The 69,511-nt window shown below is 44.8% G+C and overlaps 3 protein-coding genes and 4 long non-coding RNA genes across 17 annotated transcripts in view; 5 read left to right on the plus strand and 2 right to left on the minus strand.

The window, feature by feature from the left end:
* ZFX (zinc finger protein X-linked) overlaps window positions 1–3,987 on the plus strand; it is a 22,063-nt gene extending 18,076 nt beyond the window's left edge. For all 5 annotated transcript variants that reach the window (XM_084492730.1, XM_084492734.1, XM_084492732.1 and 2 more), the window contains 2 exons: window positions 873–1,013; window positions 2,484–3,987. In XM_084492730.1, the coding sequence (XP_084348856.1) occupies window positions 873–1,013; window positions 2,484–3,670 (1,328 nt within the window). In that variant the 3' untranslated portion in view covers window positions 3,671–3,987. The remainder of the gene's footprint in view (window positions 1–872; window positions 1,014–2,483) is intronic.
* A 23,156-nt stretch (window positions 3,988–27,143) lies between these two features.
* LOC311421182 (organic solute transporter subunit alpha-like) lies at window positions 27,144–36,553 on the plus strand. 3 transcript variants are annotated; one of them, XM_084492787.1, is made up of 8 exons: window positions 27,144–27,207; window positions 28,206–28,357; window positions 28,473–28,546; window positions 29,987–30,145; window positions 32,720–32,831; window positions 33,412–33,558; window positions 34,917–35,022; window positions 35,470–36,553. In XM_084492787.1, exons 2-8 carry the CDS (start codon window positions 28,250–28,252, stop codon window positions 35,655–35,657), a joined length of 894 nt encoding a protein of 297 aa, XP_084348913.1. In that variant the 5' UTR covers window positions 27,144–27,207; window positions 28,206–28,249; the 3' UTR covers window positions 35,658–36,553. The 3 variants fall into 3 exon arrangements, with proteins under 3 accessions (XP_084348913.1, XP_084348911.1, XP_084348912.1); XM_084492785.1 differs by lacking the exon at window positions 27,144–27,207 and adding an exon at window positions 27,387–27,554; XM_084492786.1 differs by lacking the exon at window positions 27,144–27,207 and adding an exon at window positions 27,590–27,707.
* A 153-nt stretch (window positions 36,554–36,706) lies between these two features.
* LOC311421196 lies at window positions 36,707–41,306 on the minus strand. The gene is made up of 4 exons (XR_014684743.1): window positions 41,171–41,306; window positions 40,650–40,828; window positions 39,772–39,841; window positions 36,707–38,177 (listed from the first exon to the last, which is right to left on the minus strand). It is a non-coding gene; the product is annotated as an uncharacterized lncRNA (long non-coding RNA).
* A 644-nt stretch (window positions 41,307–41,950) lies between these two features.
* On the plus strand, window positions 41,951–50,742 carry LOC311421230. 2 transcript variants are annotated; one of them, XR_014684757.1, is made up of 5 exons: window positions 41,951–42,458; window positions 42,667–42,767; window positions 42,872–42,943; window positions 43,532–43,652; window positions 49,036–50,742. It is a non-coding gene; the product is annotated as an uncharacterized lncRNA (long non-coding RNA). The 2 variants fall into 2 exon arrangements; XR_014684758.1 differs by lacking the exon at window positions 49,036–50,742 and adding an exon at window positions 44,411–44,879.
* Window positions 50,743–55,372: 4,630 nt separating this feature from the next.
* The window catches only part of LOC311421216, a 15,150-nt gene continuing 1,011 nt past the window's right edge, over window positions 55,373–69,511 (minus strand). The window contains exons 1-6 of one of the 3 annotated variants that reach the window (XR_014684748.1): window positions 68,861–69,511; window positions 66,208–66,379; window positions 60,357–60,531; window positions 59,530–59,712; window positions 56,596–56,702; window positions 55,373–55,861 (exon numbers count right to left, since the gene is read on the minus strand). The exon at window positions 68,861–69,511 is cut by the window's right edge and continues 1,011 nt beyond it. This is a non-coding gene — a long non-coding RNA (uncharacterized lncRNA). Of the gene's footprint in view, window positions 55,862–56,595; window positions 56,703–59,529; window positions 59,713–60,356; window positions 60,532–66,207 lie in introns of all 3 variants that reach the window. The other 2 variants (XR_014684749.1, XR_014684747.1) reach the window with 2 other exon arrangements.
* PDK3 (pyruvate dehydrogenase kinase 3) overlaps window positions 62,147–69,511 on the plus strand; it is a 53,337-nt gene continuing 45,972 nt past the window's right edge. The window contains exons 1-2 of one of the 2 annotated variants that reach the window (XM_084492827.1): window positions 62,907–63,130; window positions 63,341–63,505. Coding sequence is in view for 1 of the 2 variants with exons in the window: in XM_084492826.1 (XP_084348952.1) it covers window positions 62,278–62,383 (106 nt within the window). In the remaining variant the exon portion in view is untranslated. Of the gene's footprint in view, window positions 62,384–62,906; window positions 63,131–63,340; window positions 63,506–69,511 lie in introns of those variants that run through there. The other variant, XM_084492826.1, reaches the window with a different exon arrangement.
* LOC311421238 lies at window positions 63,985–65,501 on the plus strand. The gene is made up of 2 exons (XR_014684761.1): window positions 63,985–64,935; window positions 65,064–65,501. It is a non-coding gene; the product is annotated as an uncharacterized lncRNA (long non-coding RNA).

Here is a 69,511-nt window from a genome sequence, read left to right on the forward strand (position 1 = left end):
CTCGTTTGTGTGCTCTTCTTTGACTAGGAGCTGTTGTCTTCTGTTGATTCAAGTAAATACTTGTCCACAACATTTGTTGTTAACATTTACTTAGGCTTTTAAACCACTAATGTTAAACTAATTGCCAGTAAGTACCTTTCAAGTATATGCATATATTTACTTGGAATTGTTGTGTTTGTTTTATGTCCTGTGATACCATTTGTGTATTAAACACAGAGCTCTGTGGGGTAAAGATTGTTTCCTTCTTTGTGTTAGACAATACCAAGCATGTTCTTTGTTGCCAGAGGAAATAATTTGTGTTAAAATTTTAGGCGTGCAAATAGTACGTAGTGTATAGTGTTTGTGTGCAAGTTTATGGGCTGCTCAGAAGAACTCATTGGTCACGGCTCCTGTTTTGAAATCTGGTGTGTGAGGAGCTTCAGTCAGGTGAATTCAGATGCCCAGAAGTGAATGAGAGCACACATGAATGTATTTCAGGGCTGAGAAGACCGTCGGGCACCAGAAATATTGTGACATTCTTGTTTATTGATGTTAAACACTTTGGGCACAATTACCAGTCGAAGGACTGGAAAAAGTGCTGCACTTAAACTCTTTGTGAAATAGAAAGCCATTTACTCCTATTAATTGTCTACTCCTGTAAATTACTTTTACAAAGCCAAGGCTATGGGGTTCGTAATACCAATTATTTGGAATGATAACAAAATCATCAGTTCCATACAAGGCAGGTTTTTCGACTCGTCCTATATGTTGTTATGGTTTGATTAAATGTCAAGGCAATTGTTTATCGTTTTTTTAATTAGCATTCTAGAGTTTGTTGCTCAGATAATCTCCACTGTGATGACAGGGGGTAACTTTTTAACTTATCTCGTTAGGTAATAATAGTGATGGCATTGAAAGTCGGAATGGCACTGCAAGTGCTCTTTTGCACATAGATGAGTCAGCTGGACTTGGGAGACTGGCTAAGCAAAAACCAAAGAAGAAAAGGAGGCCTGAGTCTAGGCAGTATCAAACAGGTGAGTAGTGGCTGTCTGTGTTCTCATTCATGTAGGTACTTACCCGTAAACAAATGTGGTGTGCTGAGAGGGTGTGCAATTTCTTTAAAAAAATAATAAATTGCAGATTACGTTGTTGGCAACACTTCTACATCATAGATGTGTGTAAAAATTCAAAATATATATATATATAGTTGGTGTGGATTGTGGGTTTAGGGTTGTTTTTTGCTGTTCGCTTCTTAGGGAAACTATGTCAAGGGACAAGAAAAACCCCAGCGTCATAGCAAAAGGTTAAAAACTGATAAACTTGACTTGCCACACTAATTTTAATGTTTGGTTAAGGTAACTTTTTTAAAGGTAAGGTTAGACAGATAAAATAGCACTCTGTAACAGTACTTCTAAAAACCTTTTTGTCTTTATTGAATTACACAGAACAATATATTGCATTATAGCAGCTCAACTAGTGACTGGAAAAGCTGAATGTTACATGTTTACATTAGCCAGTGTGAATTCTGTGCCCTCTTAATTGTGAAATAAATTGTCCTGATGTTCACTCCAGTGTTCTTGCTTGCATCCATAAGCACAGATACGCTGTTTTGGCATTATTTGGTTTCTGCTGTTACTGTGTTATGGTCTGAAGGATTTATTTGGTCTGATAAAGTTGAAAACACACGATTTTTTTTTTTAATAGCCCTGTTTTAAATTATACTAGAAGTTTCTTTCCAAATCATGACTTAACCGTAGGAGTTCTGTTTTGTCTAGCTCTGAACTAGTAAACCTGGCAAATTTTAATTTTAAAGTGTGCTTTTTCTGTTTCCAGCTACCTACTCAGTTCTCCTAAAACATTTTTGGATAAGAGAGCTTTTTACCATGCCTAGACAAATTCAGGATAAACAAAACAGGCTGATGGATCAGTGCAAACAAGTTCCAAGGCTTTGAGGTGTCTGTGTGTGAAATGTGTTCTCATTGATGCCTGCTTGATACCTCTTCAGATTGTAACTGTGACAGATGGCACAAGGAGGAGGTGTTAGTTTGGGGACATGTGAATTGTAGTCAGCGATAGGTGAATAAACTGCCAAATCAAACTTGATCTGCAGATTCATGGAAAGGCAAAGATGGTGATGTGGTACGCTTACTATGTAATACTCAACAAGCATTCTTTGTGCTAGCATAGCTTTCTGCATGAATTTAATGTGTGAGCTCAGAATTGTTCAAAGTAGAATTACTTGAGGTGAAGAACAGCTGGGTGATGCTTTGGTTGTCTCCATCTAAAATCAGTATTTTCTTTTTCCTGGTGATAATAATCATAAATGAAAATACTAATTCTCTTCATTTTTTCTACCTAGGCCACTGACAAGCTAGGTTATTATGTAGTGTAGTGTGCGTGTCTGACTTGATCTCATGTAGCAATTCAGCTTAGTGTTAGTGTTACAAAATTCACTGAAGTATAATATTGATGAAAATGGGTTTTTTTGTTTGTTTGTTTTCCAGCAATAATCATTGGCCCCGATGGTCATCCATTGACAGTCTACCCCTGCATGATTTGTGGAAAGAAATTCAAGTCTAGAGGTTTCTTGAAAAGGCACATGAAAAACCACCCGGAGCACCTTCTTACTAAGAAAAAATACAGATGCACAGACTGTGATTACACTACGAATAAGAAAATAAGTTTACATAACCACTTGGAGAGTCATAAGCTGACCAACAAAACAGAAAAGCTTATTGAGCGCGATGAGTGTGGGAAAAGCTTCTCTCACGCGGGAGCTTTATTTACACACAAGATGGTGCACAGGGACAAAGGAGTTAATAAAATGCACAAGTGCAAATTCTGCGACTATGAGACAGCAGAACAAGGATTACTGAATCATCACCTTTTAGCTGTCCACAGCAAGAACTTTCCTCACATTTGCGTGGAGTGCGGCAAGGGATTTCGTCACCCGTCGGAGCTCAAGAAGCACATGCGCATCCACACTGGTGAAAAGCCGTACCAGTGCCAATATTGTGAATACCGATCGGCCGACTCTTCTAACTTGAAAACTCACGTAAAGACTAAACACAGTAAGGAAACGTCGTCCAAGTGCGATATTTGTTTCCAGACTTTTACAGATACCAAAGAGCTACAGCAGCATACGCTTATGCATCAAGAAAGTAAAACACATCAGTGTTTGCATTGTGACCATAAGAGCTCAAACTCGAGTGATCTGAAACGACACATAATTTCAGTCCACACGAAAGACTATCCTCATAAGTGTGATATGTGTGATAAAGGCTTTCATAGGCCTTCGGAACTGAAAAAACACGTGGCAGCTCACAAGGGTAAAAAATTGCACCAATGCAGACATTGTGACTTTAAGATTGCAGATCCGTTTATTCTGAGTCGCCACATACTCTCAGTTCACACAAAGGATCTTCCATTCAGGTGCAAGAGATGTAGAAAGGGCTTTAGGCAACAAAACGAGCTGAAAAAACACATGAAAACACACAGTGGCAGGAAAGTTTATCAATGTGAGTACTGTGAGTATAGCACTACAGACGCCTCAGGCTTCAAACGGCATGTTATTTCCATTCATACAAAAGACTACCCTCACCGGTGTGAGTATTGCAAGAAAGGTTTCCGAAGGCCTTCAGAGAAGAACCAGCACATTATGCGGCATCATAAAGATGTTGGGCTGCCTTAAAGTCTCTTTCACAGACTTACGGCTGGAATTGTAAAGGAATTTTGCCTTTCAGGCAGTTAGCTTATTTTAAAGCCAATCACCTGCGATCACCCACCCACCCACACACAAAAAAACAAACAAACAAACAAAACAAAACAAAACAAAAAAACAACAAAAAAAGCATACTGTGCATTTGATTTGTTGCTGTATAAAAATAGGATTATTGCTTCTAGTTGACTTTTATACCTTTTGTTCAATAGCGTGTTCTGAATTCTATTCAGTTTGTTTAATAAATGAAGAAAAGATGGCAACAATAAAGTTGCATTTAATAAAGTAAACCCCGTCTCTTAATGAATTTTTCAACCATAATAGTTTATTTAAATATATTTATCTTACTGACCTCGTTGATACTCACAGTGTCCATGTTAATGCAGTTTTGTCGTGAATTTTAAAAATATTAAATTTCTCTTGCTAAAATTGTCGGAGGTGTGTATAAAATGGGGAATTGTGATGCTGAAGATAAAGTCACTAGGGCCCACCTAATTGTCTTGTTTTGACTATACAGACTGTGGCAAGTTCACTATTTTGCGTTCAAGGAGTTACACGTCTAACGTTATTGCGGAAAACTATTCTGCGTTTTAATTCAGGTTTCAAAGATAAAATTAAAAAAAAAAAAAAGTGGTTTGGGGCATTTTTTATCTTTGACAAATTTAAAAGTATGCTCAAATATGTTTATTGTTCTGTGCTTCTTTGTCTTTGAAAGGTTTTGTGTGTTACAAATGAGTTGGTTTTTCTTTTCAATTTACTTGATGTTGGAAGCATAAAATACTGTCGTTCCATTTGCAGAGTTGATAGATCACAACTGTCTGTACGTGCCGGTAAACGTACCTCAGATGTAATGGTTTTATGTATATTAGTATTTCTTCAAAAGAACAGTTTGTGGTTCAAGTCACATTTTTATTCTGAGTTGATTTAGAATAAAATTTGAGACCAAGAGGTGCCTCGATTTTGGAAACTAGATACTGATGCTGAGAGCTTCGGAGGGGGTGGAATGGAGCAGGTGCGTTCATGAGGAGCAGAGATGTTTCACTGTAGATACCCGTAACGATAGTAGCATACCCTTATGGTAGTAACAGAACTGTTTCTAAATTGAATGTTTTTTCCTGAGCCATTAGCAGCTGTGTTAAGCTGCTGTTTATTAATTAGTACAGTATCCAGAATTAACCCAGTTCTTTTAATCTGTTTATAAACAGCTGGCAGAACATTACAATTATTATATGCAATTTTGCCACCTGAAGACTATTATAAAGTAGTGCTGTATCATTTGCTAATTGCAGAATAAATGTACAAAGCATGAAGTCATGTACGTTAACGACAACTCTTGGGCAAAGAACCTCAGACAAGTACATGCCAGCTCGTAGGACCTGGCCCCGCTCCCCTGTCTCCAGTTCCCCCTGAAGCCACTGGTTGGCTGTGGATTGCAGCTTTCGGACCCACCCAACTGGCGGTCAGACGAGGATAGGTTTGTAACCAGCAGTTCCCTCACGGAAAAGGCTCAGAGCCTGTCCTGGTGCTTTCTCTCCTGCCTAGGCAGGTGACCGTCCACGCTGTCCTGTCCAACAGGAATTGCAGTAATGATTGCAGGTTTGGGGCCATAAAGGGACAAAGGTTTCCTCGCAGATGTGCATCTTCCAAACGTTCTGTATTTGGTTTCGTTTCTGAGCCCCGCACCGGTTTGCTCAGCCCTTCTGTTTCGCTGTAAGCTTAAATACTTGTGTTCAGTTCGCTTCCACCCGTTGGGGAGAGCCCGATGCCATGCCACTTACCCCGCTCTGCCCTGCAGTGGTTTTCCTTCCGAAGCCTGCTTGCCCGTGCCCCCAGGCTCGCACAGCCCCGCTAGTGACCCTCCCGCGGAGATGCGCTGCTCCCTGCCGTCGCTGGAGCCCACGCTGCAGCCAGTGGATTTCCTACGCGGCCGCTGCCCGCCGCTTGCCAAAGCAGACGCCTTGGTGCAGACGCGGTGGAGGTTTCTCCACGCGCGTCTTGCCGAGTACCCGCACTCGACTTCCCCCTTAAAACCTTCCAAGCATTTTCTAACTGGAAACCTGAAAAGTGTACAAAATCTGCATTAATTCCCATAGCGTTGCTGAGGACTTTTAGCCATTTTTAACTTTATTTTTTTAAATAAGCTGAAAGACAAAGAACACAACTTTACACGTTTTCTTTCTCTTATGTAGCCTGGAATCATACCCACGCTTGCTTTCTTTCTTTTTTTTTTTTTTAAAGCACAATGTTGAATTATTTTTTTTTAATAACTGAGGGTTTGGTCAAGTGGATTTTGTAAAATGTATTTGTCTGTATAAAGAGAAAATGAAAATATAGTTATTGTTAATGTACTGACATTAGTTACAGGTTAGTTTTAATTCTTAAATAATTTGCTTAGCAAATGCTATGAAATGGATGTTTCAGTTTAATGTTTAAAAAAGGTACAGATTTTTACAAGGACATAATATAAATTATTGTTCTGTAGAAAATACCCTGTTAAATATTGTATACGTCCTTCCCTCTGTACACTTTGTAAAAAAGACAAAAGGAAAAAACAAAATACATAGAATCATATAGGGATGTGTGACATTATTGTAATTGTGTACTTGATAATAACGTGAAAAAATAAAATTCAAAGTATTTTCCTGTTAACGTCCTGTCTATTTGATGCCAGCACTGAGACTAAGCGTTGTTCTGAGGGATACGTTCCTCCCGAAATCTAATGGAAGTTGAAATTTTTCAACTTTCCCGCTTTTTCAGCTCATTTTGTGTAGTACCGGGGTATGAGCCATTAAACCCTCGTTTGGTGAAATGCACTCTTACGAGCAAAGCTATGGAAGCAAGAGGCGTAGGTGACAGGTCTTCGAAATCCATCTTCGTGCTTGTTCTTACACTGAAGGTTCAATGTCTGATGAACTTCTTATAACGCCTTAATCTTTTTCAGCAAGGTGGCTACCTACTAAGTGCTACTACACTGTCTAAAAAAAACAAAAAAACAAAAACACAAAAAACACAGGCTCTGCCTGGAGCCATCTTCTCCCTCCATCCTCCACCCCTCCTCACCGCTGTGCCCCGCTCCTCATCCCGCTGCTCCTTGCAGGGCCGGTGCTGACTGGCACTGGGGATGAAGGCTCGTGGATGCCGAAACGGGTTTCCCCACTGCTCCCTTAATGCAAAAGCCCGGCTAAATTAACCTGCACGCATGCCATCCCCGATGGCAGAGCTGTGCGGGCTGTCCCTGCCCTCCTCGCCCAGCTGAGACGGGAGGAGCTGGGGCGTGGAGGTGGCGGCTGCCAGCCAGGGATGTCCGGGACACGCAGTCCAATGCACTGATACCTTTGGGAAATGCTCGCTCACCCACTCCTAGTCTTGGTGTATTACATGGCCAGACTTGCATTGGGCAACCCTTCCTAATAAGAAGCTGTCGCTCTGAGCTGCCCGCAGTCTGCTTTTCGTTTTGTGTTCTCCATCGACCTGGTGTTGCTCAGCGGCTCATCGTGAGGCCGTGTGTCGAGTACCAGAGGTATTCAGGGCACGGGGGAATAAAAGCACCTACTTCTGGCCGCTGTGAGGAAGAGACAGGAGCAGTCACCGCTTCCCCTTGCTCCCGCAGCCTACCAAACCCTACCCTCCTCTCCGATTTACTTATAGCTGTGAAAGTCTCGCTGCTCCGCTGCCAGACCCTGCTGAAGACTTGCCAACTTGGTTAGGTGTCCACTGCTCGCATGGGTGACATCTCCCTCGCCAGGCAAAGGCAGGCACCCGGTGGGTGCCAGGGGACAGAAGAGCCTGGATGGTGATGGAAGAGTTCTTTGAAAGCCTTAATTGCGAGCCAAAAGGCTGCCTCACTCTCATTAGGAAAATAAGCCAGCTAACAGGTCACCGTGGTTCACTGCCTTATTAAAGGTAGTAATTAAAATTAAATTGTATATGATTACCAAGAAACAATATGTTAACAATTAGGACAGGGAGAGGACTGATCCAGGTGTGGATGTCTGGACGCCAATCAGCAATAAGTCAACAGAGTGGTTTGGGGCAAGGAATCAGCCACCAGCGAGCACTAAATGCACAACACGCATACACCAACATGCATACACACCAAAAGCTTTGCACTAGGTGGAAAAACGTTTTATTTATTTATTTATTTATTGGTTTCTTTTAAATGCTGATGCAGATAAAGGAAGAGTTCCAGTATTTTTTTTCTTTTCTAAAAGTAGCAGAGGTGTTTTCTATCAGGTGAAGCGGGGGACGTTTTCTCTGGACCTGTGGCAATCAAGACTGCAATTTATTCCTGTAGGCAACACGCATTTTACAGTCACAGAATCGTATACTCATACAATAGCCCGGGTTGGAAGGGACCCACAAGGACCATCGAACCCAGCTCAACGCTTTGTGCACAAAGCGGTTCAGGGGCCATGTAGCACGTAGGCGTCTGTAATATTTGTGATATTTACTGGAATTCCAGAGAAGCTCCACAAATCCTGCCGTGGTAGGGAAGGCAGCTCTGTCCGTGCCCTCTGCAGGACAGCAGTGTGACAGAAGCCCCTTCTCCGCCCCATGCAGCCCAGAAGCGAGGCCTGGCCCCAGGCTGCGCGCTGGAAGCCCTCAGCCCTCAGGCAGCCCTCAGTCTGGGGGTTAGGAACCTCTCCCGAAACACTTTGAAGACAGAAATTTGGCGTCAGCTGTGGTTCAGCTGTTAATTTAGGCTGAGTTAAGCCAGCACCGTGGAGCTAAGAGTGGGATGTTGTGACCTTCAGGACAGGCAGCTTCTCCAGCCAGCCTCCCAGGGCGGTGTTTTCCTCTGCTTGCCCCGCGCTCGGGGGCTGGCCTGTCTGGGCCACTGCACTGAGGTGCCAAATGCCCCCATGCTGGTGCCTGACTGGGCATCCTGGAAGCTAGTTTGAGAAGGCAAGCGCTTGAAATTAGGTTTTTGACTGAAAAAAATGTAGCATCAGTAATTAATAAACACTATAAGCAGATTGAAAATGGACCAAACACCAAAAGAAGTCATCAGAGAGCACCAGCGCTGATGAGGGCGTTGCCTGCAGGGACCATGGGCTTCTTCATGTATTAGGAAATGTAGAGCCACACAAAGTGCTCATTTTCAGATTTTTCAACCAAAGTCTACCGTGCTGGTTGGAAGCTCAGAGAACAACCTACATGTCTGGTGGCATGGGACTGCTGGGTGCCGTGCAGGACCCAGAGGCGGCACGGTGGCCAGGAGCTAGACCTCCTCCCACTGCATGTGGAGTGTACGGCAGCGCAGCCACACGCTCCAGTCATGTTTCTTACTCACATCTGAGTCCTCAAAAGATGAGTCCTTTGAAAAAGGTAGGGATGAAGTGACACTTAGATGGCATGCAAAAGATGAGATAACAGGCCTCATTTTTCTCTTGCACTGGCATGAATCAAGATCTTTGTTAAAGCTGATCCTGTCAAAGTAGCTTTAAGAAAACTGGGACACGTTATGTCTGACATAGCCCAGGAAAGCAAGGAATGTGAGGATTACATCCATCAGAAATGATGAATCATTCCCAGCAAGTACTCACAGGTATGGGAGCTGGGGTGTTACAGCAGGTCAAATGATTGGCAGAGGCAGAGAGAGTGAAGAGGAAAGAAATACTTGAACCTGAGGAAATTTATGTATACATTATGTTTTTACCATACTTTAAAACATAATTATGGTATTATGAATATCATTTTGCATATCTATCATGGATGTGCTGACAGAGTACTTTTCCTTAGCTGTCAGCCAGCCTCTGCCAAGGAGCAGTTTGAACTCTTTGTGGCCACTTGGAGCAATGCTGATACTCGACCAGACCCACTGAGCCCCTTTCAGCAGCGCCCAAAGCTGGCACCTCACCAGGCACTTCAACAGTATCACAATAAAGCTGACACGTACATGGGAAATACATACACCTACGTGGCCCTTCAACAGACCTTTGCATCACCCAACGTATACCTTGTAAATAGGCACCAGCAATCTGGTGCAGTCTCACCCACAAAGGCGGACCCAAACCTGCCCCATAACGTGGGTGTGAAACGCCTGCTGCGGCATGGCCAGCAAGCAGGATTCCCGCTTGGCCATGGTCCTGCTCATCGCAATGGCTGTGCCAGGTGGTGGGCCCTCCTGATGGCCACTTGTAGGGAAAAAAACTAGCTGGATCCCCTGCTCTGGCCTGGAAGGATGGCTACAGGGCTGGCACAAAGACTGGAAGAATTAGAAAGCTGAAGGGCAACCCCTTGTTTCACTCTATGTCCCTTTTACCATTGAGAGCTTCTGAAATGACCTGCAGGCAAATTAATGCAACGCTAGGATCTACTTGGGCACCCACCGGGGTAAGGGAGATTTCCTTCCTGCTGCAGGCAAACAAGGAGACAGTGGCTTGGGAGGGGAAATCAGCAATTAGGCACCAGCTGCACTGCATTTCCCGGCAGAGAAACCTCCCTCAGCTCTCCAGAGAGGGGACGGACTTAACTCTCTGCCTCTGCATAAATACACACAAGAGGCAGAAGCTAAGAGATGTCCCTTAGAGCACATGCACTCCCATGAAACACATCAGTGTTGGAGGTTAAAAAATTTAAAAAAAAAAAAAAAAAAAAAAAAAAACAAGTTGTGTCTGTTCAGGGTGTCACAGAGGTTACTTGAAAGAAAATTAAACTAACTTAGTCTTGACTCTGAAACATAAAAACAATTTTGGATTAGACAGGAGCTTCTTAGATGTGAGATTCAAGTGCCTAAGAATAGCATTTATTTCCTTTTTTTTTTTTTTTTTTTTTTTTTGAAGATCCTACACTGAGCAGTAATGCATATGACAGGTACCATATAGCTAGTCCTAAAGGCTCTACCTACCTTAACCAGCAGGTTGGATTGCTACAAGTGGACCTGTAAAGGAAAAAGGTCAGTGCTGAGAGTGCAGTGTCCACCCTGTACTCAGTTTAATGGGTTTTGTACGTTTCAGCCTGGATGCCCATCAGTGTCACCCCTAGTCTTTGCCTTCCAGGTTTGCTTTTCCGTGGCAGGCCTCAGCTCTGGTGCTGCAAAAGCAGCTGCAGGTACCAGGCAAAGTGCTGGACTCGCTGCAAAAGCCCTTGCCCAGCCTGCAGAGCCAGGGACATCTCTCCTGCCCCTGAAACCTCACAAAGAGGGGAATCCAGAGCCACATGCTGTGCAGTGTGCCAGCAAACCCTAGGCACGCACATGGGGCTTTTCTTCTCCCATCGCAGGCTTAAGTAAATTCTTGTATCCAAATCCTCATCAGACCCGACCATGCTTAGCTCGTTAGCACTAAGAGGCTTGTGAGCCCTTAATTGGTGATCCCTTTAGAGGGACCAGCAGTGGTAAATGCTTAGTGACTGTGCCTGGGAGAGGATGTTCCTTGTAGGAAGAAAGCTGATGTCCTGCAGCCGTGTGTGGTGTGACTGCTTGCAGCCTGGCCCTGAGTGAGCTGTCTCTGGGAAACGTGGCTTGGAAGAGCTGAATGTGTGGCAGAGCTGTGGCCTCGTGGTAAAGGAGGCTGTGCCACTGCGGTGGGGTCTGCCCAGAGGGGACCCCCCTGCTGCAGGAGCCCCGATGGCTCTGGAAAGCAGCTCTGATGGGAGGCTGGACAGCTTCGTGTTTTTTTTTTTTTTGGGGGGGGGAGGGGGTCCTGCAACTTCCTTGAGCCTCAGGAGTCCTGTTCCCTGTTAGTGCTGCTTGGGTCAAGGGACAGGCAGAAATCACCAGGGGCAGTTTTCTTCTGACTTTCAGTTTGCCTGGCCCTGGCCCAAGCCAAGCTAAGCCCTGGTGACTGACCAGATGATGACACAACTGAGCTTTCTGAGGAGTGCTCAACTCTTCTGCCCTTCCCACCACTGCGTGAAGTTTCTGGCTGCAGGGATGAGGTCTGAACACCAACCAGACCCCCTCTCCTCACCCCAATACTTTGCAATCTCTGGGGAAAGGTGTTGAGGAGCGACCCCAAACAAGCCGAGGGTCCAGCGCTCCCAGCAGATGTGCACCCAGAAGCTGGTGGTGCTCCCGCTGTGGGAAGCGCCTCCTCACCCAGCCCTGCCTGAGGCACTGCCCCCAGATCACACCCGGGGGCTGCTCTCAGGTCAAAAAAAACCAACAAACCAACACCTTTATTGAAAGCGAGGAATCGCCTGAAGAAAACATCGCCCAGGCTGGGCTCGGGCCCCGTCCCCCCAGCGGCGGCAGGGCTGTGGCACCCAGGGACACGGCCACGGCTGCAGCGGCGCTGGGGGGCCCCCTGCCCGCAGAGCTGGCAGGAGCAGCTCCTGCTCCTGCTCCTGCTCCTCCTGCTGCTGCTGCCGGAGCCCTTCCATGCCTCTAGCACGGTGCCAGCCCACCCCGGGCACTTCTGCCTCTGGCCCAGGTCCCTGTCCCCCAGCGTCCCCCCCCCGGCCCGGGGAGGCCCCATCGCTAGGTGGCAATGCCGGGCAGCCATCTCCTCACACGGCGCCCCCGGCCGGCAGGCAGGGAGGGAGGGAGGGAGGGAGGGAGGTGGCAGCTCGGCCTCAGGTTGCAGCAGGGGAGGTTGAGGCTGGCAATGAGGAGCCATTTCTGCTCAGGAAGGGCAGTCAGGCACTGGGACGGGTTGCCCAGGGAGGTGGTGGGGTCACCGTCCCTGGGGGTGCTCGGGGAAAGGCTGGGCGCGGTGCTTGGGGACAGGGCTCAGTGGGTGACACTGGCAGTACGGTGATGGCTGGACCGGGTGATCCTGGGGGTCTTTTCCCACCTTAAAGTGTCCATGATCTTACGATCACCGATTCACTATCAAGGGATGTTGGTTCATGCAAAGCGCGGGTGAGGTTATGCATAGTCTCCATCATGCAGACAAATGCGTTCGTCGCAGCTAATGTTGTTACAGCGAGTGCTAAAGGAATTAATGATTCGCCTCTTAATTTCCTCTTCTCCTACTCTTTTCAGCTTTCTTTTGCTTTAATAAACTGGTCTGGAGCCAACTGCAACATCAGGTCGGTAATGACTCCAAGCACCGTTTGTGCTGCTATTGTGGCAATTTAAATTGTCACTTTCTATTAAAAGGTCTAACTCCAAGTGGTTTTAGCTGAAAGCATCGGCACTGACAGTGCAATTAAATAAAGAAACTCTTTTCTTGGGATGTCAGTGCAAACACATTTTAAATAAGGGTTCAGAAACACCTTGCTAATTTTAACTACAGTATAGCTTTCTAGTGAAGAATAATACCTGATTCAGGGATTTTTTTTTTCCATGCCGTGTGACAGTTTTCATTGTTGTGTTAAGAGACTTAAAGGAATGATCAGCCAAAGGAGTCCATCCATCTTTGAAAACCTCTTATCTCCACCATAAAAATGGGCAGTGTTGCATAAGCAGAAGCCATAATTTCTCAGCATGTACCCATGAAAAGACATTCATCCTGTTCCTGAAGGACTCTGATTTGCCTGCCTCAAGACAGCTTGTAAGAACTGTTCGCTTTATTGCGTGTTCATACAGATCTTTGTCTGCACCTATACAGGCTACCGTTCAGAAATGTGCTATGCATGGTTCACTTCATGTGTCTCACATTCTGTTTATCTACGTATTTTAAGTCCTTTATAAAGTATTTTTGCAGGAGAAGAGACTCCATCCATGTTGTAGATCAGACATGAAAATTACATCCAGTTCCTAAACTACTTTAAACAAAAACAAAAACAAAAAACACACCACCACCAACAACAAAAACACTCCTTGTAAGCTCTGTGCAGTACCTCTATTTAGTGCCTGTGCCATGCTGGCCAGGCATCTTCTCCTTCCACACCTGTCCAGTCTCACAATCATCTTCCTTTACCTCTGGCCCTTTCCTCCTGTGCTAGGCACAGGCTGGCACTCCTTCAGCAAACACCTCTTCCTGATCTTCAACTCCACCATGCACGTTATTCTTCTTATCTTTTGGAGTCAAATAAAATCCTTTGGCTGCAAGAGGAAAGAACATACTTCTATTTCATGTTTAAAAAGGGCTTAACATCATAAATGAACTAACTAGTACGAATAGTTTAAATCTCATCGCAAAAATATGTTGCTCAACTTAGTTGATTTTTTCTTACTCCTATGGTAGGGGCAACCTGACAGCACGACCTTTTATTTTAAAACAATTATTAGACTTCAGACAGAGTAATAACTGTAATCTTTGGTGTCTGTGCCTTAAATGAGAAGTTGAAGAATATTTGAACAGCTCTAATGGTTTGGGTTTTGTTTTAAAGGTTTTAGAGCTTCTCCAGTACATCACAGTGTACCTTATGTTATGACCACTGTGGTTTCTCTGAAGTGTGTTAGATGTGCTAGAAATAACTGACTCATAACATTTAAGCCCTCTCTGTCCCATTCTCAGTTGCTACAGCTATTGATCTGAAGGACACAGAGACACATCTTGAGCTAAGCACCTGATGATGGTTGTGGGTATGATTTTCAGGTCTACACAATTGCTTTTCTAACTACAAAGCACTCTATATCCTACAAGTTTGCTGCAAAGAAAAAATGCAGCACTAGAGATTGATTTATGGCTGACCCTTACAAAAATGATATGCAAGGGAATAGGATCAAAAGTAATATTCTGTACAGAACTGTGAATACTGGTTTTCTCCCTTTGTTTTTAAGAAGGGGAGAACAAGGAGACAAACACACTGGTATTCTGAGGACAAATGAAATAAAGGTACTGCATAGTTATAGAACAAGGGAATCCAGGGCACACGTGGTTAGGACATCTTACTTAACAATTTTGTCATCACAAAAGCTGAACATTTGTTAAAATGAAAACTTCTCATGGGAACAAGCCAGTTTTTCAGCTTCAATGTAGCTCTCTCTTTGTGCAAAGCTTGCGTGCAGCCTCTCCCCACTTGTCTTCTACCTAATTTTTCTGTCCTCAGCTTTGCTTTCAAAGACGTTCATTTTCTAAAGCTTGAAAAAAAATATATATAATAACAACCTTTTTTTTTTTTTTTTAATAACAGAAGGTTTTTATGAGACAGAGAGAAACATTTATTGTCCAGGTTTAATTTTGGATTAGAGAAGAAAGAGATCTTAGAAATGTGATTAGACAGAAGTATTCTTCAAGGACAAGCAGTATATGCAGTACGGGCATGGGTGTGTGAAATGCCAACATGCATAGCTAGGGGAAGGAAAATGAGAGAAATGTGAAAAGAAAAGTTAGCTACCCTCCTCATTCTGTAAACGTGCGCATAGGACTGAAACCAGGAGGCACAGAGTGATAACACGGTATGGCAATGCAGAGCACCCCCTTTGGCAACACCCACATAGATTAAGGCATTTCCCCATCACTGGTGAACTTCATCAAGGCCCTGTGCGGGCTGAGGGGAACTCTTGTTTTCACAGGGATGGTAGCAAGCAAGAACTTGGCCTGGGTTTCCCAGGGAGATCTGCTGTGTGGCACTACCTTGCTAGTGAGGACTCCTCTGTGCCTGTTTCTTGGGCTTCACTGTGGTTAGGCACAGCGAGAGCCTCCCCTCTTTGTGTTCTCAGAAGAGCCCCAGGGCCTCTCCACCAGCAAAAAGTAGGAGAGGACCCTGGTGCTGGGCCCTCGGAGCTGGGTGCCTCGTGTGCGTGTGTGCATGTGAGCAAGCCATGGATGGCAGGATGCCAGATTCCCTGTCTCCGTGCCCCCTGTGGTCAAGGACAATGAGCACCATCCACCGCGATGATGATGATGGATCGCCGTGACGAGCCATAATCGCCATGACGAGGGTGATGGCCACCCCTTGTGGGAGGCAGCCCGGCTCTGCCTGCATGTGTTCGGTGGCCGCCATGTCGTGGGGCCTGGGTGTGGCGCTGCCTTTGTCCCACCTCCAGGGCAGAAATGTCCCCTTCGCTCTGCCTTGGCCTCGTGGCGCGGTGTTTCGTTCAGCTGAGGGGCCGTGGTTGGCCCACTTCACACTGCCCGTGTGGTCCTCAAAGCCCGACAGGCTGGGCACATGTGTGAGCAAGTCCCTCCCTGACCTGCTGGGTGCATACAGATACATTTCTCCTCAGCCGCTGGGGCAGGAGCAGCCCCATGTGGAGCTGGCACGGCGCTAGCCCCGGTTTTGAGCCTCGCCGCTCCTTACAGGATGTCTTTCATTTTGAGACTTTACCCAGGTTGTGCAACCTATAGGCAATATTTGTTCACGCGTCCTTAACGCAGGGAAACAATGCTCCCAAAGAAGTAGATAGGCTCGGTTGTACAATTAATGGCTTTATGATGATTTTGTCAGAGCAGCCCTGATTGCAGGGAGTGGTTCCATCCCGTAATACCAAAGGGACCTGCCAAAGTTAAACCGAGCTAATAGGATATGCTAGCTGAAGGTGCCTCCTTTTCCAACCCAGCCCTCCACCAGGACCCGGCTGGGAGGAAGAAGGGCCACATTTAAACGGGGTCATTCAGCTCCCTTCTTCCTCTTCTCACCCTCCATGTGGAAACATCCCACAGCTCAGCCAATTCATTTTCCCAACTCATTCTCAAACATAAATCAGTTGCCTTAACAACATTTATTTCAGCTGACGACCAAAAAGAAAGCATTTGCAAGTTAGATGGAAAGGATAATGTTCAGTCTCTCATTCCTAAGCATATCTATATCTATTTTACTTTTTTTTTTTTTTTTCTTTTTTTTTTTTTTCCCCTCTGGCAGGGCAGCTGTCACTGTGCCCTCCAGAGCAATGCTAGCCTGGGTGTTTGGGACTGCTGGCTCTCACTGTGCTGGCCCCAGCCGTGCAAAGGGCACTTCCCTCAGCTCCTCTGTCATCTTTCAGATCACATAAGCAGCTTAACCGCTCATTTCCTTGCAGCTGGCAGGGGCACCCCAGCCTTCCTCAGCCCTTCCTTCCTTCCTTCCTTGGTTGTGGCTGCTGTGCCCCAGTGCTGGGGCTCTCCCCTCCCTGCCAGGCGTGCAGGCCGCCAGCTGGCCTGGCTCCTGGCCCTGCTACCCTTAAAAGCTTCGCTTCACCCTAAGGGTAACTCCTAACTCCTCAGACCTCACGAAGCAGCATCAGCACTGCTGACACATTTCAGGCCTGCCTCGTCCTTCCGTCTCCTCTCTTCTCCACAGGATATCATTAGGGTCTCCCTCCTTTTTTAGGTTTCCCTTCCCCTCTGAAAGCCTTTCAGGGAACAGAGTGGTGTAAAGGTTCACTCTGCCTTAGACCTCTGGGTGTGCATTGCAGGACATGGACAAGGAGAGGCTGAGAGGGCTGGGGCTGTTCAGCCCGGGGAAGGGAAGGCTTGGGGGGAATCTTCTCCCAGTAAGTAAATACCCAATGGCTAAAGAGGAGTAAGGAGGATGGAGCCAGCCCCTTCCCAGTGGTGCCCTGTGACAGGATGAGAGGCAATGGGCACAAAATTAAACACAGGAAATTTCATTTTAACATAGGGAGGTTTTTTTTTTTTTTTTTTTTTTTTTTTTTTTTTTTTTCCTGTGAGGGTGGTCAGACACTGGAGCAGGTTGCCCAGCAAGGCTGTGGAGTGTCCATCTGTGGAGACCTTCAAAACCCATCCGGACACAGTCCTTGAGCAACCTGCTCTTGCTGACCTTGCTCTGAGCAGGGGTTGGACTGGGCACTCTCCAGAGGAGCCCTCCCACCTCTGCCATCCTGCAGCTCTGTCTGACCCATGGTGACAGCTTGGTGTTTCCCTAAAACAACGTCTCTTGTTGGTTTATGGGTGCAAGGAGTGGATGGAGAACAGGATGGAGCACAGCTGAGATACAGATGTTCTCCATGGGCATGCAGAGGCAGTGAGTTGCCCAGGCAAGGGCACATCTTTAAGCTCCTGAACTGGGCATTGCCTTTGCTGCATCGTGGCTTACCAGAGATGACCTTGCTGGCTCCACACCGTTGCATATCGGTCAGTAACTTTCCAGTGGGATAGAAACAGCTTCCACAAAGGCTGCTACAGGCAGTAGGAACTGCAGGCAGCAAGCAAATAACAGCGAGGAGACAGCCCTTCTTCCAGCGCTGCAAGAACCAGAAGCACATTAATGCATTTGGGAACCGTACTGAGTGTGTAACAACGCTGTGCTTTATGTCTATTTTTAAACACCAGAGGCATTGTACCTGACTTTTAAACAGGGAACAGGTTTATCAAATGTTGGAAAATTTTTCCCAAGAATCATTAAAAGCATATTTTTGATTTGAATATATTTTCTTCAGTATGCAGTGTTAAGCTGTTAGAAGACTGGTTGACAGAATTATGAGCTTAAAAGACATATATATATATATATATATATAGCCTTTAATGTATAGATCACATGTACAATATTTTTTACTAATAAAAATGTCTTTAAAATGGAATTTAATTTTGAGCAAAAGCTGAGCTTATTGCAGAAAATTAGACCAAAAAAAAAAAATAATAAATAAAAACCAAGTGTTATGAAGTTTCCATACTTTCTTGAGAGAGAACGATTTCACTGAATTAGTTTTACTGACATTGATGTTCTCAGCCATGGTAAATACCATACAAATGTTGTCAAATGTTTATATAAATTATTTTCAGACCACGCAATCATGTCTGCCCTGCAGAAATCTGACCCTAAGTATTACCTGTCAGCCAGACAAGAGAAGCATTTTCTGTTGTGAGACTTGAACATCTCCCCCCCAAAAATACCCAGCTCAGCATCCGGGTGGAACTCACTCAGCTTCCACTTACAAAGTCACAAGGAACTGCTGGGGAGTAAAGGCTGGAGAGACTGGAGGCTGACCGCGTAGAATGGGAGGACAGAGGAAAGAAACAAAGGGCATGAGATAACTTATTCTCTGAAAATTATTGCGTGGGAATGATGTTTCTGAAACAGGACAGGTACCACATTATGCAGCTGTCAGCAAGGCTGACAGAGATGCTGGGGGAGCTGCGATCGTTGCTCTATGAAGGTGCTGGTCAGCCAGGCAAATGCTAGGAAAGAGGAAGGAAACTGGTGGCAAGAGGAGATAATACAGGACGCAAGTGGAGGTAAGACAGAAGGAGGTCTTTGGGAATGTAAGCAGTGTCTGAAAATAGTTAGAATTCATCAAACTCAAGAGAAAGACGTAAGGAAAGGTTTCAGTAGTGGCCAGCTCATAGAGTGTTACAAATACTTCTGCCTTTTAAGCCTACCTGCAGTTAAAAAGCTGCCTAAGGTTGCTGTGTTTGAGCCATAAATTCTCCTGGGGAAGCAAATATATCTATTAAAATGTCACCAGCACACTGCTGTCTCAGATGTGAAGGCTCCTCACATTTGAAAGCTTTCCTGTATTTTTTCCTGTCTTCCTCAGTTGGGCTAATAACATTCATTATCTGTCCCTACTAACCTTGCCTCACTAGCATGCAAAACATCTGGTTTTCTTCGTCTTTCCTTTGTATCATTTTTTTTTTTTTAGTGATCTTTTCATAATGATTTTTCCCCCTCAGGAATTCTGGTAGCAACATCGGAATATATTTATTGCATGTCCTGAAGTGAGATGATGAAAGGCAAGAGGGATATGTAACAGCTGTCTTGAAAATGGTTCAAGAAACAAACCCGAAGCATGAAGCAGTGCTATTTCGAGATGCTCTAGAGCATCTCCCTCCTTCCTGGAGCAGATGTTGATGAAATTCACCTTGCTGGGGTGCGTGCATTTACACTGATGGGTTTGTCTGGGAGAATCAGAGAATAATGCCTTGGGACAGGCATTAAAAATGGCTTTGCTGATACGAAAACAAGCTGGACATCTGCTGCTGCAGCTATCCTCAGTCAAGCAGAATGCCATGGAAATCAGTTTGCTAACTGCAGAGTAGCCTGAAAACAGGAAAACTTTGGAGAGATGTGACCGGTCTTCCACAGCCCCTTGGCTGCTGGCCCTGAGCCCCAAGCCAGTCATACAGCCCTGAGGTCCCAGCCCTTGCTGGGAGCACGGCAGGCATCTCTCCTCCTGCTCCTTGGCCCCAGCCTTCCTGTTCCACCCGTGCTGAGGTGAATAACCACGTTCATACCATCTCAGGGGGTGCTGCACCACATAGGGGTGATGTCCTCCTCGCAGGTTAGGAGCTTGCCCTTGGCCAGCTGATGCCACATCACTGAGACATCTGCCATTTATTTTTTTTCCCCACCAGGTCAGATGCAGACCTTCTGGAAATGCAGGAGTACCAAAACTCCGACATTTGGAGTGGGAATTTCTGTCATAGCTGGAAAGGTTTAGCCATGAACTCCCAAGCTGCCTACTGGCAGATATTACTGCTTCCTTGTGGAAAGACTCCGAGTTTCACCCAGCTGGACAGGTGCTGGAAGCCCTTCTGAGTTAAGCCAGTTGTGATGTCCTGAAAGTCCCGCTTGGCTCTGCACATTGGAGCCTTTATTCACAGCCACTCAGGAGCCTGAGTCTCAAGTCAGGATGACCACGGCGTGCATCTGTATGTGTTCACAATGAAAGGGGATGACAAATGGACATTTTGGACTAAGTGGGATGAAAGTGTACATGGAGTGGAAGAAACCTGCCTTAAGATAAAATCCAGATATGTAGTTATTAGAGGACAATACTCATTACAGCTATTCCACTTCAAATAGTTTTTCATTTCTAGCAGTCCTCTCTAGTTTCCTGAATGCATCATCTTCCACACCCGTGAATCACGAGCGTTAAGTCTGTCAGGAGTATGTCAGTGCTGCTTAGGCAGAACTGCATTAGAAAGTGGCATTTTTGTAGCATATTTATTTAAAGCATCAGGAACAAAAAGATGGCTTAGATTTCAGGGAAAGGTTTGAGAGAACAGAAGCACACAGAAACTGAAACTTCTCTCTCTATATATATATATGCTCACTACAACCATACAATTTCTGCTAAGGCTGGCATGAATCAATCTATTCTTTCAGTTATTTGGTGGTGACTTTTTGTATTAGTTCAGACTCCATTTAGCTCTTTGGACAGTCACAGGTTTCTTGCTGTAACCCCTGAGAGCCACTAAGAAACATAGTCACTGTGCTTCATTATGTTAAAGAAATGGGCTGATCTGAGCCCATCTTTTGGCTACTACAAATAGCAGAGAACGCACAAATGTGGTGTCTCCCTCCCTCTGTAACTGAGGCCTTTAACCCTGTACTTTGGAATAAATCATAGCAGTCTGCCCAACAAATCTAAATATTTGAATTTGGCGACTGCTTTTTAAAGAACTATTGAAAGACAATAAATTTACAAATATCTGCAGTGTCAAAGGAATTCACCTGCCTGCTAGTTTGGCGATCAAGAAGTGTTTTAAAGTTTCCTGTCCTTTTGCAAAGCATTGCAGACATCAGCTGAGGAAGCCTCCCTCTGCTCTGCTCTTTAGATAAGTACAGTTTTGCCATCACACAGACTGAGACTTAGACTGGTTGTTTGACTTAGGATAAAGAAGTCCTTGCCAAAACCAAAAAGCCACCATAGCTACCACAAAATCTCCTTCATTGTATTCACGAGACCCATATTTATGTCTAAATGCAGATGCATTTAATGAATCAAAACATTTGGACTTATTTCCTGCCTGCAAGGTTTTACACTGCCCAACCCTCTGTTCCTAAAGACAGATTACTTGTAGTGCTCAACACGGCGGTGGCTCTCCTGTTTTGTATGTTGGGGAGATCTCAACTGAGGTTTTTATTTACAGCTCTTTGTGTGTGTGTGCAAGCCCATTAGTGCAAACGATGTTTAAGAGAAAATATCATTAAGCAAACCAACCAACAAACAAGAACAGTACAGGTTATTCATTATCAAGGCAATACCAGTAAGATGTGAATATTTTCCTGTCATACACTGGAAAACACAAAAATTGGCCATCCCCTCCTATGCACCAAGTCCATACAGTAGAACCCCTCACATGTTGCGACAACTCGTTGCACATGGTAAAAAACTTGTAGTGGTACACTGAAGAAAGCTACAGGGTCTTTTCCAAATTGGTGTTTTGTGTGTGTTTTCTGTTCTGTAGAAGCACAAAGAGTTGGCAAGATCCTGGAGAGGATGGACCATCCGTCCTCAAGACAGGAGATGTCCCTGGGCATTTGTCCAGCACACAGAGATCAGAGGTGCAGACACCGTTTGCACAAAGAAGAAAGAGGGCTGTGCTGCAGATGTCTACACAGCTTCTCACCCCATGCTTGCTAACAATTTCATAGTTTTTTTCTAGTTTTCCAGGACCTCTGAATGATTTCACATCTTCTCAAACCATCCAGTTGTTCCTGTTGAGTTGTTTTATTTTTTTTTTTTTTAACTGAAGCCTAAGTTCCAGTTCTCGTCTGGAGACAGTAAATCTTTCAACTATTACAAATGTGTGCCTAATGTTTATTTGACTGGTTTTACTTTTCCTTTCCAGACAAGCCGTGTTCCAGACAGTCTTGCATCTCTACCAAAATCTCCCCCGCTGCTCCTGTTGGCTCAGTTTGTGTATGAACTGCAAGACAAAAATTCAGAACTGAATGCCATTTGAAACAGAGAATCATAGAACATCCTGAGTTGGAAGGGACCCACAGGGATCATCGAGTCCAACTCCTGGGTCCCCAAAGGACCACCCAAAAACTCAGACTATGTGTCCGAGAGCATGGTCCAAACGCTTCATGTCTGTGCTCTCCTTTTACCTTCAGCGTTCAGTGCAAACTCAGACATTGCCTATGTGGTTCCAATGCTTTTAAAACCACGGACTTCCCTTGCTTGTAGGGACAGTTGTAAAGTTGAGGTAGCTTTCAAAAAACATCAAACTGAAAACAGCATTATTCTGACTTATGAGCTCATCTCCAACACTACTTGGAAACCAACAAGGTTCTTCATTCTGGAGGAGGGATAAACAGACACTATAAACACTCAACATAATTTCCCTAACATTTACTTGTAACATTTCCTACAAACCGAGCTTCAGAATGACACAGGCTGTGCTTATATAAAGGTAAAAAGTGAAGCTTCGGGATGTAGCACTGACTTTGTACGTACGCTGTCCAGGCTCTTGCTTGTGTTTAGGCTATTGGCACAGGCAGTCTCCCTGACAGTGGCTGACGTTTTGCATTCATACATGTGCATTTGTTTCTCCTTGTTTTCTGGTGTGTGGTCTGCTTGTTACAGAAGTCAACACACCTCTAATTTTCAAGGCTGCTCTGTCTTGTTTCCTTTATTATTATATTACAATTTTGGTGTTGTGTGTATGCTTTTTTTTTTTCTTTTTTTTTTTTTTCCCCCTCCCAGTAATAGCAATACAGGAGCAAAAACCATTTCTGTCATGTTACAACCTGTGGGAAGAAATGCATGACCTATCTTGCCCAGCACCTGACTGGTACGGTAAAAGCAGACTTAGTCATTAACTGCAGCGTGCTTGATGACGTCTTCCAGTCGGAATAACATTGCTGCCTTCCAAAGAGACCCCTACTTTCCCCTCCAGGAAGCAGCTGTAAAACATGAACTTGAGCATAGCTGTGTTGATGCTACACAACCTGTTCCATAAAGAGATCCTTAGCTTTTGTTGAGGTCTGCTGTCCTGAATCAAGCGGAAAAGCAGAAACTTTAATAAACAGGAAATAAATAAACCAAATTGTGTGCATTTTGAAACATTGCACTTTGATTTCCATCACTTTTACTTTTTTTTTTTTTTTTTTTAAATTTATTTTAAAGGGTTTCAAAATGTTTGAGATTTCAAAATTTGTTTTTGAACAGCAGGTACAGAACAGTTCATGCAGAAGGTGTCCAGTCAAAATATTTCCACATAATCCAAGGTTAAAAAATAGTTTCCCATCAAGAAATCGTTTAATAATTGCACCTCCTAAGCTCCAGTTCAGACAATATGACACTTTTGACACACAAAAAAGTAAATCTCAAAATTCTTGTCGGCTCTCATCTAGAATTTGGGAATCATAAATCAAGACTGGGAAGGAGAAAATCTACAGAAACTTACCCTAGTGAAAGAACTTCTTAATCCTCGTCTATTCTCTTTGATGCTGAAGGTCCGAGAGGTTTGTCTTTACCCATCACTGCCCTTGGACACATACGGGATGCTCACAAAGTGGCACTTACTTGGTCCTTAAGACGTACTTGTCTTACTGCTCATCAACACTCCTTTGGAGAAAAACCTCTCCCAGTGCTGAAAAGCTCTGCAATCAAATATATGTACTTTATCACAGCAACGGCAGAGAAAATGCACTCCCTGCCTCCATTCTGCCTCAGGATGCTGATTGTTGGCTACCCGCCCTCACCGCCAATTTAGGGTCCTAATTTTATAAGGTTCTTTCAGCTCTTTGTTCTACTGTGAAGTGCTGTGAATTTCCTTTCTCTTGTTCTACCACCAAATCCAATGGCTCATAAGTTACCTAAAAAAGGTAAGACACGGCAATAATTACTTATATCTGGGTAAAAGTGTAGCAACATATTACAAAAATAAGGGTTTGATTGCGCATCTTTGTATTTCTCACATACATTGACTGCCAGAAACCGATTTGCTATTTTGCAAGTAAGACAAAATAAAACTCTTGTTTAGCTTCACCTCTAATGAAAGCCCCTCTCTTTCCTCTTTCACTGCTTCTGTATTGATGTAGAATAAAAGTCTTTGTCTAAGCTTTCCTATTAAAAGCACAGATGTAAAGCTTCTGGTACACCTGATATATATATATATATATTTTTTTTTTTTTTTTAATGTGTAAATCTGTCCATCTGAATAGGCAGGACAATTGTGATTTTGTTTTGTTATCCCGATTTATTTCACTGTAGTCGCTGTACTTCTTGATTTTTACAGTTGCTGCCAGGAGCCAAATAACAAGCAAATCCCATTATTAATTTATGTAACGGTGATAGAGGTCTTATCTCACATTGATGAGCCACCCCTTCTAAAATTGCCAACTTATTACTGGCAGGAGGTGAAAAGTTGACAGCTTTATAGTGGATAAGGGTAAGTTACATTTAAGCTCAACTGCAGAGTATGCTGTAGCTGAGAAATCAGGTTTAATTTCATTACTAGACTTGTCCAGGCTTTTGGAAGCTGGAAAATTTTAGCTGACGTATCTTGGCTGGTTGGGCATCCAAACTTGGGAGAAATCCGATGCACAGTCCTATGGCACTAAAAATCATCGATTTATTTTTCTAATGCACACTTTTCTTATTAGCTTGAACTCAGATGAACATAATTTGTCCCCCAGAAAAGGTCTTTGACTGCGCTGATGACAGTGACGTCTGCTAGATTTCCCTACTACCAAAATACCCTATCCTATCCTACATATCCTATGCAGTGGAGCTTGGAGCTTGTCCTTTGAGAGCATGTGGGACCTCCTGCTGGTCATTTCATGAGCCAGGACTACCTGCGTACAGGCTTGGCCCACCAATACCTGACGGGGAGAAGCACAGCTAGCATCAGGCACCGCGCACTGAGAGGGCAGCGATCACAGCAGTGTGCTCAGCTCAGGGGAGCGGAGAGAATGCAGTTATTCCTGTGAGGCGAGTGAAAGCGAAAGCCATCATCAAAAGGGAGGAAAGATAAACATCTGGGCCGACCTTTGAAAGAAGAGCAGGCTGGTAGCAGCCAGGGGGCATGTTCCTTGAGGAAGAAATCTGAGCAGCACGGTGCTTGGAAGGGCGCTGAGCCATAGAGCACTTGAAAGCCCCCAGTAAACAGGCATGGGGAGCTGCATTCACAGGTGGTTTTTATCTCTTGATGCATCTAAATGGACAGGTGACTGGTCTATAAATGCCTCTCTACTGCTGAAAGTAAGATTGTCTTTTTTTTTGGTGGCAAATGCCATGTATTAAACTAAAGGGTTAAACTAAAAGGTGGACTAGTGGAGCAGGGAGAGAAATGTAGTTCAGCTCCAGGGGATTTGAAGTGTTTTGCATTGGTCTCAAGGCCCAGCATTTGCCTTAGGGGCCAGTGCTGAGAGGGCACTGATGAAGCACGGGGGCTAAGGAAGTGTGCACAGAGCAGCAGACCTCCGGCTGTGGGAGCTGAAGCATCATGGTGTGCTCTTCAGTCCAATTTATTAAATTTAAGGTCTGTCAGGCAAGTCTTTTTCCTAAGAAAGAGCCCAGAACATGAAGAAGAGATGATGTTTGACCCAAACACGGCAAATGGTGTTTCTAACAAGAAGAAATTACGGAAGATACATGGTTTTTAGACTCTATCCTGTGTTGGAGACACCAGCAGAAGAGAGGAGGATGGATCTTTCACAGTAGCAGTTGATTAATCCTTAACCTTTATATTTACAGCAGTTACATCTCTATAGGTTCATGAGGGGAAATTCTCCAATGCCACTTTCAGTGTATGCTGCAGTAGTTGTTCCAAACTGGTGTTGCTGAATAACTGAAACATGACAGTCATATCCAGAATTGTTACCATATGAATTCTTCAAGGAACTGTGAAGTCAAAGCAGACTCTGGGTTTCTTCTGAATACAATAAAGTAGCCATGAGTCCTGTCACTCCCATACGCCATGTGTGAGTTTCCTTAACAAAAGCATTGACAAACCTGCCTCGCTCAAAGAAAGGATTCCCAGGAGAAGAATTGTTATTTTTAGCTTTCAGGGAATGAGAGAAGCTGGCAACTAAAATAGCAGCAGATGGGAATCCTGTTGTTTCTGCTCAGGGAGAACCTTCAAAGACCTTCAGCCATCTCAGCAAAGGCTAACTTGAGCTCCCAGTCACATTTCAGACTGCGATCAGCCTCAAACATTTGGATTAAAAATAAAATCGAGAAAACTAGGGAGAAAAAGTCTGGTGCATTAAGGGTTACTAATGGGTATTTCCCCCTCCACTAACAACTGTCTCTGCAGGATGAGCAAACGGGCTTCTGAACAGACAATGTGCTGGAGCTGTGCTTCACAAATATTGCCTGCATCTTTTCGGCATCTGGACGGCAGAAGATATTCGTGCTGTTGGATGCTCTGGCAAGCCCGTGAAGGCTGAGCAGATACCACACTCCAGCAGCCAGCCGCTGCTGCAGCCTGCCTGGTGAAACGATGAGGCACGCTTCAGTGCAGTGAAAATGAGAGCGATGGTAGGGAGGACTCGCAGTAAATCGTCCTGCCCTAAAGGCAAGCCCCGCTGACAGCAACAGAAGAGGCTGTCGGTAGCCTCGTCTGTCTGGCTCCCCAGCCTGCTGCAGTGGAAGGGCTCTGCCTTGTCTGGATCGAGTGCCTGCTGGCGTTTAGCACCTTTCCTTGCATCCCAGTGCCCTTCCTGTGAAACCTCCGGGAATCCTCCAAGATGGCAGGGTTTGCCACAAGGGTCTGTGGCGCCTATCAATGTCCCGAAGTCCTAAAGTTCCTAAATGTCCTGAGTTCCTCAATTCCACCCCCCATGCACTTTGTTCAAGCTCCCTGAATACTACCCTGACGAAGGGGGACCTCCGTGCGTGGTTGGACCTCCATTTGAGGTTGGGCTGGGTGATCTTGGAGGTCTCTTCCAACCGGGGTGATTCTGTGATTCTGTGCTTTAGCTGCTTTGTGTGCTTGGTCCCGTGTCCAGCAGTCCCTAGCTTCCCCTTGCACTTGCAACCACGCTGCCATTTCTGAGGACTGCCCACAGAGTCTCCAAGCTCCCCACCCTGAGCGGCAGCAGCTGAGCATGGTGTATGCAGCTGGAGCTGTTCTCCTGAACCCTACCCCCGCAGGGCACCCAGCCCGCCCCGCTGAAGGGGGGTGCCCGGCGGGGAGGCACCGTGAGGCGGCGGGAGGCCGGGCCATGCCGGGAGGCCGCCCGCCGGCCCGGGCTAATCATTAATCATCAGCCGCCCCTCGGCAGGCGCTGCCCGGCCCCCGCTCGCCAGGGCCAGGATCCCACCCGCCGCCATCTCCCCGTGCCCGGCCCCGGCCCCGGCCCCGGCCCCCTGCGGGCGCCATGGAGGGCGAGGGGAACGCGACCCTGCCCCCGCCCTGCGGCGCCAGCGAGCCGCCCTTCGCCTGGGAGCTGCTGGGCAGTGAGTGCCGGGGCGGCCGGCCGGGAGCGGGGGGAGAGGGCTCGGAGGGAGGGGACGGAGCTGAGGGCTCCCTGGCTGAACGGGGCTTTTGCGGGATGCTTGGGGAGCGTGGAGGCGTATTCCTCCTGTATGATGCCGGAGGGTCCCGAGGAGGTGTGTTTATGAAGTTAAATTTAGGTACTTGAGCCGTCCCGTGGGGTCAGTGAGCCCTGTGCGTAGCGAAGGATGAACCATGCAGAGCCGCAGCAGGGCTGGGGCTGGCAGGGACCCCTGGAAGTGCCCCGCTCCAAGCCCTGCCCAAGCAGGGACACCCAGCGCAGGCTGCCCAGGGCCACGTCCAGGCGGCTTTTGGAGATCCCCAAGGAGGAGCCCCCACAGCTCTCTGGGCAGCCTGTGCCAGGGCTCCTCACCCGCCCAGCCCAGCAGTGCTGCCTGCTGTGCGCCACTTGGTGCCCGCTGCCTCCTGCCCTGGCACTGGGCACCACAGAAAAGAGCCTGGCTCAGCCTTACTTGCACCTCCCTTCCGTGCAGTGCTTTGCAGGAGCAGGACTAAGATTCCCCTCCAAGATGCTCTTTTTTTTTTTTTTCAGAAACACTTGGATGACATGAATCAGATTTTTTGTTTGCTTGTTTTCTTCTCGCTTGCTGCAGGCCTTGACCTCGCTGGTAGATTTCTCTTTGCAATCTTGACTCTGATGACGCTAATTGCTGATCTGGTATTTATAGAGGAAGTGATCTACATCTACAGGAAAATCCCCTCCTCCAAAAGATCAATCTTAATTTGGGTAAATGCTGCGGCTCCAGTAAGTATTATGGAAAAGGCATGAACCTGAATGTTGAAATTAGCATTTCTCTGGAAATCTGCATGAGGCAGCTTTATCTCTGCCTTTCACACAGCCCTCCTCCCTTTCTCCATAGGTGATTGCTACTACCTCATGCATTGGCATGTGGATTCCTCGCTCAACGATGTTTACAGATTTCACAGCAGCAGTGTGAGTATTCTGCTTGTTCTAGATGTTGCCCCAAACCCTGCATTTCAAACCCTTTAAACATCTGCTAGTCTTGGTAAACACAGTCATTTTGTAAATTTAACAATTTAGTAATTTTTGGTTTGAGTTGAAATCTCTTGGCAGCTCTTTTACGGGAGGTGGAAAACGCTGAAGCGGTTCCCCGTGCTGCAGCCCCCTAGTGTGGGAACGTCAGTATGAGAGATCTGTGACTTGCATGTAACTGATCGCCTTGACTGACGGGAGCTTTGAAGTAGCACTCTTTTCTTTTCTCTCTCCGAGTGTCATGTGGAATGAGATTCTGACCTGTGGCTTCTTCTTGGTGCTTTTATTAATGACGAGCCCTGTAGGTCTGTTATTAATGGTGGCAAGTGAACCTCCAATGAGTATATCAATATGAAAATGTTCTGCACTTGTCCTGATAAAAGCACTTTCCGTGCACGCATGACAGCTCTGACATGCACAGAGAAGAGTGGAGAAGCGCGGTCCCTGCTTTCTGGAGGTGGTGGGGCAGCCCTCGAGGCACAGCCAGGTGGGGGCACGCTGTGGCCATGGGCACACCAGGAGGGCCGGGATGGTTTTGGAACCCACTGCGGGACACTATCGCAGTCTTATGGATTGCCCTACGCCGTGTCACAGTGTGTCTGCTAAGAGAGGAGATTAAAAAAGGATGGAAAGCAAAGCAGTGGGACTTCTAGCGTGCTGCAATTTATGCAGGTAGCGCAGGCTACAAGAAACTTCTCAGGATCCAGTCCTGTGGCATGTTGAGCCTATCTCGGTCCCGCTCCTCCCTTGCCCAAGCTGCAGGTCCCTGTCCCTTCCCTTGCCCCATTGTGCTTACTTCTCCAGCTGCTCAGTGAGCTCCTTCAAGGAGGCAGTGCAGCTGGAGAGGACCTCTCTTATTTGGTGGGGTTGGATTTCAGTGAATCGATTCCTAAATCTGCGTGGGGCCGGGAGGAAAGGGTGTCTGCACGATCTGTAATTCCTGGGAAGGGCTGAGAAAGTGCAGCTGGTGAAGGAGGGAGAGGAGGGGCTGCAGCAGACACTGCCTGGATCCGCTTGGACTGCACCCTGACTGGGGCAGTATGTGATGCCCCACTAAATGCATACACAAACCTAGCCCTGTGTTGTTGTTTTTTAATTTTGTGGGTTTTATTGTTATTGTTTTTTTAAGAGGAGGAATAGGACTTGTTTTGAAAAGGTTGCACCGGTCAGGACTAGATAACTGATAGAAAAATACGGCTGCAATGACTTGGGCTAAAAAGCCTGTGATACTGACTGCCACCAGTGTGCCTTGGGGGAAACCTGGAGGTTTAAACAACCTGGGCAGAAAGTTTAAAAAACCCGGACAGGACTGGCCCGTGCAGGCGTGTGCGAGAGGCAAGCAGGAAGTCCGTTCAAGCTGGCGTTTTCCTCCTCTCCTAGGTTTTTTGCCATAGTTATCCACAAGTTCCTGATGATGATGATTAAAGAGTGCGGGGGCCAAAAGCTGTTCCTCAGGCGGTTCGAAAATGGTCGCTTCAAGATCAGCACGGGGCCCTGCTGCTGCTGCTGCCTTTGCCTCCCCGGCGTGCGCATCACTAGGTGAGTTGCCCTTTAAGGTTTCCCAGCTGGAAAACCGCAGCTGGAATCCAGCCAGCCTGGCGAGCCAGGCTTGCAGCAAAGGGCCTCCCTGCTTCCCGACAGCCACTCTCAAGCTGTCTCTCCAACGGCGCTGTCACTCGGGGCTATGCGCCGCCACTAATTTCTTTCATTTTTACAGCACGGAGCTGCACGGGAGAGGTGAGAGCACAGCAAAGCTCACTTTAACCCAGTGCAGTGTTCCCAGTCTGCAGCAGTGCTGAGCACTGTGGTGTCTCCCCAGCTAATCCCGTTCTTTTCCAAGAAACCATTTGTACTGTAGGCAGTGGTGTGTGGGAGGAGGAATTTCCACTCTAGAAAAGCCGATAGTTGGGATTTTGGTTTCTTTTCATTCCAGGAGGGAACTAACGTCTCCAGACTGGATGTTTTTCACAAACAAAATCGTCAAATTGAGTCTGTCTTGAAAGAAAATTTCTCTTGCTTTGATGAATTGAAATGTTTCTTTCTGATTTGGTCTTTAAAACTACTTCAGATTAAAATACTTTTTAAAACAAAAATAGATGTAATTCCTGGGAAGCTTTAATCTCAGTGAAATGCTGTTTTCTGGTGAGGGAAAACCAAATATTTTCTTCTGCCAAACTAAGTAGCAAGGCACCTTCGAGAAGCATGGTAAGGATGGAGAGCTGCACCTCCAGGAATCACCGAGTGTAACATAAACCCTGCCTGGTGGGGCTCCTCTCCTGGCAGGAGCTCAGACCTAGACATTTACATGCTGCTCCACAACCCAAAAGCCTCATATATTCCAGGGCTTTCCTACTGGCACAGAGCATGAGAACGGTTCTCCCATTAACAGCAAAATCTCGAGGGCTGAATGTGCAACACGGAGATGTTTCTGTGAGAGCCTGGATGTTCATATCAGAAGGGATCTTAGGGACTTTTTGGTCTGGTTACGAGGAAGTGGCAAACAGAAAGCAGTGCCGTGGTTTGTGAGGGATCCTGGAACGAGCAGGAAACAGTGCTGAGGGAGAGGGACTGAACGGGAGGTTTACTGAAGCAGCATAAGCTGCAGTGCAAAATATGTGAAGAATTTAACTTAGAGTTTGCTTTTGAAAAAATCTTCATTTTTAGTGTAATGATTTTTCCTTAAACTACCTCATTTGGTATTATAATTTTAACTCTTATTTCCATTAATTTATTTTAATGGGATAACAGTATTTATTTACATGGAGGGGACACCAGGAAGAATAGGTAGTACAAAAAACATAAAATATACCTCCAAAAATAGATGTGATACGATGATGTAAAATGGATAAGTTATGCCAGAGAAAGATCATACTTTCCTCCCATAGATACCTCCTAGGGAAACAGAGTTGCTCCAAGGGAGGGATTCGTTACTTTAAAAGAAACCATAGGATCAGAGAATATCCAAGTTGGAAGGGACCCACAAGGATCATCAAGCTGTTATTCCCTTTTCCATTGGGAATAACGGGTCTTTGAAAAGGCACAGGCACGAGATGGCCAGACAGCGGCAGGCCCTTCCCCATGTGTTTGTGCTGCTCATAATCCTGTGGTTATTAGCTCTATTAATTGAGCAATTCTTGCAGTTCCTGGTTCGTGTCTGTTCCCCGCAGCACACTAACTGGCAGCCTGTTGTCTGCTGAGGCACATCTGATGGCAGTCCCAAGGGACCAAGGAGCCAGAGTGAAGACAGCAGTAACAGTGGGGGAAGCACGTAGCAGCGGGCTAAAACATGAGCAGCAGTAGCTGCCACAGCTTGTCCTGCGAAGACTGGGGGAGAGTTTGTGTCAGTCAGCTTTCGTGTCCTCAGTTTGCGAGGGCTTCTGCCCCTTCTCTGGTGATCTTTAGTATTGGCTGGCCAGGTCATTGTGTATGGGCTGTATACTGAGAGACAGTAGTAAGGAAATCCTGAGCTGTGCTACAGGCTTTTTGCCAGTTTGCCCAGTGAAAGATAGGGCCTTTCTCCTCTTCCTGTACAGAGGAGCAAACCCAGATGCTTACATGGCAGTACTCATGATGCACTGAAAAATTACTCGTCCTTTCACCTAGGTCTGTATGATTCCTTGTCTTGATCAGCCACAGGACTGGCAGACCAGTCCCGTCTGAGCAGGAAGGTGGAATCTGACAGCATCACTGCTGAAGGCAGGCTGGCTGTGTCAGGGATCGAAGCTCTGCAGTGCTTTGCCTTTCAGCTGAAGGCTGCTCTGCCCAAGCTTTTTTGGCAGAACTTTTGGCAGAACTGAAATAGCAAGGCAAGAAGGCAAGAGCAAGTGGCATTGTTCAGCAACTGGGTATGCTTCTACCACTGCTGTGGTTAGAAAAGTATGGCTTTTGGAGAGACTTTGCGACTTTGCTAAATAGACAACTGGGTAATTCTTGGAAAGTTTTTTTTTTTTTTTTTTTTTTTTTTTTTTAAAATCTTGAAGCTGTTTCTCCCCAGATTTTGGCCATGTGCAGTAGGAGTGGAGAAGTTTTGCTGCTTAACAGCATCCAAAAATGTTATTAATGTTGTTAATATGATTTTGGCCTTTGTGATTTTTATTTTTTATTTTTTACCAGGCAAACCCTCTTTTGGCTGAAGCTGGGCACCTTCCAGTTTGCTTTCTTTCGACCTGTGTTCATGTTTCTGTCAATAGTGCTTTGGACCAATGGCAATTACAGCCTTTCTAATGTAAGTAAAGGTTTCAAACAGAGATGAGCCACAAAGTCCATGGCTTTTGGTTTGATTTTAGCATCTTAGCCTACAACGAAAGTCTGGAATTTGGGAGCATTTCCAAGTGTGTCTTTGTCATGTTCTTTTGAGACCCTGAAGCATGTACTGCACTTCTGCTTTGTACTGTGTAAGCAGCAGGCTGATGGAGAGGTCTGTGCCTGCTAATAACGTTGCATCTCCTGGATAATTCAGATTAACAGAAGTATTTTTGCAGTTGATGTTTCATGGTAGTAAAATAAACGACCCCTCTGAGCTGTCATGCTGAGTACACTCTCATGAGCTGCTGAGCATTCCCACGTGCTGCTGGGGTCGGACGGAGGGGCTTTGGCACCCATGACAGCTCCATGGTGGCAGCACTCCAGCCAGGGCTGTGCAGCTTCCTCCTGCAAGCCCCAGCCACTACTGCTGGCATCAGCTTTCGTGGAGGTAGCAACACACATTTTATTGCCTGCATCATCCAGCTTGCAGCTTCTGCCTGGAAATAGTAACATCTGCCCTGTAAAGTTTTATTGGTACATTTGTTTGATTTTCTTCTCAGTTGTCTCCTGAGGGAGCTGCGATATGGATTAGCTGCTTCGTTGCTGTCCTGACCATTATTGCTCTGTGGCCAGTTGGAATCATGTTTCAACAAGTCAGGGTTCTCCTTAACTGTAAGAAGATCATCCCTAAATTTGCCCTTTACCAGGTGAGAAGTTTAATATTTCTGGTAAGAATTTCTCTTGCTGTTAATGCAACACCATCTCCCTGTTTCTTGACCCTTTGCTTAAAGATTATAGTATTTTTTTCCATTAAATGTATCATGCAAAGGCATATTTTTACCTGATTAATGCTGCATCCCTTTGAAGCACTTTCCTTGGCTGCTGTTCAGTTTCAGTTTGAGCCAATTCACCTCTAGTCTTTCAGGAGTGCTGGAGATGTGAGAGCTTTGTGAAATCCATTCATCTCTGGGCAGCTGGAATCAAAACAGCACCTTCTGCAGGGCTTGAAGGAAGCTTTTTCGATGCTGTATCCTGAAACACAATGTTAAAAAGCTAGTGTGTACTTTTAAAAATGAGGAGAGGATGTGGAGCATTGTGTGGGTGGCTTTTGTTTGAACTGTTTCGGCATGTCATAATGTGCTGTTTTGACAATATTTTTCTTGGCCATTCTTCACTACAGAGTTAGATAATAATGAAAATACTGGCTGGGACTCATTACGTAGTAAGGAACAGACCTGGACAGGTTGTGGGACAGGGACAAGGCCACCCTCTCCCACGCCACCCAGAAGAGAGAAGGTAGAGTGGAACAGTTGGAAATGCAGCCTGCTGGTACAGGACACAGAGCACAGCTGCTGCACTAAGAGCTCTGATAAGTAGATCATTAAACCCTTATAAAAGCAATCAGCAGGATAGTCGCATATGCAAAGCTGCACCAAGGTGAATCCGGGTTTAAGGTGGCAAACTCTGTGCTTGTGAGGGTTTATACTCGAGTAGTTGCACCAGAGAGACACTCTGGTATCTCTGAGACAGCGAGGGCCTAGCTCAGTGAATAGCAGGCAATGTGATGTGTGATCATTGCTCCAGCCCCTTTGGCAAAGAAGGCACTCCTGTATATTTTGTGGAGTACCGCATCTCCCCGTTGCAGCAAAAAGATGAGACAACCCCCAGAAAAAAACAACATTCTTTGAATTCTTCCTCCCACTAAGGGACAGCATAGCTCATAGATTAACAGGAAGCTTTCAGGACATTGTTCCTTACTACTCAGAGCTCAGTATTGCTTAAAGTCCCAGCTGGGAGCTCTCTGTATGTTGCACCTCCCAAATAAAGGGTTGGGAAAACACTTTTAAAACAGAGGTTTAATTTAATGCCCACATTCAGAGCAGTATCTTCCTGGCCTAAAGATGAATTTTGCAGAATGGCAGGTGGCCTGGTGGTAGATGGAGGAGAGGGAGGGCAAGAAAGTAGGAATGGAGTCAAAGAGGGTCTGTGATGAAAGCAAAATTGTTGTGTGAACAATAATCCTTTTCCTGGTAGCTAAGGCATCTGCTTTCTCTTCCTGGCACAGTTTGTCCTGATTCTGAACCACCTGCAAACAGCTATTATCAACATCTTGGCCATGCAACAAATTATCCCCTGTGCTCCACCACTCTCCTCCTCAGCAAGAGGAGCGTGTAAGTTCTGTTGGGGGGGATGCTCTTCATTGACTTATAAAGGTGTCAGGTTCAGCCTTGCTAACTGCAGTATCTGGTGTTTTCCCAAAATAGTTATTTCCTGGGATTATGTAGCTTTTGGAGAATCTCAACTTTTATGTAAAAAACGACACAACTTTTATAGCCGTCATAGTTGCAGAGAACTTTAGTTGGGATCAGAAATTGAAGAAAAATAAATCAACATGCACGATCACTCTTAAATCTCTTGGGTTTTGGATGCCTAATTAGCTGCATGCTTATTGATGGGCAACACTGTAACTCTGTAACTGATTTTATTGCCCGGTGTCAGAGACAATCTGTTATGGAAGCAGAATGGTAACGTTTGTTCCTTTTGCATAGAGGATGGTGAATAAGATAGGTATTTATTTCTTGTCTGATGGTCTTTTTTTTTTTTTTTTTTCCCTTCAGATATAACCCACCAGGTCCTCATCATGGAAATGTTTCTGATAACCCTATTGTCAAGGGTGGTTTATCGGAGAAGATACGATGAACTAGAGCCTCCAGAGTGTGCCTGTGAAGAAGATGGGGACAGCAAGCAGACTCCTAAGATTATCTTCAATGGTGCAGTTAGTGAAGACAGATTGCCAGGCTTTTAAAAGCCCCCAGAGCTCCTGTTCTGCAGGAGCTGGAAGCTGAGCTTCAGGAGCTTCTTTCACCACAAATAGCCACTGCCCATGTCAGAACAACTTCTGACATAAATGCCTGTGTGCTGCACTGAAGGGACCAACGACTGGAATGATAACCCTATTTATTCCCCAGTGATACACACATGGTGTGCATGCTTTCACACCATGTTCTCTTATCCTGTGATTGAGCACTTGACGGTAGCCAAACTGTCTCATAATGTGATTTTTATTTTATTTTTATCTATTAGAATTGCTGTGATTTAGAGTTAACCCAGCGCCATTCTTCTATCATCTCTTTTGAATTCTTCTGATAGCCTGGTAGCTACCTTTCAGGTAGCCTGGATTGCTGTCATCCCAAACTGCATTTTCCTATCCTTCTTCCATTAAAATTTATCAGCTCTCACTCTGTCACAAGGTCACCGTAGCTAATTCTGATCAGTAAATACATTTGCAAGTTTGTTCTTAAATCCCCAAACCTCCCTGGGCTCTCCACCTACATAAATGGAAATTTCCATTTATGGGAATACTTTTTGCATTCCCTGTCAGTTCACTTCCTTACTTGATAAATACACAGTTGCTGTTTTTAAATATGTCATTGGCTTATGCTCCTCCTAGAGAAGGGAGATCTCTGTCACTGGTCTGGAAAAAGAAAGTAGGAGTCGGTCTGAGATGTGTTCTGCCACTGCTCTGGGACGTTGCATGGCACTTTGGTTCTCTCTGTGGAAAATGGGCAGTGTGATACTCAGGATCAATGTGTCTGTGGGGATGAGTACTGTTGAATATTCTGTTCTGCTGAAAACAGGTTTTAGTTTTATTTTTTCCAAATGATCCAGATGTTCTTGGATAAACCTAATTGCTTTGGTTTAGCTCCCTGTAATTTATAATATGATACCATGTTTAGTAAGCATTTGGATAGGCTGGTTATTGGGAAAGGAGGTGCAGCACCGCATGCTAGCACTTGTCTCTCCTCATCTAGTCTGACCCCTAGAAGTAGATGCTTCATCTTTATAGCAAGAACGGGAGTTCCCTATAGAGGCTGGGAAAATGCTCCATGCAAGAAAAGATGTTAATAATGTCCTTTACCTATAAGGCATCAAATACAACATTCCATCAGAGTGATGCTAGGCAGATAGTGGGGCTTTATATGTACTTTATAAGGAATTCCAGAAATACTTTCAGTTTGGGAGTTGGCTGTGGAAAATGAAATGTTCTGAAAACCTCAGCTAGTCAACAAGCTGGGAGGAGAAAAGGGGGTTGAATTAAAATATTTTCTTACCGATTGAGGTAAAAAATATTATTTTCTTTAAAAATAGGATTCCATTGTACTAGAAAAAGAATGAATTATTTTTGGTTTGAAGTGGTTGAAACAATTTTTATACCTAGCTTTTTTTCTAAGCAGACAATCTGAGAAACTATTACAGATTTCTTAACTCAATTAATGTGAGTGAATCTGCATTTTTCTTTGAAAAGTAATTTAGGTGATAATTTTCACTCTGCTCTAGAGTGTGACAGTAGAATTAACTGGGATCAACTAATATCTTCTTAATATAAGAAATCTTCTTAATGTAATGTAACATTTTGGCTATTAGCATATTCCTAATGTTGCCTTATATCGGTGTACCCTAGGCTGCAGATATGTTTGTAATGTTGCTCTTACAGACTTGATTTCAGAACAGCATTGGGAATGGTTGGCTGCAAGTTGAAGAAGCTTCAAAACTGGAAAATAAAATGTGTTGAGTTGGTATCTTTGTGAATTGCTGTGGAAAAGACTTTAATTACAAAAGCAAATGAGCACTCCTGGAAAATGTTTTCTGTAGTGGTTCTGTAAAGGTGATGTCTTGGTGAGTGGTATCTGTCACACATTAGAGGAAGAGTGGATCCACGTGCCAAAGCGTGGGCAACGCATCTGAAAACAGGTGGAGCACATGGGGAAATGGTGGGCTTTGTGTGTCCAGCTGGCAGGCTGCAGCGAGTCTTCACCCACCCTTCCTTGGGAGCACTTGTTCACCAGACAGAGGCATTTTCTTCCATGGCTTTTGGTCTGGGATCTGCCATGTCTCTGAAATGTCTACTAAATATATCGTGTAAACATCAGCGTGGGCCTGATTTAGCTGCAAGTGTCACTAGCTGGTATGCTTTGGGACAGGTACTTAATATTTATTGTGATACTCATGTGACATACTTCAGCAATAAAATGTACTGTTGGGTGGTGATCATCAAGCAGACAGACTTAGCAGCAAAGGCTTTCCTTTTTGCTGTGTACAGCTGTGGCTCAGACCAATACTCCCGGAATGTACATGTAGGTGCCCCTACCTAGCAAGGGAGGCATCCGGGGCAGCAGGTGGCCTGTACTGCAGGACGTTCATTCAGGGGCTCTTGAAATCACAATATTGCAAATCACCAACCCTCAGGATGGACTTCAGGCAGTCCGATTATGGAGAAAAAGTAGGAAGCAGGAAATTCCTCCATGCTCAGCTCTGATAAGGGCTTCTGTAAGGTCAGTGAAAAAAACTGGTTTTCAGTTATGAGTTGTGATTAAAGCACGTGAAAAAGTTTAACGAAAGGTAGAAGATAAATTTCACAACTCATTACATTACAGCAGCAGTATAAAATAAGTGTGAAGGTGAGCACCTTATCTTTATGCTAGCTTCGCTTGAGATTATCATGTCAGGAAGGGTAAAGGTATTTTTGTTGGTGTCTTTTGCGATGATAAAAAGGCCTTGACATTACTAAATAGGAAGAGAGATAGGTGATCAAAGGTTGAGAGTATAGGCAGTGGAAAGCAATCCATGATGACACAGAGGAGAAGATGAGTTGCACGTTTTGGGTGGCTGTGCACTAAAAATACAAGTGTGGAGGTGAACACTGACATGAAGCTTACCCGGGTACGGTGTTTGGTTATGCAACGGAGCAGCACATGCACAAAGGGGCACAACTACTGCCAGCAACCACTAATTTTGCAGGAGTTGCTTGGCCAACAAGAGCTGCTCAGTGCTCTTCTTTTTCATCAACCACTCAAGCTACTTTTATTTTTTATACATATATTTAAAGGCATGCCTTTGTGTTTTGAGGGTCTCAGCAGCAAAGCGACATGACTTAATACCAACGGTGTTGTTTCAGTTGTTAAGAGGCTGCTCTGCTGATAATAGACCTTTTTGTCCCTGCACCCCTCTGCAAACTGTCCTGTCCCTGGACCCTCACTCGTGCCCCTGCCTTGTTCTCCCTGCTCAAGAGAAAAAAGTAGAGTGCTCCTAAGGCTGGCAGGGTGTAGGGTCCCAGGGCAGCCAGACTATGAAGCCTGCCCTCTATGAAGAGTTTGTTTGTAAAGAGGGACCAAGGAAGAAAAAAAATGAGTCAATGCAAGAGGTGGATTCTGATCTCAGAGCTCCCAGAGCTGGAGCAGGGGAAAAAGGAGTTAGACAATACAACAAAGATGCACATGATGTTAAATTGAACAAGTCGGGGGATAGGTTGGTTTAGAGAAAGCAGTAGGGAATCCCAAAAGAAGACTATGGATAACTGAGCAAGAAAGACAGTAGCCATTTGCTACGCAGCTGATGAAAACACTAGAATAATAGGTCTGTTTTAACAACTGCACCTATTGGATACACTGACATTTGGCTTCCCTAGTCTTTTAAACAAAGTCTGACAGCCGCTAACTGTTTGAATGCTAATCCTTTTACTGACAGCCATTCTCTTTGGGTGATCCTTCAGGACAACTGATTAATCTGCTTGCACCTCCACAGCTCCCAGGTAAAAAGGAGTGCTATTTCTAAGATGATCTTTGGAGAAAGAGGTGAATGTGAGAGCTTGATCATCTTTGCTTCAGCCAAGAGTAATCAAGGCAGAAAAACCTAGTGAACTTGCCCAAAGAGGCAAGGGATGCAGGGAAGTTTTGTACCAGCTAGCATCAGGCTCTGGAAGGTATCCAGTCTTACCTCCCTGCTCTTAAAATACCTGCCAATTAACCCCCATAAGATCACAGATCAAGCTACGAGTGTCTGAGTTAAATAATGGTCAGATGATGTTTAGATGCGGCCACCCCACCAACACAAGGAGTTGCTCTCAGCATTCAGAACCTCACCTGAGTAAGAGCTGCAGGTCACAGCACCTCTTCGCAACTGGTGGGAAGCACAGGCCTTCCTGTTGCTGAGCTGCAAGAGAAAGCAAGCAGAACAGTCTCAGGCTATTTTCCTTGCTAAGTCACACCTTAGCATCCAGCTGAAGGGCTGTAGTGTAGCCTCAGCAGTAGATACACTTTCTCCTTCCACAAACTCATTGCATTCTTTGCTTCTCAAAGCCCCAGTTTCTGTTAAAATGTCTCTACATGAGCACAATCAAAGCAGCAGCTTTAAATAGCTCAGAACTTCCCTTTTTTTTTTTGCAGAATATTATTTTCTTTCCCCCCTCAATTATTGCAACCTATTCTCTCTGTTCAACGAAACTTGTTAGGCTTACACTGATGCCACTCACAGCCACATAATAAAGCAGCAGGTGTGCCAGCACAGCACTCGATGGCACAGGTGCTTAGAGACGTACCTTAGAAGGCAGCTTGAACTCTCAAAAAATTCATCCTTGTTCTTCAAATTAGAGAAAATCAACAACAAAAACTACTAAAGAATATGCACTGAAAAATAGGAGGAATCTTGGATGAATTTAAGACTTTTTTTTTTTTTTTTTATAATGGAAGAAATCAGGCTTAAAATCATGGCAATATTTTGGACATTCTTGGTCAGTTCCACAGAGAGAGAAAATTGTCCAAGGCAACCTCCCTTAGTGACTATGAAGAGGCCACCATCTCTAAGACCTAACTGCCCAGCACACCTTATGCAGATAGGGTCATGGTGCATGGAGAAAATTAATAGTAAGATAAAAGGGCTTCAGTCTAGGTTAATGCAACTGAGCAGCAGCTGAAAAGCATCAGTTTTCCCTCTAGAGCTTCAGGCATCAGATCACAGATACCTCCTGGGGCCTGTGGCGTAGTTTTTACAGGCTGCACTGGGCTCCGATGTCCAAGAAGAAGGCCAAGCTGTGAGGAAGCGCTGCAAGGAGTTCTCCAGGGTACAGCCAAGGCAAGGAAAGTATCACTGCTGCCAAAGGTGAGGGTGTTGACACAGGGGTAATTAGCAGCCCAAGGCTTCCTGTGGAGAAAAAGCACCATGAAAAGCATACAAAATCCTCCAGAAAAACCTTAGGCAGCCCCAGGATGTCAGCGATGAGCAGCCCTTCCAAGTGGTAGCTGATGCTGGCCCTTCCCAGCTTGGCTGAGGGTGGCCTTGGGTGCTCTGCCAGGGGCAGTGAGCCCAGTAGCTTGTCCTACCTATGGACAGTGTATATTGACCAATAAATCACAAGTTTTACTCTTCTAAGCTGGGAAATCCTCCTTGCTTAATCTTGGCACGTGGCAAAAGCCATGAAAATGAACTGACCCATAGTGGGGGAAGACTACAAAACAAAGGGAAACTGTACAGCATGGGCAGCACCTTCTCCTGCATCATCCTTTGAGAATCGTGGCTCTAAGGGCTAGAGGAAGAGTTGGAAATGGCACAAAAACAACTTCTGAATTTGCATTCCTCCTTTACAGCAAATTACTGGAAAAGATGTATTTCCATGTCTCCTCATAGCCATACCCAGCCAGCAAAGGGTGTGAGCTAATTGTTAAATTCAGTTCAACAAGTTCCTCATTAGGGGAAAATTACTTGAGTTTGAAATATGCTAATTTTCCAATCAGGGTGAGTGTTTGCACTTGTGATTTGGAAATAATTAACACATGGTATAACATCAAAACCAACGTAAAGGCTAATGGTAGGAGGACTAATTTCCTTGGCATGAAAGTGGCGTGCTTGGTTTCCCCAGAGGTCTATTACTATCCTTTCAGTATAGGGATCTACTACGTAAGGTGTTCTGTTATTTATTTAGCTTGATTCTCTAGAGAGTTGTATGCTTTAGTGTTAATTTTGAAAAATCAAATTTTGTTTTTGAAGGCTCAGGGTATTTTCTTGTTTGTTTTATTTTGAAGGGAGCTATTTTTATTTCTCCTTCTCCTGTCAACACAGACTTTTCCAGAACAATTAGCTTCAATTATCTCTAAAAAGAGATCATAAACTGTCATTTCAGGCTGTGACTTTAGTCTGAGTTTTGCAAAGTTTAAATGCACGTTCCCTGGAGAACCACGTTCTGATCCTTAAAAGCATTCCTGGAATGTGGAGGCAATGCAGCAGTTAGAAAGAAAGGGCGTTCAGGTGGGACCATTAATTGGGAGAGCAGATTTGTAGGTGGGAGAAATAAACGCAGTTGCAAAATACCAGCTGAGTTTCTACCTTAAAGTTTCAGCTGCTGATATATATATCACATCATCACCAGCTTGATGCATTATCAGATAATATTGGCTAGCGTAACAAGAGATCGTTTCTGGCAGATGATGTTACCCTCACACCTCAGAGCTCTGCAGCAGTACAGCGTGGTGCGTTAGTCATCTCTCACCACCAAGCTTGCAAGGGAGAGGAAGGATTTGGTCTCCTGTGGCCAAGTCAGCTCCACCCGAGGGTGGTGTCAGCCCTGCTGGTGTGAGTACGCTGCAGCCCGTTGACAAGAAGGGTGTGACTTGCCACCTGCAAACAAGAAGAGCCTGTGCCCTGCGAGCAGGCAGCTTGCTGCAGAGCATGGGCACGCTACCCCTGCTAATGCCTAGTCTACAAGTAGTCCAGTTTTGGCTACACCCAGTCACCCAGATCACGTATATGAGCTCTGCTTGCTCACTGTTAGCATAAGGTGCTTTGCCTTGCCTTTAAACCCCCAAAATCTCTCACAAAAAAGCAAACCAGGGTAGGGTGGTTTTAAGTGGCATCTGATCTACCAATGCTTTGTGGTGTCAACCAGCGTCCTTAAAGCAGAAATGCTGCCCTGCAAAGCATAGGGAGGGAAATGTGGCCTGGGAACAGCTCTTTCTGCATTGCCCCGTCTCCTTTTGTGTCCGCAGATATCTATGGCAACAGTTCTCACCGAGATACCAGTTGTGTTTCAGGTGTATGTGACTCAGCACATGGGAATCCTGTTGCTGGATTAATTTCTCTGGCTTAGGTAACCTGTTTTGAATGCTTCCAGTATGTTAATAGTTGGGAGCTTTTTCTTCTTACTGCATTTTTGGATGGCTGTAAACAGAACTTGGGTTTCTTCCTTCACAGAAGCAGCATTTGTGTGTTGCGTGCAGGTTTACCAAGCGGCATTCGTGCTACTGGAAATGCTCCACACAGGCGGTACGTATTTGCATTCCCAGGCAAGCTGACCGTGATTCCCTTTCTCAGTCAATTTTACTTTCTATAGCTCTTTGCCTATGAATTACTCTCTTCTGCAATTGTGGACTGCAGTTCCCATTTCCATTTTTTTCCCTGTTGCTCTGTTTCTATTCACCTGCCTACTTCTGTTAATGACATCAGCTGCTATTTCTGTGCTTGGATAGAAACCATTCACATACGAATTGGTTGCTTTGGTTAGAGGCAATGTTTTGTGTGTCACATCCCCAGAGCATCTCGCCTTCTCTCTCCTGTGTGGAGCATCCCCCCCTCTGCTGCTCATGTGTAATGTGAAAGAGAGCATGAGCAAGTGAGCCTGAGGGGCTAATATGTTAAAATTCATGGTTTTAATTGGAGATGCATCTTTATTTTTCTGAATTTATGTATTATCCCTGTGTGTGCTATCTTTTACTTCCACAGAGGATCAAGTTCTGGTCAAGTAACTCGTATTTTATAAGAAAAAAATGCAGGTCTTTTCACTCTGGTTCTTCCTAAGCAGCTATTGTGTTACAAATGACACACCTGGTAGCTAAGAGATAACGTTTTCTGCAGTGCCAGCTGCCTTGGGAGCTGGTGAGGAACCTGCGCTGCTGGAGCAAGGAAGAACAAAGCCACTAGGTCATCTGTCAGAGCCAGTGCTGCCCGTTGCCTGCCTGCGGATAATGTTAAGGAGGTAAAGCTCAACCAATTCCCTCTGTTTGTTTCTTTCTTCCTCTCTTACCCTTTGGCTACTAGGCAACCTCATCTTGAAAGATGCTCCCTCCTCCCTTTGAAATTCTCTTCTTTGAGGCCTGGAGGTCTTCAACATCCTTTAGACTTGAGTTTTAAAATAGCCCGGATGCCTCCAAGACACATGCAACAGGGCAACACCTGCTGTTTAAATCCTGTTTTTGTGCCTGGCTCTTCCTCTTCTCACCTGTCTGGGGCTTCTGCTTTCGCCAGCCTCTCCTGAAGAGAGGTGCTCCACTGGCCTCCACAGAGTCTAGCACCGGGGTAGCTGCATGCTTGCACTGAACTTCTCGTGGGCTGACCCAAAAACAGGCTGGGGGAAAGGGTTCTCAAGCATTGCAGTGAGAGTTACGTGGCAACATCCTCTGGTGAGCTCTTTGCTGTCTGCTGAGGACCTAAAGCAGCTCTGAGCCCCCAGGTGGCTGACTGTGAGGTTACGAGCAGTATTTGCTGTCCATACAGCTCTGCATCAGAAAATCTACCAGCTTCTGGAAGCTAGGATTTGTCTCTCAAAAATCATAAGGAGTCAAATGCTAATTGGTCTCTTACCAGCAAATTGTGGATGTCAATTTTCAGGTTTTTAGTACTGTTTGGTAGCAAAGTAAAAATAAATTAAAAAAAAAAGATCAGCATTTGGTGATCCTTCCAATGTGTGCACACATGAATGCACCAACTTCCATCCTACAAATTCTCTATTTTCAGCCATTTACACAGATTTAACTGAGCAGCATGCAAAGCTAGTATCAACGCTGTATGAAGAAAAACCTGTGTACACAAGGCTGAGAGAGCCAAAGGATAATTTTTTTTTTTTTTGGGAGCTGTTTATATACAATCCAACATAAAAGCTATCTGACTACACTTTCACCAGCAGTATTTACAAACGGCTGTCTGGGCTGTCAAGCCATCCTCTATTTGTGGCCCAAACCAACCTGTTGTTAAGCATTGGCCCAGCACACCACATCCCTATGGCCTGGATGCTTTGCTCAGCTCCTTTGGTCCCATGCACACAGTGCAGCTCGTCCCATCTCCTTGGCCAGGGAGCAACCCCAGGTTGTCTTATGCTGCCCTCGACTGTGGCTTCTTGAGTAAAACTGCCTTAGCAAATCACTGCCGAGGAATTAACTCCCTTCTTTTTCTTGTAATGATTTCAGCGGGACTTTGAATTCCTTCTGTAATTTTAAACAGAAGCCACCCCTAGTATCATGTCTACAGCCCCGTCAACACCCTTAGCCCATCGCTCTCTCTCAAAAAAAAATAATGCTGATAAATGGAGGGAGATTAAAAGGATTTAATTTGGATTTATCTTCCTTAATTTTCTAATCTTAAAATGACCCTTAGAATGGCTCTGTTTGAGGAAGCAGTCTGAATCCTTTATTGGTTTAATAGGATTTAGCTAAGATTACTGACCTTATCCCATCCTCAGACTGGACTTCCACTGATAGTCTCAACAGCTTTCCCTGACACTAAGCAAATTCCTCTCTGTAAACAGTCGTAGCTGCCTGAGACCAGATTAGCTACTGATGCTTTCCCTCCTTGCTGCTATGCAGTGTCCATTGAAACCTCCTCATAAGGAGAAGCGAGGGAATTTTCACTTACATTGCTTACATTATTTTATTATTATTATTTTCTTCTGTCTGTGCTTTTCTGCCACTTGAAGCTGGGTGCAAAATCTGCAGTGAGAGACACTTAGTAGAGCTTGACCACCTTTCCCCCCACGCCAAACAAGTTCCTGTGTTCAGGGAAAGCTGCAGGCTGACCGTCCAGCAGTGCGTGACAGCCCTTCCCAACCCTGAGCCCATGAGGGATTTTCTTTCTTTTCCAACCATTTGTGGTAATAGTTGAACCTGCTACCATGTGCAGGTGTTCCCCCTGCTTCCTGCCCTCTTTCTAGTTCTCCTGTGTTACAGGCTTTGTGTTCCATGCTGTTCTTCTTCATTTTGATTTATTTATTTTTAGCAGAGCACTGATGCCCTTTCAGTTTCCTAGGGTAGCTAAAGGACACGCTATGCCAGATGTGGCACAAAACTCTAAACTTTGAAAGCGATTCTCAGACCAGGACACTTCTTTCCCTGAGAAATATTTTAGAGCACCCGGCACGATTCTTTCAACGCACAAAACGCCTCATTTTCCCCAATATGCAGCACCCACACTGTTCTCATTGTGCATGTCTGCGAGCGAAGGCTGTTTGGTCAAGCCTTTGGCGTTTCCATACATCAGTAAGGTATAAGTTAACTTGTTTATTTCTGCAACTATTTTCAGCCCTTTTCACATGGCCCAAATCGCCGGATCTGAGACCATTCACCAGCCGGGCTAGGAAGTCAAACCCAACCGCACCAAAACAAAACGGGGCTAAATACTTGCTCCAGGCCCCCCTCCTCTTGCCTCCCCTTCCCCAGCCGGGCCGGGGGACTCAGCAGAAACCCCCAGGGGCCGGGGGTCTCTGCTGGGGCCCGGGGCGGCCGAGGGCCGCTAGATGGCAGGCGTCGACTGCTCAGCGCCACCCTTGCCGGGGGTCGCGGGCCGGGGCTTTGGGCCCTTTGGGGGCTGCCCCCGGGTGCTGTGCTGCAGGAGGAGGGTGTTTGTGGAGTCCAGAGGGTGTTTGTGGAGTCCCTGCCGTCCCTTTGCGTAGGCTCCCCCAAATATTTGCTAGGAGTCCCCGTTGCTGCCAGGGGTAGCGTGGGCCACAATAATCAACGCTTGTTTATCTGGTGGCCGTCCGGCGCTTCTGCAGTTACCTCAGAGGGAAAATGTGAATAAAAGCACGCAAAGGGCGGCAGCGCCAGTTGTTTGTGCTCAGGTCCTACCGTGTCAGCCCTGCCAGGTGGGGACCGAGCTTCCTCTATCGTACAGCAGGCCTCTGTGTCGCCAAAATCACAAGGACGGTGGATTACTGCTGTAGTTTGGCTCTGACTTTCAGCCTGGCTAGTATAAAACCACTTATGGGATCTGAAGCTATGTATACATACGCTTCTTCAACCCTGTCTTCCAGGGAGAGGCACTGGTGCTCGAACTTTGGTCTCCACCTTGGCTTGGTCCTCTACCTCAGGCAAAAGCCCACACCAGCTCATCACAAAGCAAACAACTCCTCTGTGATGCATTTCTACTTCTGGTCAGACCACGTGTCTACACTACCGTTTTAAATGGGATTAGCATTTGTGAAGCAGATCTGTTGATCTTGTTTCTAATGATGCTTCAGACCGCACTGTGGGCCTCAACTCTGAGCAGGATGCCCTTAGGGTGAAGCTCAAGGGGCAGTCGTGCTCCAGGAGCACACCCAGTGCTCCTTGGCTGCTAGCAGGCTTTCAGCCCACGGGACCAGCCCAGAGCTAGGGCAATATGTGAGTGATGGAGGCATCAAGACTTCAAATACTGCATCTGTACAGATCTACGGGACAGTAAATCTATACTGTACAGATTTACTCCTGTTGTGCCACGCTGCTTGCCAAATGTCCATGGAATCACTGTTACCGGGGCTTAATGTGAAATTTCTCCCAGACTTCTTTTATTTCAGTAGCAGTCCTTAAATCTGTTCCTCATTGATCACTATACTGTATGTTGTTTCTTTCAGATGAAAGCTCTTTGAGAATTTTGCCATCAATTAGTGAGAACATGCCTACTGTGTGGTATTTTTCTTCCCTCCCTTCTCTTTGCTCCCCTAAGTGCCTGTCACTGTGCCTGAATCTAAGAGGATTCAGTCGTACACAGTGACTCTTTTCAGCCTTGCTGTTTTTCACCTTACCGTTTATGTCTCGGATAGGATGTATAAAAATCCAGCCTCATGTGCCCTCTAGTGAGAGCCTCGTCCTTCCCAAATGCTTAGTTAAAGAAGCACTGTCAGAAATTATTTAGTGTCCTAATTTGTTCTTCCTTTCTTGAAAGAAGGCTAGAGAAAGCCTGTAGATACCACTTACTAGTGGAAAAAAATGCTTCATCGCTTCACAGCAACCCCTTCTGAGATGAAAGAGCATCAGCACTACCTTGTGCTGCAGTCATTTTATGCATCCCCATTTTGGGGGATGGTATTTAGACCTTGAAGTCTTACTGCATGGCAAGAAGAAATGAAACGGGGGCAGATGGAAAAGGGGAGGAGAGCCAGGACTAGCACTCACACCCACAGCCTTTTCTCAGAGGGTCATATTTTTCTGCTTGGGCATCTTGTATTGTGCCAAAAGGTTTCAACTTTTAAAAACATGGCAACTATTTGTTGGTTAGTGCATACAGTACAGGCTGCTTGGCTAAGTACTGATGATGCTCACCACCCTGGCAAGACGCCTCATACATTTTTGCTGAGCTGGCTCTTTGGACTATGTCACGGTCCCTCACCTAAGTGAATTGCTGTCTGCTGAGTCTCTGCCTATTTTCTTTGTGTTGCATTTTTTAATTTTTTTTTTCCCCCACAGTATTTTTCTTTTTGAATCCCTGACTTGCTAGCTATATCTACAGTTTCTCTTCTCCCTGCATACTTAATTTCACATGGCTTTAATTTACACTCTTTCTTGCAGCTGGACAACAACTCTGTAAGCAAAGCTCAGCCAGTTTTTAATAGCTGTCCACAGAGAAAGCAAACCTTGGGTCACGGGCAGCTGAACACCCAGGCTGCAGTTTGGTGCTTGAAAGTTAGATGCATATTCCCAACAGAATAAAGCTAAAGACATAATATTACCCTCTGTCATGACACCTAGACTGATCATTAACATTTGCTATGATTAGGGCAGGTTAGACTACTAGCTCTTCAGGTGTTGTGGTACTGTCATGAAGAAGTTCAGGCTAGACATCTCATAACAACACCAGCAGCAGAGCTCCTGAACCATTGATTATAATGCAGAAGGCCTTTCAGATCAACATGCTGATTTTAATTTCTGAAAAAAAAAAAAATCTTCCAATGGCTGGCTGGAAATTTCCCAGAGGCCTAGCTAGATTGTCCCAGGGGTTGCTTTAACAGCTCAGGAAGGACCAAGTGCACCAGAATGTTTTCAGCAAGATATGATGGTTTGGAAACAGGCAGTAAAAAAATTCAGCATGAAATTTTGTGGTGGATTCTTTTGTAGAGAGCAAACAGAAGACTAGAATCTACCTTTTTAAAGTTCAGACATATTGGAAAAAGACCAAGGATTTTGGATAGCAGAGCAGAAAAGCCCCCAGGTATCTGATAACTAAAGGAACCACTTACTTATCAGAAGCCACACATACCAAGGATGAAGGATGTGATCTTGGTGGGGCAGCTGGAAACTACCGCTTTGATATGCCAGTTAATCAGAATGTACTGCAGAGAAATCAATACGAGGATAATCTCATTTGCTACTTATTTCTGGCTTGTATTTTCACAGGCTTTGAAATGTGCATTTCATCAATCATCTAGTCTGGAAGGGAACGGTATGATTTTCAGCACTTCTGCTATTTTTGCCTGCAAAATATTCAAAATTGTTTCTGCAGAAGCTATGGGCAGCAGTGGGGGACATTTATAGAAAGAAATTTGGAACAATGGATCGCTAGTGGTTAAAATAAAAATGGAAATTACATTCTGGATGCAGGAGGTAAATGACTATTGCATTTACAATACATTGGCATTTTGCATGTCTGAACTATCCCTGAGTAGATGCATTTTGGAAATGTTGAAAGCTGGCTGTCTTTTGAAACCGATGGAAAATGCAGATTCAGGATCCTGATTTTATGCTAATGTAAATAGGTGAAGGAGAATACCAGTTTGTTGAAACAAGGGAATTAGCATGTGAATGGGGAGTTTGGGGCTTCTCCCTCTTGTAAAGGCAGCTTTCAAAATAGACACTGGGATTTAAATCACACTGTGATTTTTCTCTTTTCATGTCCCTAAATCATGTTACTTGTAGTGCAGTAACAGCCTTTGAGCCTGTGTTCCACTGGGCTACTGGTCCTGTAATTTTAATTAATAGCAATAATCTGCAAACCTAACCACCAGTGAAATGGCCTCTTTTCTCTGCCCCTTCCTAACTTCTTTTGGATCTCAGTTTCAGTTTTCAGGACTGATAATTATAAAAACACTTAAAAAGTAAGAATTTGGGTGGGAGACCAGCCTAGACTCCCTCCTTCCTCTTGACAAAGCCTCTCAAAGGACGGCCCTGCCAGCCTCGCCAGAGAGGCTGTGCTTGATGGGGATATATTCCTCACGAACAAAAGGAGCTGGCAGCAGCACGTTGCTGAGTAAGCCAGATTGCAATGACACAGGAGAATTAGTGCCTACTGAAGGGAGAGGACCTGTGAAGACAGATTCAGGAATGTTTCCAGCACAAGCAGTTATCCGCGTGCCTCAATACACACAGGTCGAGCCTCCTAGTCACACACTGTAATATACCAAGCCACCCGCAGCACACACTATGACTTTGTTTGCTCATGTGAGGTAAAAGCTCAGGAATCTCTGCTGTGAATGTAACCATAATGAAAGCAAGCTTTCTCCTTCTGAGTTCCTCCTCTCCCTCTCCCTCACCTCCATTCCTGGAATTAGCCATGGAAACCTGCCCTGCATTTGAAACGCCTGCTTGCATTTGTGCTACGGTGTGTGTGTGTTTGCTTTCCTTCATTGCATTTTATTTGCCTTTGATTAATGATTAAAACAAAACAAAACCATTGTGGCTGTTTTGAAGTGCCTCCTTCAGCAGAGGGGAGAACTTGCAGTAAGCCTGCTCTGGTGGCACAACTCCTGCTACTGCTGCCAGCACCACTCGGGACGTACAGAGTGCGGCCCCGCTCCAGGGCTGAGTCCTGGCAGGACTCAGCTGGGGATGCTTTGGTCTGCAAGTCCATTCACGTTGTGTTGGGAACAAGATTTTGCTTGTAACACGGAGATTTTTCAGTCGTAGTCCTCTGACTTGTTGGTAATTATGGTAGGCTTCGCTTTTAATGATGTAAAACTGTTTTGAGCTCCATAGCAATGGGATGCTCCAACTTCAGTGGCTAAAATCCACTTCTGCTGCGCTGCCGTTTGGAAAGGTGGCAGGAGGTGCAGGTAGATGATTCTGCTTTAAAGATTATAAAGCTCTTCTTCCTCCTGTCAATGACAATATTTGCCTTTCTGACTAAATGACTGTCTTCTTGATGGAATAGCTGCTTTGCTCCTAACAGGAAATGTAAGTCACTCAATAAAACAAGTGTTTACAGTTATAAGATTACAAACGTTGTTTGTTTTTGTATGTTTTTTTGAATGGATGAGATGTGTACTTGTCTTGATTGCCCTACTGGGCGATAAAAGTTCTCTAATCAGTTCAGTGAAAATCTTGATTGGTACAGGACTGCTGTTGTTGCTTCTTTGTAATGAGATGTAGCATCTCCCCAAAGGATTTATTATCAGACATCTATAATCTTCTCAAGAGAAGGCAATTTAAGAGGTAACTGGTGGGAAAGAACATGCCATTTTCCAGTTCAATTCGCTTTGACCTTTGTCTGAAGGCAGGAACTGGTGCCACATTCCTACATCTGCTTTACATATGGCTCGATTTAAATGAGCTCCCGCCTGACGTCTGAATAAGAGAATCAGAAAGCTGCCACCACACTTAGAGTCAGGCTGTGCTTAAAGAAGAGGGGCTGCACTACAGCTGAGCAAACCCCACGCTGGAAGGAGCAGCTCTCCTCTCACCCTGGGTTTCTCACAGCCCTGGAGAGGACCCGTAACCTCCTCTCTTCCCTGGTCTGGCAAGGAGCGGGGATGTGGGAACAGTTCTCTGCTTCTGCGGGTTGAGCTCCCTACACCAGCACTCCCTGAATTTGGGCTCGTGCCCACTGCAGGGCACAGAGGCAGCCTTGGGGAAAGAGAGGAGGGGGGAAAGCCTCCCACTGCTTGCTGCATGTTTGTGGCATGGCGTGAGCCTGATACGGCTGCAGGTGCCGGCTGTATTCTCAGACCGAGGATCGAAATTGGATGGAATTGCAAAGTCCAGCCTTTTGTGAGCAGCACTCCATGACAGCTCAGCACTGGCTTATCTAGGGCTGTTAGCCAAGGAGTGCCCTTTGGTTCTGAGCACTAGCAAGCCAACCAGGCAACTTCAGCCGGGGCCAGGCTGCAGATTCTTCCTCAGAGCTGCCTTGGCTTCTTCCCTTCCCTGAACTTGTTTGCCAAGACATGTCTTAAGCCATTTTCTGGATCATGAATGTTGTTCTTTGGAGTTCCTTTCGATCTGCTCCATGTGGCAAGGCAGAACAGTGTGCTGTACTGAGCTGACCATTTTTCATGCGCTCCTCCCACATCCTGCAATCATCCATGCCTATACCGAAGCGCTTCACATTTGTCTTTGTCTCTCCATGAACCTACATCAAATCCTAAAGATGAAATAGAATGTGTGTGTGTGTATATATATATATTTAAAAAAGCCTCTGTGTATCAGTATATATGCTTGGGAGAATTTTTGTCAAAACATTTCAATGTGTTTGTCAAAAATCAAGATGTTGAAAGAAATTTATGTACTTTAAACATATTCTTTGGTGGGAGAAAGAGTTGAGACAACAAATAAGTATGGAAACATTTCAAACTTTTCTCTGAATGCTAATGATGAGTAACAATAAGTAAGAAAATATACTTCATAATTCCCATTCTATAATCACAGCATGGCTGAGGCTGGCAGGGACCTCTGGAGGTCACAGCTCCAAGCTCTGCCCAAGCAGGGACAACCAGAGCAGGCTGCCCAGGGCCATCTCCAGGTGGCTTTTGGAGATCTCCAAGGAGGAGACCCCACATCCTCTCTGGGCAGCCTGTGCCAGGGCTCCTCACCTGCACAGCACAGCAGTGCTGCCTGGTGCTCAGAGGGAGCCTCCTGGGCTCCAGTTTGTGCCCAGTGCCTCTGGTCCTGGCACTGGGCACCGCTGAAAAGAGCCTGGCTCTGTCCTCTTTGCACTCTCCCTTCAGGCATTTACAGATACTGACAAGATCCCCCTGAGCCTCCTCTTCTTCAGGATGAACAGTCCCAGGCCTCTCCTCCTTTCCTCACAGGAGAGGTGCTCCAGTCCCTTGAGCATCTTTATGGCCCTTCATTGTGCTCTCTCCAGTATGTCCAGGTCTCTCCTGTACTGGGGAGCCCAGCATTGGACACAGCACTCCAGGTGTGATCTCTCCAGTGCTGAGTAGAGGTGATCAGCTCCCTCCACCTGCTGGTGATGCTGGCAATAATCATAACAATTGAAATTCTTCATTTATTTTCACAAATAAAGCTATTTATAAGGATGATATGAAATGATTTTCTGGATGAAAAGAGTTTGATATTTACTTATTTTTTTTTCTGTGAAGTTAAGCCTTAAACCAGAATTGCCAGCTATGACACTCATGGATAAATAAGATGTGATTTGGAAGGAAGATCTAGTCTGGATGAAGAAGGACAGGTAAGTACCTTAGAAACAGTGTACATCGCATAATGTTTCTACAGTCATAATCTAATACCTTGGTGACCATCCCTGCAGCACATCTAAAACACTTCACCCACACTGTAGGCATGTAATCAGTTTGTGTCACTCGTAACATTTCTGTGAGAAGGAGAGGGTCTTTTATTTGGGAGGAACAATATTCAATATTCATATGACTTTAATTTTCCAGCTGTCACTGAATAGCACTGAGGATATTTTTCATGTAAAACATGCAACCTACAATAAAATAATCAAAGTCTGATCTTAACGAGTGAAAAAGTATATAATAGGTATAAATATGACAAACAAGATGGTAAATATCATTCCATTATTAACAAAGAGTCAGGAGACAAAAGCAAAACACCTAAAAATGCACCCCTGCAACCCCTGTTGTTATTCCTTCCTTGAGTAAGCCTAGCTCAGAAAGGTTATTTTTCCTGTTAGTGGAACTGGAATCCAACTTTCCCTTTGACACATTATTAAAGGATAGTGAGGAGTGACACTAGTCCCCCTGTGTTCCTCTGAGTGTTGTGAAAGTATCGAGCAAAAGACAATTTCTTAGAGCAACTCATTCAGAGCTGCTTTATCTCAAGTGTTTTTTCATCCCCAGGCTACCTTTTCACTTTCTGCTGAGAAGTCCAGCTCACGTTTGACATGGAATCTTATCTGGAAACGTGGGGTTTACTAGTTTTGTGCACCCAACAGTAATAGCTGTTATATATACAATACACAGTCATTTTGAGCAACAGGTTATAGATATCTAGGCCTGCTAATGCTGTAGTTTCACTGTCATAAGCGCACCTGATGAACATTTCTTCCCCTTTTCACTGACTTAGAAAGGCCACGTTGCATTTGTATCACACTCATTAGGCATTTGTGACACCAAACTACCAGAAGTCAATGCTGGTAAATTGGTTAAGGGCTTTTGAAGGTCTACTAAGGAGAACTGAAAATTACTTCTAAAGGCAAACTTAATAAGAGAAAATGGCCTCCGCTCTTTATTTTGATTTTCAGTGTGCCCAAATTTCAGCAGAAAAGCATTAAAACTACATAGATGTGAAAACATTGTCAACGATTTGAGTGTGAGAACCTCATGCTTTGTATTTGGTTGTTTAATGAAGTGTAAATATGACCTTGGGCCGTCAGCGTTTCTGTTCTTATCCATTCCCCTATCTAATCTTTCAAAGCTAATCCATCCTCCAACAAATGTGGAGACCTGTGTTATGGTGCAATGTGGAGAAAGTAAGGCTTCCATGTAGTCGGATTTCTGCACGGGGTCCATTTCTCACCTAAAAAACTGCATTTTATCACTCCTGTTATCTCAAAGCAAACATCTACCAGCAAGCACTTACACAAAAGTTTTCTCCCTACCCATGAAACTCTCGGGCTATGCTTCGCTGCTGACCACCACAATAGTTTGCAAAACAAGCTGTGTAATACGCTTCACAGGTAGAATGGTTAAAATATATACATACATGTTTGTTTCTTTTGTTAAATTACAGTATTTTTCAGTCATCTTCTTCAAGGAAACTGCACAGAGACCCAGGCAATTTGCCAAGTGGTACTCGTGGAAAAGCCATCAGCTGCTGACAGTGGGCCTTCAGGCCTGAACTGAGGCCTGCTCCATTTACCAAGATCAGGCGCGTGGACATGACAGATGAACGGGATGTGTTTGCTTCTTTCTTGGATCAGGAACACAAAGCTGACTGAAAATGTGGTGGGTTTCATATCTGGCATTGGTCTTGTGTCCCACTACAGGCGCTGATCTGAGCAGCCAAACTGACTTTCAGATGTGACTCCCCACTGTCAAAAGGGAAATGGGTGTTATGGTGCAGGGGCAGCTCTTCAAAGTGGACAAAAAAAGCTTCTCTCTAGTCAGCTCTTGTGCTGTTCGAAACCAGACAGAAGATTTTGTGTCAGTGAGGAGAGGCAATATTCCTTTAGTGTTCTTTTCTTTCTCCTTGCAGGGCTTCATTTGCTGGAAATTGTATTTAGGGCTAATTTCTAGAGTCACTGTAAATAGACACAGCCATTGTGTTTGCCTATTTTCTCATCTAAACTCATCTACAAGCTACAGTTCAGAAACCACTACAGAAAATCAAACAAAACGTATCTTGCTGTGTACTCTGCAGTGAAGAGGAACTCCAGAATCTGGCAAAAGGCAGTATCAGCAAAAAGGTGCAAAACTATATTTAAATTCAGGATGTCACAAAAAGGCTAAAGATAATGTTTAACTTCTATTACATAAGCCAGCTCAGTTTCTTTACTGTGCACTTACACTGTAATAAATAAGCAGAATAAGTATATGAAAACAGGAACAATAAAAATTTATTGGTTGAATAAAAACAGAAAAGTGCTTTTCACAGAGAAACTGAAGAAACTACAATCATTAGTTTAAATTTTCCATGAGCTTACATTAAGATTAAAAAAATAAATAAAAATCATTATTAAATATATAGAGTGAAAAAACCTTATGAACACTAAAAACCACAGGTTAATAAAACATATCAGGTCAGACAAACCTGATACTTAAAATCACTGTAATTGCATGTTTGTTATACAGAGGCATTCTGGTAGAAGTAATGCTTATTGATTGCAGAAAAGCACTTGATACGATACTGAATTATAAATCTTTTATCATTTGGTGCATGAAATACAGGGAAATATCATAATGGGGTGAAAAGGAGACTGATCAATGCGGAGGAACAAAGTGTTGTATTGCTGTGTCCTCAGTGAGCAGAGCTGCTGCTGGAACTCAGACTCTTCTCTCATCCCACTTTCTACTGCCAAGATCTGGAAGAAAGGGTAATCATAAAATGCATTTGTCCTTCTCTAAAATTCTGTTTCTGTCACTTTTTTTCCTTTCTTTTAGAGGAAAATGGCTGACAATTCATTACAAAAGTATTTAGATTTATAATTTATATTCATTTGTTTGCCTCTTGGCACAGAGATACCTCGGGAAAGTGCAGCTCAGGAACAGAAATTATGCTTTGGAAGAGTTTTTAACATTCAGAAAGTTCTGCTATGACAAGCTGAGCAGCTCTTCTTTCCAGTTGTTTCTGGAGCTTCACTTCCATATTATTTTGTTTAAAGAATCCAATAAATTGGGTGGATTCTCAAACAAGAATGTTTTGATATGTCTACAAAAAACATGTTGTTTCCTGGCATCTTTAATTCTCAACTCATGGATTGTACAGAAACCAAAAAGCCACAGTTTCAGGACAGTCCGTATGGCACCACTGTGGAGACTGGGGTATAAAAACCTTGGGAAACTTGCTTCTCCAGTGCTCCAGAAGCCCACTTTATAGGGTGTCAAGCAGTGGGAGTACCAGCATAGATGGGAACAACTTCCTGTAAGATTGTGGCAATTTTCAGACAAAACTGACTTTCTTTTCAAGAACTGAGTGTGTGGAAAACAAATGTTCTAAGGAAAATGAATGAAAAGTGAATTGCTTTCCAGCCGAGAACATTCAGAGCCAAGACAACTCAAGTCTACTCTCCTAAATTGCAGATTATATTACATCTACCTGAGAAAACAAGAACTTCTGCTGTTGCTGAGCATGGTAAATTCCATATAGCAAGATCTAGCTCCTTTTCATTTTTTTCCTCTTGAGACTCCTACAGGGTTCGATTTCTGCAAACAGAAAGGCACTGAGGTAAGGTATGCCAGGGTATGGTTACATCAGCTTAAACTGAAATAAATATTTGAATTTCCTCTAGGAGAGTCCCTGGCAAGGTGGTGGATGACTGCGAGGGAAGAAAAAAAATAAATTTTAAAATAATAATATTTTAGGGACACTGCCCTCTTTTTAATGCCAAACTGGTGCTGTCCTCCTCCTTGGAGAAGATTGACAGCTCTATTCTAATGGATCTAGGACAGCAGTACAAAACCCACAGGTGTATTTCTCATGTATATCTAGTGACTCTTCCTCAGCTGGTGTTTTTGCAAGCTGTTTCTGGAAGATAAGATTAAATACAAATCCTTGGCATAAGTTTGCTGGTTAGGTTGGATCTGGCCGTGTCATTTTTGAACATTTGAATTGTAAAAGTAGCACCAAGACATACTCTTATGGGGAAGAGGTTGTTCTGGTATGGTTCTCTTCCACCTGCTCTAACTCACTAGTTCTAACTCACTTCTTTGAATGGTTGCTCTTATGGCACAGGTAGAACAAAATACTGTGGCAGCAAGAATCCTTCTCCTAGGCAGTTTCCAGGATTAAAGCATTGCTCCTTCCTGTCAGCTGCCTGTTTGGTTAAAATGGGACTTCCCATCCCACTGATGTTCTACCTGCCTGCTGGAAGGGCAAACCCCCTTCAACAGGACTGTACCCCCAGAGGGGTTCAGGGCTCTGATCACACCATGTGGAACTGGCAGGGCACTTGAACAGCCTGGCTCCTGCTGGTCTCACTGCCCTCCTTCCTCTGAAATGCATTTGAGAAAAGGGCAGATGTAAGCTCTGATAGGGAAGGGAATAGAGAAAAACACCCACGAAGCAAAAGGAAAAAGTGTGGCTAATTGTGTAGTGTTAGGAAAAGAGTAAGGTAAGAGTAGGTAAGCTCATAAAGTGAGCTTTCCTCACTGACTGAGAGAAGTAGTTAAACTTTTTTTATATGCGTTTACTGTTAGTAATTTAGTGGCAAGTATTTTCTCTCCTGCACCTCCCGAACAATTGCAAAAGAAAATCACATACTTGTTTTTTCCCCGGAGATGAAATTTTTATGAACTGTTAAAGAATAATGTAGCTCTGTCTGTTAATATTGGACAAACAGATGGTGTCATCTGACAGACAGCTGACAGTGCCACCATGGTGGCAGCCAGCTCTACTTCTTCTAAAGCAAATTACTGAGGATAGCTATGTAATTAAGAGACACGTGGAGTTCATAATCTAAAAAAACCTAATCCTTCTGAGCCAACTAATTATAAATGTTTTCACAAGCATTTTTATATAGTAACTGTTATTTACAAAGTCATATATATATATATATATATACATACATATATATATATATATATTTAACTCCAAACTCTTAGATTTGCTGAATATAATTTTTGATAGCCCCTGATATTTGTTTTGGTAAGATCTCTGAGCTTTTCTGGTTAGATAACTGGGATGAAGAATACTAAATACAGTGACAACCAGCTTTTTCTGGCAAAAAAACTTGGTAAAGAAACCTTTTTTTCCTGACCATTATGAGTAATAGCCCATCCAAATTTACCCATCTGCGTGCATAAATGTTAGGAAGACATAAAGTATTAAAAATGAAAACAAGTCTTTTTTAAAGTTTAAGAAAGCTTCATCAAGAAGCCTTATTCCCTTCTAACTCCGTGTGTTCCCGATGTGGCTTTGCATGATCCATTACTTTAATTTCCCCTTGAAAGCACATAATGGCAGGTGGGAAAATACAGCAGTCTTATTGAGAAAAATTAGTACTATGAGCAGAAGTAATTTGTTTGAAACATCTCACTACTATACCAGTTTTTCTTGTTCTGTGCTGTTTTTTTCTGTCGCTTTGTAAAATGTACTTTGGGACTCTAATTCTCTGCGTGAATTTCCCCAAAATAACTGTTATTGGTTACTGTTATTGTTAGTGTTTCAATTGTATTATACCCATTCTCAATGAGTGCTTCTGAACTTTAAGATATAGGGGTGCAATAACTTCAATATAGCTTTTTTTGTTGTTGTTGCTGTTAAAAAATTACTATGAATTCCACAGAGACATTGTGTCCAGAAAACACTAATAACCATGTTTTCTTGGTTTACAGTTTAACATTCCTTTTCCCCTCCTCTGACACATATACAAAGGAGTTCATTATGTGGAATCCCCTGCAGCTAGCAAGTATTCTGTAGTGAAGAAAAACAAGCTTTGTTAAGGAGATTATGGCTCTGGTGTTTTAACAATCTGAAGTGTTCGATGAGAATAAATCTTAATCGGGCTAAACTTTAAAGGCTTTTGTTGCTCCCTGAAAACAGAAGCACGTGTAATATACAGGTCCTGAAAGAAGATCTGAAAAGTTAACAAAAACACGACTTCTGGACTTCCCAGATGAAATTTTGCTACAAATTTCTATGGGAGCAATTTTCTATAGGAGTAATTTCTAACTCTAAACAAGCACTAAGAAAACTCGAATTTGGGCAAGGCCTTTCATTTCTAGTAACCGAATTTCTGACTACTGCAAGTGCTCCTTCTTCATCCCTGTGGCTCCACTGAGTTCTCATATCGAGACTGCTCACACACATGGGTGTTAAGCAGGAAAGTGTATGCTCTGCATGAAGGGAGCCAAAAGCAGTGAACCCCTGAACATGGGCTGGTCCGCCTATGTGCTCACCAGAGACAGTGGGAACCCTTGAGGGGCCAGGCAGGGGCAGGGGGAAGCAGAGCAAAGAATATCAGAGAGTATTTCTGGCCCTCTTCACCTCCAGGAGCAGTGTGGAAGTGATAGAGAAGTAATGAAAACCAACCTCTAGGAGCTTAAGGGAAGGAGCTGTGGTGAAGGTGGCCCTGCTGGATGTCTGTCTGTCCATCCGACCGTGGTGCTCAGGTTCTCAGGATTTCTCTGCGCTGCTGGGCCTGGGGGCACTTCCCGGGTCTGGGTGTGTCGCCAGGCCACACTCTGAGCACAGCTTATGACAAGGAACTTTCTTCTATGCAGAAAATACACACGTGAGTTTGAGCTAGGAAATAAACTAGGAAATTAGGAGTAAGACAGAACTATCAAAAATGCTAAGTAGTGAAATGGTTAAAGAAGCCTTTATCTATCTATCTATCTATCTATCTATCTATCTATCTATCTATCTATCTATCTATCTATTACCAAAGAATAAAGATATATTTGCAGATATTACCTTGAAAATGATTTTTGACCAATCATGATTTTTACAGCAAGGTCCTACCCCTCTTTGTGAACATAGATACTGATTTCAGTGACTGTTCAGGAAACAAAGCTCCAAGTAAGCAAAATCCAAGAGTTTACTTTGACAAACATGATATGAATGTTTTAATAAATACCTATGGCAAAATATACAACTGCGATGTCCTCATCTTGAAGATGAGCTCCTGCTTCTCCTGTCTGCTTAAAGCATATTTGCACGGTTTCCATTACTTCCTTGATTTTCTAACATCAAAGTGTAGGCGAAAGCCTGTGTGAATGGTTTGTTGTCAGTTCTGAGTTTTCCTCTAGGTACTCCACTTCTTTCCACACAGTATGAAGCCAATTACAGCAAAGTTTAATTTCTAGTCATTACGTTACATCATTAATTTCTAAATGATCCTAGAGACTTCTGATTACCCCATTATGTTCTGTGAGGGATATCTCAGGTTGAGCAGGGATGCTGGTGATTCTGGGAAGCAAAACAACAACCCAATTGCCAAGCCAAATCTCTTTCCTCCCCTTGCAGTTCACTGCAGTGTCTTGTGTGGTCACCACACAGTTCTCAGCCATTTCATTACATGTGCAAAGCTTCCTGAGGAGACAAAATCGTGAGTTTACAGTTTACATCTATTGATCCCAGTGACATTTTCTACTTAACAGGGTTTATGCCACTAATTTCTCTCTCTCTTTTTTTTTTTTTTTTTTTTTTTTTCAGGTAGATTAAGAACTAGGATTATGCATATGCTTGTTGCTGTCTTCAATTGGTAAGACAATCCTAGGTTTATCTACATGCACTTTACGTTCACTCAGCCAAGTCTTGCAGTCTTCACATGTACGAGGTTAGGCAGCATTGTTGGGTGAGTTTGTCAGCTGTATTTGTCTGGACCGTGTGTAAGAAGATTTTTCAGAGAACTCAATCTGTTGGTTATGTGACCGGACCCTCCAGGGCAGAGAGGAGTTGTTGAACGTCCATTTGATGAGAACAGCAAAGCTCTGCTCTCCAGTGCCTCATTATGTTCTTCAGTCTGTGTCAGAACAGACAAATGCAATTCCAATTTTTATCTGGTCTGGTGAACGTAGGTTTTAAGAAATTCCCAACAAAGCAATGCAGCGACATAGTTTATATTGCAAAAAAATGTTTTGTGTTTAGAAAGACATCTCCTTAAGTAATTGTGGTCTTGCTATTTTCGAGGCAGAAGTGAAATCATGTTAGGATTACTTGAGAATGTAAAAGGTATACATAACCATGTGGCTTAATTTTTGACGATGTATCATCCTTTGTAGCTGCTAATGTTTGTGTTAATTTGGGGAGAGATAATTCTGTCTGTAATGGGAAAAGATAATACTTGCTGCCACATAATTCTCTAATTCATTTCAAAGATACGTTGTAGATAAATTGCAATCAGACCCTGAAGAGTGTATAGCAAAAGTTTAAAAACACTTTTCGTCATCTGCCAAAAAAGCTTCAGAATTACAGGAGATGTTTCATTTTGTCAGCCTTGATTACATGACATGTCTCTTCAGGACGGTTATTTCTGTAACCTGCAATTGAAGTGATTTTAAAACGTTTTCCAGCTATTAGAAGTTATTTTGTACATTAGGTCACGATTTCTCAGTCTCAAATTCTGTAAGGGCAATCACGTTAGGAAGGATGGAGAGAGACATTCAGAACTGAAGAGTACCTCTTCCTCCTGTGATTCGGTTACAAAATTATAGTAATACCTTGAATGTGCTGGGGTTTGTATTGGGGAAAAGATGAAGGAATTTGTGACAACTTGCCATTAGATTCATTTGCTATAGATGGGTCTAAAGCACAGGACTGCAAAGTTGCGCCAGGGGAGTTTTAGGTTGGATGTTAGGAAGAACTTCTTTATGGAAGGGGTTGTGAGGCATTGGGACGGGCTGCCCAGGGAAGTGGTGGAGTCCCCATCCCTGGAGGTCTTTAAAAGACGTTTAGATGTAGAGCTCAGGGATATGGTTTGGTGGAGGGCTGGTTAGCGTTAGGTCAGAGGTTGGACTGGGGGGCACACAGCGGGGCTGAGCGCTGCGAGGGGCTCCCCGCCTCAGCGCCGCGGCCGTTGGGGAAGGCGGGGGGGCTCCAACCGCCGCCGCGCGCGCCTGCGCGGGGGCGGGGGGCGGGCCTGCTGCGCTCGCCCCTCCCGCCGTGCCGAGCCGAGCCGGGCCGGGCCGGGCCGGGCTGGGCCGTGCTGGGCCGGGCGCTGGGGCTGGGCCGGGCCGGGCCGTGCCGGGCGTGAGCTGCCCCCGGGCATGAGCGCGGGTGGCCGCGGCGCCGCAGCGCGCTAGGGGCGGCGTGGAGGGAGGGAGGGAGGGAGGCGCCATGCGGCTGTGCGGGGCGCTGCTGAAGAGCCCGATCCCCAAGCAGATCGAGTACTACTCGCGCTTCTCGCCCTCGCCGCTCTCCATCAAGCAGTTCCTCGACTTCGGTGAGTGGCAGCGGGGAGCGGGGAGCGGGGGGGTCCCAGGGGGCTGCCCCCAGGCCGCAGGAGGGGCGGCAGCCGTTTGTGCCCCCTTCAGGCGGCGTTCCCGGTGCACACCCAGGGGTGGCTCCTCGGGGGCACGGCGCCCGGGCTGGGAGCGGCTGCGGTGGCGGTGGGGGAGCGGGCGAGGCGCTGGGGGTGTCAGTAAGTTGGGCCGATCTGGGTCAGAGGTTGCTGGGCTGCCGCCAGCGGGCCGCCTGCGCGCTGTAACCCCAGCAGCAGCAGCAGGGGAAGGCAGAGAGCAGGCCGTGGTGGTGAGGCGGGAGGCGATCAGGAGTGGAAGAGGCAAAAGAAGGCTGCGAGGTGGAGGAGCCAGCGCCGGGAGTGTTCCTGCCACGGTGCCTCCGTGACGCAGGGGTTTTAATCGTGAAAACAAAACAAAAAGCAGCAGCACGCCTCGTCCTGGGTTGCATCAAAAAGGGAACGCAACTAACACCCATGCTGCCCTCCTCGGCTCTGTGCACGAGTCTGTCTTGGCCTTCCCCACGCATTTCTTCGCTGCTGTGCTCTCCTTACCCAGTGTTTATGCTGCTTATGCCATGCCTCTCTGCAGCGGCTTAAAACCAGAGTGTCTCTATTTTTGTCCTGGCACTCAATAATTCATTTCGCCATTGACTAATTGAACGTTCAGTTTGCGAGCTGTTGCTGGGAAAGCGTGGATATTTGTGAGGCTCTTGAGTTGTGACTAGAGGGGTATGAAGACTTCAGTTTTTACTTTAATGTCTCTGGTGTTCTGGGAAAGCATAACATTGTGGTGAAGATTTCCACCATCCCGAGTTGTCCCTGCGGTACTACTTGCTGTTGGATATCTCTGCTGTGCCAACCTTTTAATAATGCTGTTTTTTTTAACCTCATAGTATTTGTATTACTTCATGGTTTAAAAAATGTCTCCGTCTTCTCCAGGAGGAAGTAGCCCTATTTCTTCATTTTAAGCCTGATTTCAGTTAGCTGAAATGACCAGAGTAAGGCCAATATGTTACAGCCTGGCCAGCGCTGTTCTCTGGGTCTGCTCCCAGCTGCTGTCACGGGATGTGGCTGTGAACTCTGGTGTGTGCTGATGGTAAATAGGTGAGCGCAGTCATGCTTGAAGACTGACAGAAAACTGCGCAATCTTTATCATTTAAAACCTCGGCAGAAAAGAAAGAAATACCTGCAGTTTAGGCTCCTGAGATCACCATGGGATGTGTTCAGGAGTTTACAAGATTAGTAGTTTATGCTGCGTCTTGCTGAAACTGTCAGCTTGATCTTAGTAAGCCGCGTGGGCTGCTTACATCTCCGCTGACTTTCTCTTTAGCGTGCATGTTTACTGAGGAAACCTGAGTAGGAAGATTACAGTGGCTTAATCAAATAGGTTTAAAACCACGCAGTTACTTAACTTGTGCAGCCCTCGGTGTTGAGGGTTTTGGGTGTTTTCAAGTTTGACTGGAGACTTCAGAGGCCTTGGGGGGAAATTGGCAACAAAATGCCAACGTGGTGGATGTTGGGGCAAGAGCTCTGGTGCTGTAGGCATGGAAAGCTTGGACAAGACTCAGTGTGTCAGGTGACTACATTACTTCTGCCTGAGCTACCCGAAAAAGAATTTACTGATGGATGACACAGGGGACGAGCTCTCAAGAGAGCAAATAGGCCAGGCTTGCGGAGTGTGACACTAAGGGTGCAGTTGAGCTATGTTTACCTGGCCTGACTGCTCGATGGGAAGAAGAAATTCTGGTCTTAGGCAGCTGCTATAAACTGATTACATTGTGCATTTAAAAACTGCACTCACTGCAACTTAAACTTAACTGCATTTAAAAGCTTAACTCAGTGCAACTACTACAAAAAACAGTTTAGCTACTTAAACTAACTCATTAACATGAAAAAAACAACACAGTGAAACAAAACAGAAAGCAATACTTCAAGCAGTGACTTTCTGTTGTTTTTTTTTTTTTTTCTAGCTGAGTCCTATTTGTGTCCCCATACCATGTTCTGCCCTATGTTATTTACTTTCTGTCAAGTGTGTGTCTGTCCTTGTAGCTGCCACAGCTTTGTAAGAGGTGACAGTGTCATGGGCTTGGGACCTCTGTGTCACAAACAACACACGGATTGTCTGTGCTGCTTTTTCCTTTTGTCCTGTGTTCGTTTTCTGTTTGCACGCTCCTCTCGAAACTGCTCAGTTAATTTCTTTCCTACTAGTTGCACTTCCCAAAGTTCCTGTGCAATCTCATTCCTTTGCAGTAGAATGACCTTCCGCAAATGCGTTTTACTAAAATAAAGCTTTGACCTTTTTAATGTTAGTGTGTTATTCTAGGTTTATACAGGCTTCTATAATTATTCTGGTCTAACCCCCTCCACTCTCCCCAACAGCCCCCCAAAACCTGGACTCACACGTGTACTTCTAAACTTGGTAGTTACCCTGGAAGCTATTTTGGTAGGCTTCCAAGTGCAGGCATTCCTAAATGCCACAGTTGTAATTGCTAAAATAGCTTTTCTGCAACAAGCTTCTAAATAGAGACATTCAGGTGCGGGAGGCTTTGTGCGCTTTTGGGGTTGGACTGTTTTGGGGGGTGGGGGATACCAGTACTGGAGATCTGTATTTTGTGTCAGCTCTGATAGAATATCCTAATTTAAATTTGCTTCATCTGTGCAGGCAGAGCCAGCCTTACAGGAGTGCAGGTTAATTTGGAAGGGCCAGTAGCCTGCCATGGCAGCTACATACATGTACGTGGGTAACTGGGCAGTCGAGCACGTCTGGGGAAAGCAAATAACCAACTGGGAGTCTCTGCTGGAGAGTGAAGTTTCTGTGTCTAGCAGTGCCTGAGTGTCTGAAAAAGCACCCAGAGAGGCTTGCGCTCACTCCTCCTGGCTTGCTAAGGGCTAGCTTGGAGCCAGGAACCTCACGGCCAAACTATTGCAGGGCTGTGCCCAAGCTAGCAAGTTCTGTGCTGCTGCTGCATAGTTTGGGTCACGCTGTTGACAGTAAACAACTGGCAGCAGGGCTACTAATGAATGCTTCTTGAGCAGAGCACTTGTACTGAAAAGGTTATTTACAAAATAACTGAGCACAAATAAAGAGAAATGATGTGAATTACATGCAATCCTTTGATTATGCGTGAAAGAATCACTTTGTTTTGCTATTGCTGTTTTGTGAATGTACACAGGGAAGCTATGCTAAGGTAATAGTCTCGCTGCTGCTCAGCTGATGAAGTACCTTTTATCAGGTATTCCGTGCTTTTGGAGCTTGTTTAGTACTAAAGCCGTCCTGGCCGGTTGGAGCTGCAGACTTCTGTGCTCTCTGTCTCAAATGTTTTGGATGGATTTTGTAGCTGGGGTTAAACTTGTTTTTTGTTAGCTCCGTATGTGTGTAGGTAAAGCCTAACAGAGTGGCACTTCTCCCCAGCTGTTTGTCATATGGTAGCGATCACAGACCGCATAGTGCTCGTGACTTTGGACAGAAACACCAAGTGTATACTTAAGGAAGAAGACAGCGAATCACGGGCTGAAGGAGCTCTTGTTGTGGAGCGTGGTTTAGGAGGTCCTGATTTCATTGGTTAAAAACAAAGTGGCTGTGGCAGCTGCTGCAAAGCCTGGCACTGAGGAGTATCACCAAGGCAGTAATTTTGCAGTCATGCTGTGCTGTGAACAACTGGGGCGTGCGGCAGATAATCACAGCGAGGACATGCCGTCAGGGTGCTGACGTGTTCTGGAGGAAAAGATGAGCAACGGATCCTCCTCGTATTTAAATGCAATCTTTGGTATGAAGTTGGTTAGCTTGTGGTCCCCATCGCACTTACCTGCCTTGAGGAAACGTGCAGGCCTGTTCCAAAGCTGGCAGGAAGAGCAGGCCAGGTCCTGGCGCTGCTGTCAGGTGTTGTCATTTGGGTGTGCAGTGCTAGGTCAGATTCCTGCAGGAGTGTGTACACTTCACCTTGTCCTGTTGGCAGCGGGAAGGCATCAGCGCTGGGACTGAAAACATGATTAGAAACAAACAAAACAAAAAAAAAATGACAAGGTAACGAGCAGACAAAATTTGAACAACAAGATGGCGGGGTTGGAAAGTAGAGATTGAAAGCAGCCTGATGTCTCTGAGCTTAATTATTGATCTTCTTTTAGAAGACGGCTATTATAAGACTCTTTTACACACAGAAGGCTTTTATAATGCAACTTTAGTGGAGAGATTGGCTAAGACTTTCACAAAGTTTAGTGCTAAAAGGACTATAAAGTAATTACCTACTGCTTATTGCACGCAGCTGTGTTTTTCTACTGCTATCTGTGTGCTCGAAGACCTTGTTTGATTTAGATGTACCTTCCAGAAAAAGTCTTGACCTGACTGCTAGCCATTGGTATGCTAACCACAGAATCCGATCAAAAAGATGAATGCTAGTCAGACTTTATTGCCTTTTAAAAAAATCTTACTGGCTTCACTTCCAACCAGCAATTTTGTTACAGCTTTCATTGGTAGGTTAGGATCATTTTGATGCCCAGAATTTTTTCTCTGAGGTATTTATACATCATGTCTCGTTTTTGTAAAACTAAATATATTCTTTACATGAGATCTTTCTGGCCTCACGAAAATACCATGGCATTAACTTCTTTGGCTTTTCCAAGGTTTTCAGTATTCAGATATGTCTGTCAGAGCTTTAAATAGAATCCTGCTATGAGTTTTGCCTCAGTTGGAATAGAATAACTTTCCTTTGGCTTTGTTTTCATATGGACAGACTAGCCTTTTGATCCAGCGTGAGCTGGTTAGGCACGCTGAATTGTCTGTGTACATTTGTGCTCGAATTATTTTGGGAGTATTGCTTTTTGGTTTTGTGGGCACAGATGCTGATTGCACCCCATTGTACAAAAAGGGGTCTTCTTTGAGAGGGCTGTAGCACAGCAAGTGGCTGGAAGCCTTTGTGTGATGCAACTGCTGTTATGTACAACCTGTTACTATTTACAGCTCTGCACCACTCTGGCATGCAGCGCTATTCCCACACTATCTGTGATACCAAAGCTTTTTATAAGGCCTGGTATCGATTGTTTTGAAGGTTCATAAGAGTTGTCCCAGTTAAATAATTTGGTTTGGCAGTCACTATCGACCTGTGGTATGGGAGAGAGAGGTTGGTTTTTTGTTTTTGTTTTTTCCCTTTGAGGTTGTACTCTGTAGTATTAGCTCACAGTGCAGAATTAGATCAATCACAGAATTGTCACTGTATCAGTCACTTGGAGGCTGTTTTGGGAGTGAAGTATGCCTGTTTGATAGTGACTTTTTTCAGAAATGGTTTGCTTTCATTAATCTTATGCTGCTAGTTACGTTTTTCACTAGTTTGGTTCTGCAGAGTCCTCAAAAAATGCTAGTGTTGGTTTAATTTTTTAATGATTTTGATTAGGCAATGAATGACTTCGTATTTTTATCAGTAATCAAACTCCATACATTCTGAATTCAATATTTTAGTGTACTTGGAGTACAAATTCTTTAAATTGCTGTGGACAGCCGAACTGTCATATCCAGTTACATTTAAAGCTAATTCCTAGGACGTCAGGAATATCAGATGTGTCAAGTTCTGAAAGCAAAATGCTGATGCAGGCAAAAGATAAGAGAACAGTAGAGCAGTGTTAGGAAGTGAAATGCTATTCATTAAGCAATGTATGTCCTTGTTTCCAGTTCTCATATATATATCATGGATTGCAGTAGAAATAACAGTAAAGGTGAAAAGGCAAGGGAGAGAAAAGCAGAGAAAAAGATATTTTGCAGTAGTTAAGGAGAACATCGAGATATCATTATGTAATTTGCTGAAGTAAATATCATAAAGACTACTGAGCTCATCTTTGGTTTGATCTTCAGGAGAAGGTAAATAGCATCCAGACAGCTAAGGAAGAAGAAGGAAATCACAGTCCCTCCCACTGGCGATACAAACTGTGGATAGCTGAAGTCTGCTTGCATCCCCTTGGCTCAGTGGATGGCAGCAGCAGTGTTCAATGGCAGTGTTTGTGAGGAGCTGCCCCGTTTCTTTAGTAACTGTGGGAGGCCTGGTGCAGCACAGCTGTTGCTTGAGGGGTTGGTGGCAGTCACCAGCAGTGATGGTCCCAGGGCTGTGGGATTGGACAAACACAGTGCTTGCCTCTTGGGGAGAAGGAGGTTAGGATAAGCCAAAAACTAGATGAGTCATGTTGACTTAAATAGCTGAAAAACTGAACGACGAGGTGGTGACGTAATGCCCAGATGAGCAGCAGGAGATAGCGCGGTGGTAAACAGCACGTGTGGAGTAACCTCAAGATGAGCAGTAGGTGTACAGCACGGCCAGGAGCTCAGCACCCACACAGCCGCCTGCCTCCCCTCCCTCTTCCCCAATGGGCGGGGGGGGAAATAGGAAGAGCAACCGTGAGAAAACTCATGAGCTGAGAGAGAGTTTAGTAAGAGAGGGAAAGAGGAAGAGAAATGAGTGATGGCAAGGCACTCACCTCCTCCCGCTAGCAGGCTGGTGTCCCGAGTAGCAGCTGTCTTGGAAGACAGCCCCCCCCCCGGCTTTCTGTTGCTGAGGGTGACATTTTCTAGTGTGGGACAGCCTTTTGGCCAGCTGGGGTCAGCCACCCTGTCCTGGCTGTGTTCCCTCCTGGCTTCTTGCCTACTCCAGCCCACTCACTGGGAAAGAGAACCTCGAAGCTGCTGGGCAGTAGCAAAACCACTGCTGTGTCATCGCCTCTTGTTTTGGTCGCAGATCTGAAGCACAGCACCGTGTGGGCTGCTGTGAAGAAAGCCGACTGTCCCAGTCAGACCAGTACAAAACCTTTATTATAATATTCCTCGTATATGCAGCATCTCACCAGCAGTAATTAGTTCCACAGTACTCTTCTGTGGGTAGAGAGTAGTGTTTCTGTGATCCAAACCAGTGTAATCAGTGCTAGGATTTGGCTTTGAATTTAAGAATCGTTTTATCTAACTCAATAAAGCAGCTTTTCTTGGTGCCAGTTATCCTTAATATACTAATGTTTTTTTTAAAAGCTACCATTTTCCCAAAATTGCAGAAGTGTTTTGTAGACTACTACCTACCCTTCTTAAAGCTTTTGATGTTTTTGTGCGTCTTCCTGGAGTCACTTAAGGGTCTAATTTTT

Source organism: Aythya ferina (assembly GCF_964211825.1).
Source record: "Aythya ferina genome assembly, chromosome: 1".
Lineage (NCBI taxonomy): Eukaryota > Metazoa > Chordata > Aves > Anseriformes > Anatidae > Aythya > Aythya ferina.

What these genes read in the sequence shown, in the direction of transcription:
- LOC311421182 (XM_084492785.1), top strand. Translation starts at nt 27,476, where the DNA reads ATGGAGGGCGAGGGGAACGCGACCCTGCCCCCGCCCTGCGGCGCCAGC. An exon ending in GCAATTACAGCCTTTCTAAT is followed by an intron (nt 32,832 to 33,411) that starts GTAAGTAAAGGT and finishes TTTTCTTCTCAG; the next exon opens with TTGTCTCCTGAGGGAGCTGC. An exon ending in CTCCTCAGCAAGAGGAGCGT is followed by an intron (nt 35,023 to 35,469) that starts GTAAGTTCTGTT and finishes TTTTCCCTTCAG; the next exon opens with ATATAACCCACCAGGTCCTC.